At 37.4% G+C, this 72089-nt stretch overlaps 1 protein-coding gene across 2 annotated transcripts; it reads right to left on the reverse strand.

Annotated features, from left to right (window-relative positions):
- Positions 1-19904: 19904 nt before the first annotated feature.
- On the reverse strand, positions 19905-60151 carry PCGF5 (polycomb group ring finger 5; the record flags this gene model as incomplete). 2 transcript variants are annotated; one of them, XM_084246268.1, is made up of 9 exons in its annotated part: positions 19905-19952; positions 26193-26252; positions 32846-32935; positions 35229-35327; positions 41643-41791; positions 44723-44782; positions 44871-44926; positions 51245-51341; positions 60040-60151. In XM_084246268.1, the coding sequence occupies 9 exons, from the start codon at positions 60149-60151 to the stop codon at positions 19905-19907; spliced, it is 771 nt and encodes a 256-aa protein (XP_084102394.1). The 2 variants fall into 2 exon arrangements, with proteins under 2 accessions (XP_084102394.1, XP_084102395.1); XM_084246269.1 differs by lacking the exon at positions 26193-26252.
- Between the last annotated feature and the right edge of the window lie 11938 nt (positions 60152-72089).

Below are 72089 nucleotides of genomic sequence, written 5' to 3' on the forward strand. Positions count from 1 at the left end.
GAATAAAATTCCACATCTTCTTGATCCAGTCATCTATTTTGGGGCACTTGGGTTGTTTCCAGGTTTTACCTATCGTAAATAGTGCTGCAATAAACATAGGTGTACAGGTGTTCTTTTGAATCGATGTTTTTGTGTCCTTTGTGTAGATCCCTAGCAGTGGAATTGCTGGGCCATATGGTAGCTCCATTTTTAGCAGGTTGAGGAACCTCCACACAGCTTTCCACAGTGGTTGGACCAGTTTGCACTCCCACCAGCAATGCAGGAGAGTTCCTTTTCCACCACATCCTCCCAACATTTGTTGTTGCTTGTTTTTTTGATATGTGCCATTCTCACTGGTGTAAAGTGGTATCTCTGTGGTTTTAATTTGCATTTTCCTGATTATCAGGGATACTGAACATTTTTTCATATGCCTGTTGGCCATTTACATTTCCTCTTTGGAGAAATGTCTTAAGTTTTCTGCCCATTTCTTTTTTTTTAAAAAAGATTTATTTATTCATACAGGAACTGGGGTATAGGCCAGAGATGTGGGGGGTGAGAGGATTCACCAGAGACAGAGTGGGGAACAGAACAGGCAGGCTGACTGAAATACACTACTGAGGGGAGCAGCGGGTGAGTCAGAAGAGGTCTGTTGCGCCATGTGTGTAGCTCCCTGGCCAGCCGGGGATCGAACTGGTGCTGCAGAGGCTGCGGATTCCTTTGTAGTGTGGTGCTTAACCCCTTGCGCCACCAGGGAGGCCCTCTTCTGCCCATTTCTTGACTGGATTGTTTATTTTATTTTTGTCGAGTTGTGTGAGTTCTTTGTATATCTTTGTGATCAGTCCCTTATCAGTTGACTGGGGTGCAAAGATTTTTTCCCAATCAGTGGGGTGTCTCTCTGTTTTGTTTAATGTCTCTTTTGCTGTGCAGAAGCTTTTCAGTTTGATGGAATCCCAGGTGTTTATCTTTTCCTTGACTTTCTGGGACACAGAACATTTAAATGCCGCGGCACCCAATCCTTCACAGATAAGGAAATGCAGTGGGAGGAGATGTGGAAGACAGATTTTGTTAAAATGGAATTTTGCTTTTTAAAGATCGATTCATTGTCCATGAAAAAAATACATTGAATGCTTCCTGTATGGAGGCACCATTCCAAGCATGGGGTATAGTGATGAGAAGAGACAGGGTCCCCAACCACATGAAACTTATTCGAATGAAGAGAGACAGATAATAAACAAATAAATATATTACCTATTTTTGTGGGAGTTTTAAAGCTAGAAATATACTTTTGTTACAATTTCAGATAAAACAGAAGGATCTAAAGCAGGAAATGAAGTCATCTCTTCAACCTCCTTCCAACTCCTGCCTCACAGGTGAGTACTATTACTATTACAATGTAATGTGTATCCTTCCCGATTGTTATTATGCTTATACAAATACCTAATCGTATATTGTGGGGGAGGGATCATGATCCCATATTGTGCCTCAGCTTTTTTCATTGTTAAGCCATCATACGTTAACTCTCCTTATCAGAACATATAAAACTTCTGCTTTCTTTAAATTGCCATGAATAGATTTATTGATTGATTAATCCATTTCTCTATTGGTAGACTTTATATTGTTTCAATTTTCTCGCCACTATAAACAGTGTTGCTGTATGAAATATTTGTATATAAAGTTTTGTATCGTTGTGTCGTTTATAGTGATAGTAGCATGTCTATAAGCTAAAATCCTTAAGCCAGGATGTGTGAGTCAAGGGGCATGCATATTGGATTGATTTTTCTGATAGTGAGGTCATTTGAAAGTCACATAGAAGAGAAAAAAAGGAAGGATGGGAAAGGGTCATGAAAGTAAAACATCAGGAAAAACAGCTGTTAGTGATGAGGACAGACAGGACAGTATATGATCTTAGAACATAATTGTCCAGTTTCTTTGTTAGCCCCTTGTGAGTGACCCAAACATTCCATAGTTGGACCAAGATACTTGAAGAGGAGCACAATGAAATTACTACCAGATGGTTCTCATTTGGTGCTATTTGCCCTCTTTTAGACTGCATGGTTGATGGAAATCCAATAAGGATTGTCAAGTTCAAATGATCAAACATGCACTGAATTCTTTCATACATTTCTTCAATTTTATTTCATTCAATCATTCAATCAGTATTCCTGGTGTGCCTGCGATGTGTCAGCCACTGTCCTAGCCCCTGAGATTCAGCAGTGAGTCCATCAGACACAATCAAATTCAACAGGCTAGAGTGGGAGATATCAACCCAATCCTACAACATCATCTTGCCACATGATAAGATAATGTGACCTAAGGGGGTATCTAATACCTTTCAGAGCTTCTAATGGAAAGGGTCACCTCAGTTGAGCTGGGGAGAATTTACTCAGTTCTAACTGAGTAAACTCTGAGCAAAGCCTCAGTAATGGGGAGAAACTACAAGGATAAGGGGTAGAAGGAATTCAAGTGGGTCTGGATGGAACTTAAAGATCATGACTGGTATAGTGATATATAATTAAAAAAATATATGTTTGGTCTTGATGCCATTTCTGACACAAAGCCCCTAAAGTCCTTGGAATTTCCTTAGTGATCAGAACGAGGTAGGTGTCCATATTCATATTGGACCTCTTTCAACCACACCTGAGTTTATGTTAATAAGGTGACTATTGGTGTTTATGAAAAGCACTAAGAATGGGCACTAGTTGGCAGTGAACCAACCATGTGACTGGAGGGTTGCAACGTTCAGTCCACCCTTTCACCTCCAGGGAGAGGAGAGTAGCCAGAGGTTGAATTGATCTCCAGTGGCCAATGGCTTAATCAATTATGCCTATATAATGATACCATCATAAACCCCCATAAAGATGGGGTTTGGAGAACTTCTGTGTTGGTGAATATGCAGAGGTTCTGGGGGTGTATCAGACTCAGAGAGGTCATGGAAACTCCACACCCTCCCCACATACGCTGTCCGATGCAGCTCTTCCATCTGGTTATTCCGAATGATATCTTTTTATAAAAAAACTGTTAATTTTATAATTAAGTAAAATGTTCCACTGCATTCTGTGAGCAGCTGTAGCAAATTAATTGAACCCAAGGAGGGGGAGGGGTGGCCACTAGCACCTCTGTAAGAAGCACAGGCAGGGACCTGGACTTGTGACTGGTGACTGAACTTGGGGGATTAAGTCTCCTATGATTAAACCCTAAACTTGTGGAATCTGCTCTATCTAGGTAGATAGTGTGAGAATTGAGTTTAATTATAACCTATGCTACTGGTATCATAGAGAATTTGTTGGGTGAGGAAGTATCCCCATTCATTGGCACTGAGTATAGAAACATGAATGAGAGCAGATGAGGTTGGAGAGGTAGGCAGAACACAGAATATGAAGGTTCTTATAGGCCGTGTTAATGATTTTGATTTATCCTGAGAGCAATGGGAAGACAATAAAAGGCTGAGCAAGGAGGGTGGAGGATGGGGTGACATCAGATTTGCAACTTGAAAATGTTGTTCTAAAAGCATTTAAGGATGTAAGGGGGAGGGGAGCCCATTTGAGGCTTTTACAACCATCTAGTTAAGAGAACATAGATTAGAAATGGGTGGTGTTAGACTAGATGTAGGTTACATGAAGAGATATTAAGGAAGTACTTGGCGGATTGGATGGAGAGTTAGGAATAGGATTGTGTCAAGGATAACCCCAAGGTTTCAGGTATGGGAACTTGGGCTGGGAGTATGGAAAGAGACCGTTTGAGGAGGGAGGATCTTATTTTTCACTTTGAGAATGTTTGGCTTGAGCTGTCTTTAATACAACCAAGAGGGGCTTCCCAAACTGGCTCTTGGATATTTGACTCAGGCACTCAGAGCATTTATGGGGTTTGGAGGTCTGCAGTTTGCAATCTGCAGGTCTCTGACTAGATGTCTGCGAAGCTGTGGGCCTGGGTGAAATTATCCAAGATGAGAATATACAGGTGAAAGGAAAAGAGCCAGGGCCGAGTCCAGAGGACTAGCCACGTTGAAAGACCCAATAGAAGAGAGACATTTGCATTCCTTCAAAAATGAAATATTTCCTAACTTTTGTGCCCTAGACTCTTCCCTTGCCTCACCCTCATCTCTTCCCTGCTGATCAGTGAGGAATAATAAGAATCAGAAATTTACATCATGAAAGCCAAGAGAATTTTTTCAAGAGGGAAGCAATGGTCACCATTGTTGATTCTATTAAGGGGACAGGTTAGTTGGGCACTTGAAAACATGTTTGGGTCTGTGTCTTGGCCTATGTCCTGTGCAGGATGGAGAGATGGCTGTGTTGGGGATCGCCTTATCTTGGCCTTTCATTATTGAATATACTTTCCCTTTTCTTTCTTCACTGTTTGAGACAGCAGTCCCGCTGGCCTGCATCCCTCCTTCTGAAGTAATCTCCTGCCAGCCCTATACCTCGCTCCTTTTATCTTTCCTTTTCTGAGTCACTTCATTTAATTTGTCACAAATACCTCCTATTGTTGAATTAGTTTGACAGATCCTAGTAACTGAGAACAGCAAAGTTAGTGATAAGCCAAAGTGTGTTTATTTGGGAACATTCAGACCTGAGAATCAGGGAGCATGATGGATTCAGATTAGGAACCAAAATGTCCCGAGAAGGGACCCAGATCAGGGGGCTCTGATAGCAAGAACAAGATGGTAATGGTTGAGTTACTAGTCAGGTAAGAGGGTCACAAGGTAAAATGGTCAAGAAGAGGCATCAAAAGGTAAGAGTAGGTAAAGTCATTTTATCAATTATCGAACTGGATATTCTCATTCTTGCTGGCTTCTTGGAGTGTTGGCATCTGGCCCTGCCCCAGAGTTTGATTCAGTATAAAGGGATCAGCTAGTGGTTTCTCTGCCATAAATTACTCTGACCCTATTCCAGAATGGCTCCAGTGATAACTTTTTACAATACCCGAAACTAGAATTGCTGAACTGTGCGGTAGTTCTAGAGTTTATTTTTTTGAGGAACCTGAACCTGTTTTCCATATTGGTTGTACCAACAGTGCTTGAGGGCTCCCTTTGCTCCACATCCTTCTAATACTTTTCGTCCTTTTGATATTCTTGTTTCATTGGGTCTTTTTTTCCCCATGGCAAAGGGATTTTACTGTTATAGATTTTGTATTGTAATTTGTTTTTTGTTCAACAATATAATGAATATTTTGATCTACCGCTAAAATATTTTATCCTACATGGTTTCTCATGGCTGCAACAATGACTACTTCATCTCCCAGTAGAGAGTGTTCACAAGCTATGGTTACTACAAACATTGAGGGGTGAACATTCCCATGGTAAAGTCTTTGCTGAGTTTTATTTTTTTTTAATTGAAGTAACATTGCGTTATAATGTAAGTTTCAGGTGTTCATCATAATAAATCAAAATTTGTATATACTAGATAAAGTTCACGACTAAAAGTTCGTTCTCTCCTTTACCATACAATTGATCCTTTTCACCAGATTTACCCACCTCCTTTTTCCATTCCCTTCTGGTAACATTAATTCATCTTACAGTATAAAAGTTTGTTTTATTTAGTTTGTTTTCTTTATATATCACATATGAGTGAAATTATGTGGTATTTGTCCTTCTTTGTCTGGCTTATTTCACTAAGAATAATACCCTCTAGGTCTCTTCATGTTGTTGCAAATGGCAAGATTTCATCTTTTTCTATAGAAGAGGGAGAGGAGCTGTATATGCCACCTCTTCTCTCATCATTTGTCAGTGGGCATTAAGGTTGTTTCTAGTTCCTGGCTATTTAATATAATGCTGCAGTAAACATGGAGATGCATATATCGTTTTGAAATAGCATTTTGTTATTTTTAAAGTAAATACCCAAAGTGGGATAATTGGATCATTTGAAACATCTGTTTTGGATTTTTTAAAAGGTTTTATTTATTTATCCATACAAGAACTGAGGTTCGAGGGGTGAAAGGATTCACCAGAGAGAGTGGGGAGCAGAACAGTCTGATCTACTGAAATACACTGCTGAGGGGAGCAACAGGCGAGACAGGAGAGGTCTGCTGCACCATGTAGGTGCTGCAGTGGCTGAGGATAGCTTGATAGCTCTGTCTTTAACCCCTGCACCTGTTTTGAATTTCTCGAGAAATCTCCATACTGCTTTCCATATGGCTGCTCCTTTTACAATCCCACCAAGAATATGTAAGTATTCCCTTCTCTCACATCCTCTCCAACATTGTTGTTTCTTGTCTTTTGGATAATAGGAATTCTCACAGGAGTAAGGTGACCTCTAATTGTTTTGATGTGTATTTCCTTGATAGTGAGAGATGATAAATATCTTCATGTGACTGTTGACCATATGTATGTCTACTTTGGAGGAGTTCAAATTCTCTGCCAATTTCTTAATTGTTTTGTTGTTGTTGAGTTTTCTGAGTTCTTAATATATTGTGGGTATTAACCCCTCCCTGAACATAGGCTTAACAAATATCTTCTTCCAATCGTAGGATGTCGTTTCCTCTTGAGGCCAGTTTCTTACTCTGTGCAGAAGCTTTTTAGGTTGATATAGTCCCATTTGTTTATTTTTGCTTTTGTTACCCTTGCTGCTGGAGTTGTCTCCAAAGACCTCTCTAAGGCTAATGTCAAGAACTTATTGCTCGTGTTTTCTTCTATGTATTTTATGGTTTCAGGTCTTATATCCAACTTTTTAATCCATTTTGAATTAATCTTTGTCTATGTGTTAGGTAGTAGCGTTTCAGCCTTTCCATGTGGCTGTCTAGTGTTCCTAACACGACTTATTGAAGAGAATTTCCTGCTCCATTGTTTGCTTTGGCTCCTTTGTCATGAACTAGTTTTCTATATATGTGTGATTCTATTTCTGGGCTCTCATTTCTGTTCCATTGATTTGTGTTTTTATTCCAATACCATGCTATTTTAAATATAGTTCTTTGAAGTTGGGGAGTGTGATTACTCTATTTTTATTCTTTTTGCTTTCCAGGATAGTTTTTGCTATACTGGGTCTTTTATAGTTTGAAATAAGTTTCATGAATTCTTGGTTAAATTTCTGTGAAGAATGCCATTGGGATTTAGATAGGAGTTGCAGTGAATCTATTTATTGCTTTAGGTAATACAGCCATTTTAGAGATGTTCATTCTTCCAATTCATAGACTCCCTTTCTGTATCCTGGGGTCTTCTACTTTTTCAGTAATGTTTTATAATTATCAGTATACTGGTCTTTCACTTCTTTGGTTAAATTAATCTAATGTAAGTAATTCTTGATGTCATGTAAATGGGATTTGCTTTCCTGACTTCCTTTTCTGCTAGTTATTTGAGTATAGAAATGCAACAGACTTTTGACTATTAATTTTGCAGTCTGCCACTTTGTTATTTCTAATAGTCTAATAGTTATTTCTAATAGTTTACCACTTATATGTTAATTTCAAATATGTTATTTGTTATTTTTTCTTTTTGCTGGAAACTTTGGGATAGTCTATGTATACTATGTCATCTGCAAATTGAGATAGAATTACTTCTCCCTTTTCATTTTGGATATCCTTTTCTTGTTTTATTGCTTTCCCTAAGATATCCAAAATTGTACTGAATAGAGTACAAGTTTGTCTTGCTCCTGATATTAGATGAATGCTTTCAGTTTTTCACTACTGAACATGATGTTGGCTGTAGGTTTATCTATGGCTTTTATATGTTGGGCTATGTTTCATCTATTCCCATTTTATGGAGGGTTCTAGCATAAGAGAATGTTGAATCTTGTCAAATGCTTTTTCTGCATCTGTTGAGATGGTCACATAAATTTGTCCATCCTTTTGTTGATGTGATGTATTATGTTTATTGATTTTTGACCTAGAAATGAAGCTCTGTAGGCTACCTGAGTCAAGCAATCAAGGGGTGTCACAAATACCGGGGTAAATTCTAAAAAAACTGGAGCACCAGCCATGTGTAAGAGCTCCACTCTGGTGGGGGGAGCAGTGCAAGAGGGTAGGGGTTGGTAGGTGTGTGAAAAGAGTATTTCTGAGAGAGAGGGAGGAGGGGGGAGGGGAGAGAAGGGAAAGAACCCTTAGTGTGTGTTTAGCTAGAAACAGGCCTCAGATACAGAGGCACAGAAATGAAGACAAGCTATTAGGCCTCTTTCACAGAAAGACTGAGGGCCTCAGTCTGTTGCCTGTTGCTGTGCCTTGGGGGTGACAGCTGGTTGAGAACTATTTTTCCATTGGTTACAGTCCTGTGGGACCCATGAGTTCAAATAATATGGGAACTTGGGCCAGTGCCCAGCTCTGCCCCCTCTCCCAAGCACGCCCCCCACCCCCCAGCATGCCTATGAAATCACTGAAGCTCACAGGTAGCAGGGTTGTCCAGGGGAAGAAAGCCACTTTTCTGTTCTCTGGAGATCAGGCTATACCGCCCTGGGTGAGAACAGAGGGTGACTGTGTGTGGAGCTTTATAAATAGCTCTAAATATTTAGGCACACTCTGTGTGGCCTTCATCTATATTCTTGCTTCAAGCCCTGCAAATTTAGGGGTGTGTCTGCATGGTTGTTCAACACTCAGACTTCATTAGTCATCAGCTATCGTCCCTTGCTCAGGGCCCGGGAGTCAGTAGCTGCCTTGGACTCTGATGGTTCGGGCAGTACTTCACTTGAACCCTAGTGCCTTCACCTGACCTCAGGATGGAGACTGACTTGTCAAGATCCCCAGAGAGCCAGAACCTTTCAAAACTAACCCACTCGAGCAGAGATAAGGAAGGGGTACAACTCTGCCTTCCGGACACTCACTTGGGGTGACCTGGGGTATGTCACTTCAGCCAAGCAGCATCCCCTTCTCTGGCTTCCCAGGGCAGAGACCATGACCTTCTACTTCCTTTCCCCTCAACATCCTGAGGAGCCCACTAGATGATGTATTCTTCTTCCACTAAACTGGTCATTGAGCTTTCAAAAAAGTTTCTTGAAAGATGAAAAAGAAAAAAAAAATGTCCTCGTTATGAAGCTTGCGCTCTGCGGGGCCTTCTAAGAATCCAGCCCAGGCCAGTGGCCCCTCTCGCTCCAGTCTAGGGTCACAGTGATAGTGCAACTGCTTCTCAATTAAGAGCAGCCTCTGTGAGTCGCCTGCAGGGGTCTGACTGCCCATATATCCATTCTGACCTTTGTCTCTTGTGCGCTGCCAGGGGCCAGGCCGCATGTGAGGGGTGGGGTCGCAGGCCTGGACCTCTTAGCCTCGCCTGTGGCCAGGTTGCTCGCGGCCTGCTGGGAGGACATGCCACACAAGTCATTGCAATTAGGATGAGTCACACAAGAAAGGAGGTCCAGGGTGAAGTAGCAGAGCAGGTAGCAGAGAGGGAAGTGACTTACCCAAGGTCACACAGCTGTGCCCGGCTGAACTACACTGATGCCCTTCTCGGTTCAACTTCTCCCATCACCACACCACTCAGTCAGATCTCCGAGGTTGCCTGGGATGGAAACAGCTTCCTTCAAGGCACTCTTCTGGGAGCACATGTTTAAGAACAGTACGAGACTGTTCTTGGGCCATTTCCATCTTACTTGTTGGTCAGCCCAAATGGGAAAACTTCCCAGAACACCCCCCACACCTCCACCCCTCTAGCAGCTGTTCACCCAACTGCTTCCACATAGGAAGCTTGAGAAATAAAAACAGTTTTATGCTAGTAGGTTGCACTGACCAGCCCAGAACAGGTGGCGCCAACTCCATAGTCGGGGGTCGGAGCCCTCTGCATTGTCGGGGTCTTCGAAGCCTGGTTTTGCTTCCTGTCTAGTCCACTCTGCTCTAGCTCAGTGTGCTGAGACACAGCAGTGGCTTTGGCCCCTGCTGGTTTAAAAGGACTGCACTTCCCTCCCTTCCATCTAGCCTGGCTTCCAGGGAGGCAGGTGTTTTGAAAGAGTCTGGTTGGGCTGGCGCCAGGCCCTCGGTCCGTCAGTCTGGACTGGACGCTACAAGGCAGGGCGTGGGCGTGTCTCTCTTCACCTGCTGTAGGGTGGCTGAAGGACTGTGTCCTCTGGCCACTGGGCGGGCAACCTTGGAGTGGGAGGCATGTTTGCTGGGGGACTTTACTCAATGGGACGTGATATAGAGGGAAGGGCAGAGGGAGGAACCCACTCCTACCCAGTGATCATAAATGGGTGTCCGGCTTCCTGGTGGACTCCCCTTCACATTTTCAAAGAAATCCTGCAGGAATTAAGGGGCGAGGATTTATGCAGAGGCTTTCTGTGGAGTGAGTGAAAACCATTCCTCAAGCCAGAGAGGCAGAGAGGCCTGCCTCACCTAGTGGGGGTGGGGCTTCAACAGCACCCAGGAGGGCTTGGCAGGTGTTACTGCCCCAAGGGCCCAGAAAGATTGCTGAGAGAGGGGAGCTTTAAGTGATCCCTGAGATCCCGATTGCTTGGAGGCAACTTACTACCCGCTAACCGCTAACCGGGAAGGGAAGGAGGAAGAAGGAAATGGACCCCCTCTTTTGGGAAGGAAGGTGAAGCTTTTCCAAGCCCCAATTAGGAGCAGGGAGGAAGTGTAACTCTGCAATGAATAGTGAAGTGTTAATTAAAATGTTGAATTGGACATTCTCATTTCTGAATTGAGACTGTTTTGTGATTTAAAATATGCTGGAAAGTCCCTGGGACTGCTGACGATTCCATCCAGGGGAAGGGGACTGTGAGAGACACAAATTTAATAAGTAGGTGTTTTAATTATATTTCATGAGTTTTCATTTAATGTCACATTTACATGAGTGTCTCATTCGCTATTGAGCACAGATTATGTAATTTACCCAGCCCTCAGATACTCATTGGTGGCACCCAGGGCTCTCTGGCTCCAGTGCCTGTGACAGGACAGGGGTGGGTGAGGGCTTTGGGGAGAGCAGGTCAGGACCAAGGCAGGGAGGGAGGAGAGCAGGTGCTGGGGGCTGGGCCTCCAGGGATGACCAGAGGCCTTGTTAGGGGCAGGGTTGGCTTGGCAGGACAGCCTGCTCACAGCTGGCTCTGTGGGAGCCCTGATAGCAGACCTGGATATGGCTGGTGGACCACCCTTTTGGGAGGTCTCAACCCACTCCAAAAAGAACCCATCTCCCTGGCCCTGTACCAGCACCCTCCCTGCTCCAGATTCCCTAAAGAAGTAGTAGGAGTTTGGGTGTGGCTGTTTCAAGGCTTCCTCCCACCCTCTTGGTCTGAGTTTCCCAGGTCCATCTAGAACTTCATGTGTGATGGCAAAAGATAGGTTACGTTGAATTTAAACGTACTGCGGTTGGGATGGGGGGTGGATATGTACAAAGACACCCACTTTCTCCGTGGTCACTTTTTCATCTTGAGTACCACTGGCACTAGTCTGGGGTCCTTTTGTTTCTTATCTGGATTATTGCTCTCAATTTTTAACCTGTTCCTATTTCTATTTTAGTCCCTACCCCTTAACAGTGCACAAAGCTCCTAGAGTGACAGTTTATAAACAGAAATAAGAGGGTATCAGTCATCTGTTTAAAATCCTATATGCTCAGAACAAAATGCAAGCTTTTAAGCGGAACCTGAAAGCATCTACATTACCTGGCCTCTGTCTTCTCCAGAATCCTCTCCCCTTGCTCTTGTCACCCACCCTGCCTGCACACCTGGCCTTCTGCAGGTAGCTACACCTCATGGAGCTCTTACTATTACTTTTATCAGGTATACTCGTTCCCCTGTTCTTTGCCTGATCCACTATAGCTTATCTTTCAGGCCTCCATAGACATGTCATTTTCTTAGAAAGGTCCGGACCTCCTGTTCTTTCTCATAGAATTTTCTTAAGAACATTTGTCACTCTTTCTTGTCATTTTGCTTAATGGCTTTTTCTCCCCCATCCTGGAAACTATTAGCATGAGGGTGGAATCTGGCTCAGCACCATATCCCAAGAGCCTACCACAGAGCCTGGTATAGAGGGGTGCTCAGAGTGATGTGTTGACTGCAGGGGTGACATGTAAGCTGAGTCATCTTAGTGTGTATCCTCCAGATGACTCATCATGGAGTGGCCAGGAGGGCCTGAGCATGATCTCTTGTTCTCTCAGCTCAGAGCCAGTGCCCCTGAGAACAGACTCACCCTTGGAAAGTCAAAGGCCTGTGTTGGAGGCCTGGAATACATCTCTGGTGATTGTGAGTTTACATCATTAAATTTATGCCAAGAATGGCTACCTCACAGGCCTGTCTGATGATTAAATGGATGTGACAGGAAAGACATTTGTATATGTGCTCCGGTCTGTGCTGGTCCTGCGTGCACTAGCATCTTCAGAGATTTTTGCAAGCTACTGTGAGATTGGGCTAGCTCTGGGTCAGCAAGATTTAGTTGACAACATTTTAGCGCACAGCAAATCAAAGAACACTGATCAACAGTACATTGCGAATCCGCGATGACCTGCTCAAGACGGAAAATGCCGAGTTGTCCTTAGTGTCCGCCAGCATTGCTCCAAGCGCTTTTATGGCATCTCATTCCTCCACAGACCAATGGGATCTTATTGTTTCACTTGGCCAACCAAGAAACTGAGCCTCAGTCAGTTGAGCAAAGTTGCACAACAGAAGGATCCTGCATTTGATCCCAGGTGTATGGGGCATCATGTGGCTCTGTCATGAGCAGAGTGCAGGAACTCTACTTAATGTCTGTTCTTGGTCTTTAAGCAAAAGCAGTTCCTCAAATAACTGGGTTGGGCTTCCTTCAAAGATGAATGGAAGGACATTATTCAGAATGTAGTTGACAACTGTCTGTAGAGGCCTCTCAAATTTGTATGTGGAAATCCTAACCACCAATAGTTTAGAATGTGACTGTCTTTGAGACAGGGCTTTTAAAGAGGTAATAAAGATTAAATTAGGTGGTAAGGATGGCGTGCTAATCCAAAATGAGTGATGTCCTTGTAAGAGGACCACCGCCAGATGAGTATCCACATTTTGTCTACTGGGTGCCAGTTACTATGGGAAAATGTGCATGTATGAGGGTGGGGACACAATCATGGGAGGACAAACACCAGTTTCTGGTTGTGACACAAGTGCTGTTGTGGAAGAAGTCATCTACCTAGGCCCTCTGAACTGGGCTTAGTAGGAAGAAAAGGACTTTGGTTGCTGGAAGCTGGTGGTGATAATTTGTTGCCTAGTTTCTCCTTTCTGTGAATGATTCTCCAGTAGACTGTGACAGTAGGAATCTTGGCACTCCAAAATCCATGGCAGGGGCTTGGGTGTCAAGCAGGGTCCAACTGGCTACCTGCAAAATATTCCCTACAAATTCCTCTGCTACCTAAAAAGCACAGGCTGGAGCCTCAGTTACTTAGGTCTAGCTGGAGTACAACACTCCTTCCTAATAAACCAGTGAACAGATCAGAGCTGAGCCTGTGCTGACAAATTCTTTTAAGAATGGGGTAAACTGACTCCTTTTCTCAAGTGGAGGTGTGGCAGGGACTGAGCAGCAGGTCACAAAACTTTTCCGCTTGGGACATAGTCCGTTTGACTATGTCCTCCCACCTTCCCTGAGGCCTCGGTTAGGTGTGGCCATGTGAATTCTGACCAAAGACATGATAAAAGTATGTGCACTACATTTCTGAGCACTTCCCGCACAGTCCTTCCTGTTCTTTTCCATTCTGCAGCAATCTACGGCGGGTGAGGGTGCTGCTTTCCATACCCCACTGAAGGCCTGGGTTCCTTCCCTGGCATCACAATGGTAAGAAACACAGGTGGAGAATCAAAATAACAGTGGGGCAGAGATAAGAATCTCTGCAGTCTTCCAGACTTGGATGTCTGTCTTTGGCCTAACTAGAATTCCTGAGGCAAAAATACAGGAAGGTATTAATAAAACAAAGCTGCTATTAACTGGTTGAAGGAAGCAGTCTTTCAATTCACTCGGGCTTTTCTTTGATTCCCAATTAATTTCAAAAGGTTATTTGAACTTGATTAACAAAATGAATTGTTCTAAAGTGTACATGCTGGGCCTCCCAGGTGGCGCAGCGGGTTAAATGCTGCACTGTGATGCTGTCTGCAGCCTTGCAGTGCAGGTTTGATTCCTGGCAGGCCGAGGGGATAGCCATATGGTGCAGCAGACCTTAACTGTCTCACCTGCTGCTCCCCTCAGCAGTGTCTTCGGTCCGTCTGCCTGTTCTGCTCCCTATGCTCTCTGGTGAATTCTCTCACCCTCCAGCACCTCTGACCTATACCCCAGTTCTTGTATAAATCAATCAATCTTAAAAAAAAAAAGTGTACATGCTTAGGCACACCTTAAATATCCCTTTGAGGGACATCTGGCATCTTAAAACTAAACAGCTCAAGAATCTTTAGAAAATATTTTACTCTTAAATACTCGGCAAATTTTACTAAGATTTGCTAAGGTAGTACTTCATGGACTTTATAATGGGGGTTGCAATATACAATTACCAATGTTTAAGGATGACAGGCAACAGTCAGTTATGCAATCAAAATTTTAATAACAAAGATACTATTTTTAACATGGTCAAATGTACTTGGCTAAGTCCAGATTTTAAAAAACAAAAGTATCTAGCCCAACAGTACAACGATAACAGCTTTGTACAGAACATTCCATAGATTGACAGAAAATACATTTGAGCACAAAAATAAAAAATATTTAAAGAGACTCTAAGCAGCATTTTATTTCTGCAAAACAGACATATATCTTGTACTGATTAAATATCTACAAGTGCTTTTCCTTTACAAAAATACATATATTCTTAATAGACTAAGTCATTAACAATGACCTGGTAATTCTTTCACTTCAATTTGAATGATTTATAAGCTAAATCTTACAACCACAAAAAGGTTTTTATTCGTATTAAGATGTTACCACTTTTGACAAAAAAAGCTTAAAATATTTTATATTTCAAAGGAAAATTAGCAACATAACTGTACAATAGATTCTATGATGGTGTTACTTCACATGAGGGCTACTCTATTAAAAGCTGACGCTTGCTGTTGTGGTGCCAGATGCAGGAACGCAGCATGACCGGTGCTCCCACAAGCTCATGTCATGGACCACAGCTTCATAAGGACACTTGGGCCCCCATCCCATTCTAAAATATACAGTGAAAGAAAACCGACCCCAAATAACATTAAGCTGAACTCAGGACATTTTTATTGTGTAGAACTCCTGCTCCAGTGAACTGATGTGACGTCTATGGATAAATTATCTGTTTACGATCTCTACATTGCCCAGAAATATTTAATCTTCATTGTACTAGATTAGTTTTCTTACTCCATGCAGCTCTGAAAAATGGAAGAAAATGCAACCCAGGATTTAACATACATCTGTTTTCACTTGATTCGAGATTTAAAGATAGTTAAAATTAAAGGCATTTCTGAAAAATGTCTCCTTTGAGCCCTAGGAAAAGGGGCATAACAAGTATACAGATACATTTTAATGAGCATTTCAAATAAGTAAAGTATATCTAAGTTTAACTTCATAACTGTCTGAGAAGGGAGTGCTCCAGTGTTTACATTCTATTTGGAAATGCAGGGACAGCAAGTGAACACACTATTTCTGAAGACTACATACCTCACACTAGGAAGAGAGTAACTTTTAAATCATTGGGGAAGATGCCACCATTTTAAGAAAAAGAAAACTATGAAAACCCTGTGATGTCTATTTAAGTATTTAAGGAATTTTCAGTCTGCTTTTCCATCAAAATACTACTGAACTAGGTACATCAAGTAAATCAAGAAAGAATTACTTTGTGCTTTGAAAGGTTTCGAAGTCTCTAGTACAATGTACATGTTTCGATTCTTTTGCAAACCAGCACTAACAGCTATGCTGTGGTCTGTACTGTGGGGATGTACATCTATAACAGCCTTTCACATTTCTGTATTTCTCATCCAGGAAATTAAAGTTATGGCAGTCTCACTCATTTTGGCAAATGCTACAACCAACAAAACTTCTCATGATAAACCAGAATATGTAGCAGAGTGTGAGTCATTTTTATTCTATTTGAGGAGGTTTACCTGGTGGCCTAACTGACTTTATTGCCTTAACGGTGGTCCACAGCATGAGCTCCCAAGGAGAATGGGCTAAGGAGAGTGTTTAACTCTGTGTATGTGCTCTTGATCTGCAACCATTTTGCCAAGTTTGGCTGTATGGCTAAATTCTAATGATAAAGTAATTGCTGAGAAGTAAGAGAAGAGTTACCTTTTAAGAAAAAAAATAATAGGCTCTAGAAAATTTTGCTTTGGAATATAGAAATAGCACTTATATAAGTCCAACAGAATGTACTATTTTCTGTACAAGTAAGCACATCACTTTTATCAAAGTCTGTCTTCAATACAACTTCTCATAGTACTAAGAACCCAGAAACTAAATGTAATTTTAGATTTTACTGCCTCCATGGAATAAAATATTTTTCATATTAAAATTTAAAATGTCAATTTCACCTTCAAAGTATGTATTTCTCCCATTTTCATCCAGTCTGTTTGTTGTGTTTCTTTTTTTCACCTTTGAAGACTTCCTAAGATCTGTCAGAGGGTGCTTAAAAACAACGAGTTGCCTTTAAAAGGAAGTATACTTTGAGTATAGCAAGAAAAACCTGCATTTGATTGATCTCACTATGAAAATTTAGTTGAAAGCCTTTCTTTGGTGATATCTTAGCAGTTAATCAAGGTTATTGCCAAACTATAAAATTAAATTTTAATCTGAAAGTTTCCAACCTCCAAACTATTAAAACTGTCTCTCCAACATGATTATTAATAGTAAAATGTCTTTGGTGGTATCTACTTTCTTAGTGATCACTATAATTGACTAGTGAGTACTTAGATATGCAGCCATTCAAAAGAGAAAGGAACAGAGAAGTCAAAATTCATGCAGTAAATCTAAAACAGAAATGCACTTTAGCAATGAGGCACTTTCTCTGAAATATTTTAATAAAGCTAAAAAGTTCGCAAGATTTAACTCACTTTTTCTTCCCTTAAAGAATCATTTAGATTACATTTGAGTATATAATATAGTTTAGCAAATGCATTACTTTTATAAAGTGTGGCATATTAGTATAGGACAGATTTTCAATGAATAAAGAAATATACTTTTTTAAAGGGAAAGACATTACCCAAGGTAACTGCACCGCAGACTGCATGATCTAATATTACCTCATTAACAAGTGTTTCAGTTTATTTTTTCACACTTCTTACACACGTTTTGTTAATCTAGAGAAAAGGCCATATTCTGATTTTCCTATTAGCTGATGATGATTGATTACGTCAATTAAAGTAGTGGCTGTAACCACATGCCTTCTTTATAGCCACAGTTTCTTGACCTTTTTACATCTATGATATCTAAGGCAGAGAAAACATTACAGAATCTTTTATGGAAGTAAAGTTCTTTCCATTTATTGCTTAAGAAACAACAGATTAAAGAGAACTTAATTTAGTTTTATTCTCTGATTTGCAGATTCAGATGACTATTCCTATAAGCTTATATAAAGTCTGTTTCATTAGCACCCTAAATTTATAAAGCTAACCACAACAGTTCCTGAATTTCTTCTATACCTGGTTTCCTGCTAAATCTGCAACCTGACTTAGAAGATAACTATGGATTTAGTGTGTTACTAGACATGGATATAAGTCCCAACTCCCATACTTAGAAAGTTATGTTGAAGATACCCAAGGAGGTCAGTTTAAGAGGTCTATGGTTCTAACAATAATACCTGCCTTACTACCATTACATAATGTGTACCTTTTCATAAATGACAGTCAATGCCCTTCTTTAAGGTTTTCACATATTTTGGCACATATTCCATTATTTTTCAACAAAACATTAATGCATTAACATTAAATAAAGGAGTTTTATATATAACTATTTTCAATTCTATAACTGCTTTCTATATACTTCCTTGAAGGTAGTGAAATTACATATGATGAAGGTAACATGAATTTTGCAGAGATGTTGTATATAAAACTTGTGGAAGGCTGTAAGTTTTGGCCACGGGCCCAAACAGGTCTCAGTTGTGGTTTTTAAAATGCATTCTCACTTCATTTTGAGTTAAATTAACTATAATAAAACTAACTCTCATATATGAAAATCATTGACTTAGATGTGAAAAATTTATAATGAATTTAAATGTTAGGAAAATTTTCAGGGCACTAGATTTCACAGCAGAGCAAAACTTCTGTAGCTAGAGAATAAATTAGTTTTTGGTTGAGTACAAACGTCTGTTCCAACCATTTAAAGAGTTAAAAAGTCTGCCTTTTAAGTTCTGCATGTGAGCCTTTCTAAAAATAAACACAATTTAACAAAATAAAATTAATAAAGTATTGCCATAACCTTTTTCACAAAAGCCAGAACAAAAAACAACAAAAGATTTTAATACAGACTTTTGACTTGAAACAAAGATATATGGAAAAGATAATTATGAAGTTTCAGCCTTTTGTGAAATGCATCAAGGTTTAGTTGTATTTTGTGTTTTTTAGAGTTGTACTATGCTTTATTTCTAAGCATCTTGGGCTTCAGAAGGCATTAATTTGTGATACATTTTACTGGAAAATGTAGCACATCTACCTTATACAGTACAAAAACTGTGTAACACACAGTTTGTGCTCACATCTGATTTCTAAAATAAGTATTTTTCCTAACTTTTGAGATTTTTTCCCTAAATCTGAGAGGTTAACTTGTTTTGAAGCAATTAGTAAAACTTAATTTCCAAAGAAGTTTTTTGAAACCAACTGTAAAATGTAAAAAGTTTAAAATCAAGTTCTTCATTTACGATAACAAGGCTTTCTTGGACTTGCAGACTAATCTCAAAATGAATGGAAGACTTAACAAAATTTAAAATCAAGGATATTATCACAGCTCTGATCTTATTGAACTTGTGTATAAAACAGTAATCCCATTGTGTCCTGATTACGACAGCAGCTAAAATATCCTTAAACCATTACTCTTGGTTAGCATATTTATCTACTACAATGCATTTATTCTATTTTATGAATATGGTTTGGAAATGTGATAAGTTCTTAATCTACAGTTGCTTTGAGACTTCTGAAATCCATAAAATAGCTAATGCTATCTGTTCTAAAAATCCTAATATTTAAAATCATCAAAATCCTCTGCATGCCACAATGACACACACCTAAGGCCAACTTAAAAAGAGAATGTACTCAATTAAACAAGAGCAACAATATAAACGATGCACGTAAAATGGACTATACAATGTTTCATGAAGCAGCACCTGCTTGTCATAAGGCATTATGAAAAATTAACCTTACACACATTAATTTTGTTAGAAGTAAATGTGATCAGCTGCCAACATTTCAAATGCTTGTTAATCTAATTTCAGTTCTCTAAGAAGTCATACATTTTCAATCTAGAGGGCTACTATGCCTTCCTTGTGCAAATGGTAGACTACACAGACAAATGACTGAAAATGTCTACAATTAAAACATGCATTAATGTTAAAGAATAATGAATTCTTGCCAAAAGGATTTGCACACTCGAGTAAACTATTTTTGTACACAAAAAGCTTACCGAGAACAGGACAGTGGCTCAAAAACCAGTTGTCTAAGTATATTTTCCATACAAAATAATTTCAAGATATAATTATTAGTTTCTTGTACAGTACTCTATTTAAACAAGAATAAAACAGTATGTGAAAACTACAACACCACAAAGATTGAGCCATTTTACTAGTGTAGTCAAACATTAGAAGAATCTTAGAACAAGCAAGCAAAATATTCAGATGGCTGCATCATGGCTGCATACCTAACTGATTGTAACCATGACATACTGTACACTGTGAGACAGCACAAATACCTTATGCAGATGGTTCAGTAGGAGAATGGCACTTGGTTTGCTCTTAATAAAAACAACATAAATGCAACTGACAATTGAGAGACAGATAGTGGCCTTATTTGCATGCTGAAAATCTGATTGTGTCCCTCTAGTCCACACACCATTCGTTCACTGTGCAATCTGTCGATGAGTAAACAAATAGGGCAGGATTCATCTCGGTGGGATCTAGGCCCTTTGGTCTAACCGAAATCAATTCTTGGTCGATACTGCAATACCATGGGGTAGGACTAAAAATAAAAAGAGATGATGAATAAGACTGTTTATATAGACATTTTTAAAAATCATTTTAAGAAATGCAGCATTGTAGTTTACAGTATATTATGGCAGTAGTGATTATGACAGTTAAGATGCCATCACCGTTAAAACTCTATTTTTTAAAATTGGCCCTTTTCTATTATCAGTCAAGTTTCCCACAGTAGGCAACAAAGGTGAAATTTAGAGCCCCACAAATGTTGTATGACTTGTGTTAATGTAACACTTAGGGAGAGGCAGGGTCTGTGGAGGACTGGAAGCTATAGCACCTGCTTAAAGCCATTCAGTCATTAACTATGACACTAGGGCAGTTTTTACAAATCACATTTTTAAGGTTGACACGTTTTAGCATTTAAAGTTTATTTTAAAGATCCTGTAAAAATGTTGAAAAACAAGGCTAATTGCTACATGAACATTTAAGTTATTGCCTCCTTTCAATAGTTACTATTAAATATTTGAATTTGAATATGACATAAATGAGAGGTTCACATTGTCCTTGATGTTACTCTGATCACGTAGAAAGTTGTTATATATCAATATACAATACTAGAGAGGGATTTTCCTGCGTAAAATAGGCATACGCCACACTATTTCTATGTCTATTTTACCTTCTAGTTTATCATATTGTATATATAAGCCCAAACATCACAAATTCAGAAGGGATCCGCAGATGTGTTTTCCTTTCTTAAAGCTGCAGATTTCTCCTTTTTTAAAATGAAAATTTGAGAGGATGCTTCTATGAAACCAAACAAAGGCTGAGTTGGCCACTGCCTGTTTCCCTTTCATCTTAGAGTAGGAGAATGCTAAGATCCAGCGAAGAGAACTTGTTTTCTTACATATAGGTGAAAGGGAATGTACCTGAGATTCTAGAATCCTGAAAAATGACTGTTTCAGCACTTATTAGAGCTACTCAGTGTTGGAGTCTGGGGATGGGACTGGAGGGCAGGAATGCAAATACCTTGGTCTTGCTCTTCCAGGCTGAGGAGGTATGCTGAGGTCATTGCTAGTGCTCAGTGCTGGAGTATAGTGTTTCTTAGGGTTTCCATGGCCTAAATCTATTTTGGTTTAAATTTTGTTAACTTGCTTTTATTTTATTTTATTATTTTTTTTTTTAATAGAGGCATGCTTTATTTATTTGTTTGCTTGTTTGTTTGTTTGTTTGTTTTTACATGCACTGGGTACAGTCAGAAGCGCGGGAGGGTGAGAGAATTCACCAGAGCCAGAGCGGGGAGCAGAGCAGGCAGAAGGTCCGAAGTACACTGCTGAGGGGAGCAGCGGGCGGCAGGAGAGGTCTGCACGCCATGTGGGACCCTCCTCTGGTGGCCGGGGAGCAGCCAGGGATCGAACCGGCGCCGCAGAGGCCGCGCGCAGCTTCACAACCCAGCGCTCAACCGCTGCGCCACCGGGGAGGCCCCAACTTGCTTTTATTTTAAACTTTACTCTGTTCTGCTATATCACAGTAGCTAGGAGTGAGGCACAGAAATGTGCATTTTATACTCTGCGGATTTTCTGAAGCTCGGATTTTGAGACTGTTACCAAGACATCCTATCCTAACTTTACTTAAACCCATTCTATCACCCAGCCCACGGTGTACCCTTCATTATAATCATCTTTCCAGTTTTACTTTCCATTCTTGACTCTTGAATAAGTATATTTTCTGCAAATAATTGAGTCACTTGTTCTAGAATCCATTCTTAATATACAGAAGACTGCATTACTAATTCCACTAGGATGAAGATAGAGAGGGGAAATAAAATGGTTTGGTTGTCACTGGCTGGAATTTTCTCCATTTTTAGCTAAAAATGGTATTGTTTTACCTTTCAAGTAATGATTTGTTCTATGACAACATATGAAGGTGAATAATTTTATTCAAATATGTTACAATACTGGAAATTGTTAAGATAAACTTTTTTTTTTTAAAGATTTATTTATTTATTTATACAAGCACTGGGTACACAGGCAGAAAGACCAAAGCACACTGCTGAGGGGAGCAGCGGGAGGCAGGAGAGGTCTGCGCGCCATGTGGGACCCTCCTCCGGTGGCCGAGGAGCAGCTGGGGATTGAACTGGCGCTGCGGAGGCTGCCGGCAGCTTCGCAACCCAGCGCTCAACCGCTGTGCCACCGGGGAGGCCCTGTTAAGATTAACTTCTCTTTGTGTTTGCCTTCTGAAGTAAAATGGCATCACATTTACAGAAATAAAATATGGCCTATCACTGCCTCATGTAGTAAGTGAAAGCACTGAGTGTATTTTGTAGAGTTTCTAGTCTTCCATCTCATTACATTAAAACAGAATAGATACTGCCAAAGTATATATTTCAAATGTGATAAATTTTAGAAAATGATAAAAAAAGATTTTGTATCTTGTTTTCTTAAAAAAAATAAATTCTTAATTGTAAAAGTAACTTGGTTTTAATGTAGATTTGGAAATACAAAAAAGCACCAAGGAAAAAAAGGAAAACCATTTAAATTCCACTATCCAAAGATACTAATTTTAGTGTATATCCTTTTTAGTCTTGTTCATCTAAGAATTCTGGCCTATAAGGTTTTTACAAACATTGAGAATGATGTTAGCAGTGAGTGTCTCATATATGGGTTTTATTATATACCATTTCTCTTCAGTTTTCTGAGGGTTCTTATCATAAATGTATGTTGGATCTTACCAAATGTATTCTTGGCATCTATTAATATGATCATCTGGTTTTTCTCTTTTTGTTGATGTGGTGAAATATGATGATTGATTTCCTGATGTTGAACTACCTTGTGTCAAGAAATTCCACAAACTTATTTCTGCATAATTCAATATGGTCCTATGTTGGTTTTTCAAGGCTGCATATAATGCTTTATAAAAATGAACTGTAAGAAATCAAAAAATCTTTTGCTGTACATTTTAGTTTATTTCACATTTTCACTACTATAAATTAATCTTGACCCATTAGTCTATTCTCCACTCTCCATGCTATCACCCAATTCCATGCTACTTCCAATATTGAGTCCTAGAAATGGAAAAACTGACTCAACCAGCATTCAGTTTAAAAAGCTCTCTGATAAGTATTGTCACATTAAGACTTTAAGAAAGTTGTTCTATTTTTACATTTTCAAAAGAAATTGAATGCTTATTCTTCCATAGCCTCATCAATACTGAGTACTACCCTTTCTTGCCTTGCTTCTTAATTTGACGATTTAATAATCATAAAATGGTATTTTATTTCTTGATGTCTAAATTAATTTTTGTCTTATTAGTTTTGTTTCCTCCTTTTTTGACTTGCTTAGTCATATTTATTCATGGAACATTTGGACAGTTGAACTTTGTCTTACAGATTTGAGTTCCTAATGTATTAAGGACATTAAACCTGTCACATATTGCAATATTTTCTTAGTTATGGTATTTTTGCTATATATTTTTCAATATTGTCAACTTAGTTTATTATGTTCCTTTTTTAAGTACAATGAAAAAGGCCAACTCCACTGAGATTAATTAAGTATATTTTCCTCTTGATCCTTGATGGTCATCATTTTTAATATTTACCACTTTAAACCATGAGTAACTCATGTAATATGAGGTATGGATTAAATTCCCCCATCACTGCTGCTAACAGTGTCAGTGTAATTCATTGAAAACAAGCCCTACTATATCACATCCCACCTCTGACATCTACATCTCCAAGTTCAATTATCACCATTACCTCTACCAACCACTTTCTTTGCTCCAGCATCACTGGCCTACTTGCCACCCTCAAACCACCTGACAGGACTGCTCCTTGGGGCTTGTGCACTGTGTGTCCTTAGCCTGGTGTGCCCAACTATATATTCACATGGCTATTTTTCTCACCTATCTTTTTATAAAAAATTTTAACCTCAAAAAAAGTCCTTTTCCAATCTAAAGAAAGTATCCACTTTAACTTTTCTTCTACCATTATAATGTTTACTCATTTATTTTTCATCTGTTACCATAATTAAGGGGAGAATAGTGTTCATTTTCACTTCTGTGTTCCTGGGCCTAAAAATGTGCCCAGTACATGGTTGAGTGCTCAATAAATGTTAAAATTTTTTCCATCCACTAAATTAAAATACTATTTTTTGGATAGACATATATATTAGGGTCTGTTCCTGAGTTATTTTGATTCATATGTCTATGTTCAGGCAAATACTCTCATTTACTATTTCTTGTTCATGAAGAATTTGTTATATATGAGAATGTCTTTGATCTTAGGAAATATTTGCTGAAGCAGTTAGTGGTCAACTGTACTGGTACTTGCAATTTACTTTTAAAAGTTTCCACAAAGAAACAATAGCTATATTTATAAAGACATTAATAAGAGACAGAAAGGGAAGAAAAAGACAGGGAAAGAGGGGGGTATAGAAAAATCTAATAAATACTCCTTGTTATTTCAATTTCTTGGTTGTTTTGAAAAATTTCAAAATAAATTGGTAGGAAAGATTAGCAGTGAATTTCATCAAATACCTTTTCAACATCTATTGATTTCTGATTGTGTGTACAACAAATATTTGTTATATATATTTCCCTTCACCAGTGTAAAGCCAATCTAGCATCTATGATTAAACTAATTTTGGTTTACTCTTGTAGCATATTATTCTAGCATATTTAGTACATTATAATTTTTATATTTATATTCAAAATTATATTTGATACTAGTTTTCTGATTGGAGGTTGTCAGTTTTTGTTGTCATGATTGTTACCTTTATAAAGTGAGTTTGAAGAATTTCATCTTTCTTCATATTTAAACAATTTAGAATGGGAATGGTCTATTCCTTGAATATTTGTGAGAATATGACCATAAAAACTATTTAGGTATCTTTAATTTTTTTTTTAGGTCTTTCATGAATTAGTGATTTGTGATTTGTTTTCTTCTTGGATAAATTTCAGTCCACTGGTATTTTCCTAGAATATTTTCCATTTCAGGAAATTTTTATAAAATTTAATAGTATAAAACTAAACACATGATATTTTCTTTGAAGTTCTCTAGCCTGACTTTTGGCTAAAGGTTCATATCCTATTAGTTACAAGTTTAATTTTCTAACATGTTGAAGAAAAAACTTGGTTGGAGTTTTAAAAATTTGGTCTTATTCCAGTTTTTTGATACTTTATTATCAGACTTTAAGAACATGTTTATTTCTAAGGAACTAGACATCAGTGCCAAGAATGAAAGCAAGATGACATATAGGTATTAGTTAACTGCTGTAGGCAAAGTATCACTATAATTTATCATCCCCAAATCATCTGTGAAGCTAAAAGCAGCTGAAACATCTATATAGTTTGTCTGTGTGGTGTATATGTGTAAGAATTTAACAAATCTTACCATATTAGTTAAATTATTTACCTCTTACCTTTAAATGCATAATGACCGCAGGGAGATTTTCTATTACAGTACTGACAATAAGACTGGGGGAAATTCTAGAAAACTGCTAGTTAGCATTTTTGCTTAGTGATTTAGATGTTCTTTTAGTACTAAACATTTGCCCCAACCCTAAAACTGCAAGATAAGAGACACGTTTGTTATGTAATTTTTCCTTTCTTGACTACAAGGAAATAAGGATAAAGATTAATTTCTGGGGGAAATGAACAATGAAGATTTTTAAGAAATGTTATGACTATATTCCAAAGTCTAAGGCTGAACATGGACCATATCTGTACTCAATAGTAATGCTTATACTAAGTGTCTTCTGTTTTAAAAATTTTTAAATGTGCTTTTATTTTTATTAGATAAGCTTTCCTCAGATCCATGGTTCAAGACTTTTTAGTGCATAATTAATTTAGTTCACTATCATTCCCTTATTAAAAGAGATAAGGAAAGTATTTGAGGGTAGTGCCTAGTAAGCAAGTTCACAATTTAGCTGCTGCTATTATTTAGCTTCATCTAATCATACATTTTATCTTTCATTTTTGGGTGAATGATTCACACATACACACACACAGTATGGAGGGGAGATCCAATATAGGCAGAGGAATTTTCAAGGGCTGAAATTGGCAATTATTAAAAATTTCTGATTTGTAAAATATGACCTTAATATTTATTTTTTTTTAGTTGATAAAACATAGATAATTCACGAGAATGAAAATGATAGGGAACATTGGGGACATAAGTTGAATAAAGTTTTGTTGCTCAAATAAATACTAGTTTTGCCAAGGTACATGTTTTAGGAAGATAAGTCTGGGCATCAGTAGGGTCATATGTACAGTCGTGAGTGCCTCTTACCTGATACAAAGGGCCATCCTGAGAGCAGACTTGCGAAGCTGAGCAGTTCAGACACCGAAACTGCGGAGGAGATGAACTCATCAGATAAGAGGCATCCACAACTGGATACATATTTAAAACTGATTATTTAAAATATTTTAACATCAAACATGATTCAACATGATTAATTTTAAGTAAACACTTTGCAAAATATGGTAATTTTTGAAAAAAAATAGATTTTAATAACTTGGTGACTGGTAAACTTTAGCTTTTAAGAATTTTAGTATCTAAATGAGTTTTGTTAATATTCTGCAGACATTTACCAAAATGGTGGCCTATATTTTCCATTTCCTTTTTAATGTTAATTCCTGAGGAAACCTTCAAACCTTCAGTTCATGAGGGTCACCCCCTTTCTTTCATCTCTTCCTGTGATCAGTTTCCTACAAATCCTTTTCAACTACTCCTGAAAGTAAAAGCATTTAGGGATATCAGCTCTGAGAGGGGCACAGAACATGGTTCAACCTGTAAGATTAACTTTCTATTTTATATCAGATTCTTTATCTCCATATCCAGTTCAACACTACTATACTGTGAGCTCCGTGAAGCTATATTTTATTCATTATTTGTAGTCTTTAATAGCTTAGGCCCAGAACTGGCACACAGCAACCTCTCAATAAATGTTTTATGAGTAAATCAATGGGTGAACATATTTTAAGACTATTGAGTAGATTCACTTACAAACTCACTCACTCTGAACAGTTTAACCACTCATTGAAAATTGTTCCCAAATCTTCGTTTTTCAATATTATGATAAGTGCTTATTATACATAATTTTAATTATAATGGGATTATAAAACAAAATGTATACTTTAAAATTATGCAAGTATGAATTTAACATTGCATGACTTCAAAATGGAAAAGATAAAAATATGTGAGGTGTAAATTCACCAGGAAAAACCTAACGTTCCAAAGTAGCTTTTTAAAAGATATACTTTGAAAGAAGAATAAGCAATTATTGGAAAAAAAAATTTTTAATTTTCCACTTCCCCCAAAACTTCAATTTTTTCCCTGCAAGTTAGTCCTTGCTTTTCTGCACAGCGTTCGTAGACATGCTGTAAGATATGGCCAGAACTGCTATCCTTGACAAGGCCTCCCTTTCTCTGTGAAGAGACCCTAAGCTTGGCCTATCAGACTTTGCCTAATGAAGTGAATCCCAAATAGCACTCAACTAGAGTAAAGAGGTATTTCACTAGGTGTTTCTTTTCCCCCTATTAATCTAGTTGGTATCAGACAAAATAGGTGTTTGCTTTTCCTAAAACTATTTGGTACTGTAAATAAGGCAATTCAAGACAAACATGGTGCATTAACTTTAGGTATATATTGGCAGAGATGAATCCAACCAGGATCATCTGAGAAAGAGGGGGCTGTACTGAGAGTGGGTATTCAACCTACCCAAGAAAAGGTGAGCAGGAAGAACATGAGTCCATGATGAAAGCAGAGGCTGGATAGAAAGAGATATTAACAGTAAGCTCTCTGGGATGAGACTAAGTGTAGGAGGAAAGAATTATAAGAAAAGCTAACATACATAAGCTATTAATAAAAAAACATTGTCAGGTATTCTATTAAGTACTTTGTTATATAATATTAATTTGTATTAAAAGTTTTCAAGATAGGTATCACTAATCAAATTTTAATAAAAAATCTCTCAGCAAAACTAGGGAGCAGGACACAATTGGGAAGTAATAGCTACAACACGTGTAACAGAAGATTAATAGCCAAAATACATAAAAGAGCTCCTAGAAGTCAATTAAAAAAAAGTGTTGCAATGGAAAAAACACACAAGGAAAATAAGTTTTGTAGAAGAAATACAAAATTGACAAATGCAGTGAGGATGTCAGAAAATAGGCACCATTGTACATTACATTACATCATCATAAGTGGCTAAAACCTTTTTAGAGGGCAGTATGTCAGTATTTACCAAAATGAAAAATGTGCATATTTTGCTGTAAATTCATTCCTAGGAATCTAACCAAAGGAGATACTTTACATTTGCAGTAAAAAACATGTACTGAAATATAACTTATATATTACTTGTAATGTCAAAAATTTTGAAAAAATCTGTACGTCCAATAAAGGAGTACATTAAATTATGCTACAGCCACACAAATTGACTGTCAACTTGTTAAAAAGAATTATTTCATCAAAGTTTACTGATTCTTCACAATTATATTACCAAAAGAAAAAACTTGTACAAAACCTTATAATTCCATTTATGTTTCTAAAAAATAAATGCATGGATAGATCCATGTATTAGGCTGGTGATCAGTCTTGATTACTAAGTCCCTTCCAAACTGAGATCTAATTTTATAATTTCCATACCCTCAATTGATAGATGTGAAAACCACAAGGCAAGTGAGTGACTACAGAACATATCACCCAAAATCCTATTACTCAAAGGAATATCCAAAGATTAGATGTACTGGCACCTCCTGGTAGCCAGTTAGAAATATAGGATCCTGGGCCCCACTTCAGACAAAACACAATTTGTATTTACATTCAAGTTTAAGAAGGCTGGTTTTTTTTAGAAGTACACTTTCTCCCACTAATAACTGAAAAGTAAATACCAACCTTGAAATAATAATCCTATCAGTTTAATAATCTGGAGGCAGCAAAATTGTCATGAACTTAAAAATTCTTGAGTTAAACTAAGTTTCACCAGAAATTTAATTCTAAAGATAGAAATTTCCAAAAATGCATCACACTGAAGACAAGGATCCAGAAAGTGCAGACCACGGAAGACAGGGTGAGCCTGAAGCAGAACTGCCCCAGGATAAAGGGAGAGGGGCACAGATGCTGTGTGGTGAGGGACAGATGGCCTTGAGAAATGGAGGCAAATCTATTTCCCTGAGATTCTTCCTAAAAGTCTAGAAATAGTACAAAGTCAAGAGCTGACCTGAACATAGAGAAGCCCAATCTGAAGCAAAAGACCTAGAGGGGCAGAGGTGGCATCCTCTAAAAAGAAGAAAGCCACAGACTACCCAGACATGAAGGGGAGAGTCGAACATAGAAGACAGCCCACACCACCACGATGAAAAATTGCAAAGGTGCCAAATCAACCTAGAAATTTAACCTGTTGCTAATCACAATTCCATCTGAAAAAATGAAACTAGCAAATACAATGTAAAAAAAGGTTTTGACCTAACACTATAAAGTGACCTAATTATTGTATTTGTCTTATAAGACATGTTAGCTTGGATTTTATTCAGATGTATCCCAAACAAAATAGACAACTGAGGGATTTTAGTTAGGGCTGTAAGGTGGTCAGTGTTTATAAAAGCTATATAATACGTGATGCTGGTACAAGAATAAAACTCAGAAGAAAAAAATGTTTAGTAACCTACATATACATATCTGTGTGTATATACTGGTATACATACATATGCATAGATAATAGTGACATATCAAAAGACTGAAGTATGAATTATTCAATAAATTGTGTCCCTGACCAAAAAAAAATCTTTATAAGAAGTTATGGTTTTAGCCTTATTGTAGGTGTGTGTGTAGATAAATCCCAGGTAGATTAAAATATTTAATATACAGAAGTACTAGAAACAAGTGGAAACTATAAGGTGGTCATCTGTTCAGGAAATAAGCTGACCTCTGTCCAAGGCAGAGGTAGTTAAAATGCCTGTAGGTAGAGAGGTTTTCAGACATTCTAGCATCTTATTGGCAATGGAAGGCAGAAAGAGGAAGGGATGTGACTATAACAAATATGCTAGTAGGGGCTTAATCAAGAAATGATTGCTTTGCTGCTAACGTATTCATTTACTCCAACTGTCAAAACTTGTCAGTTACTATTATAATTCATAATTAATTGGAAGATGAGCAAAAATTTAAAATGTGTTTAACAGAAAAATAGAAACTGGGATTCAAATAAATGAAAATGATTTTTTTCATTCAGTTTACTCTTTAAACAAATAGTTCTGTACTAGGCACCGCTTGAGGTGCTAGAAATTTGGCTGTAAATAAAATTCCTGCCATGAGGTTACATTTTAGTTGGGGAACCAACAAACATTTAAGTAAGAGGCTTAGTATGCCAGATGATATAAAAAGTACTATGAAAACAGCGAGGCATGAAAAGGGATGTCAGATTAGAAAAGGGGTTGTAATATTGAAGTCAGAGGCCTCACTGAGGTAACACAAAATTCTTGGAGTGAAAGTGGTCAGTGCTCTAGGAAGCAGAGCAAGCCTGCTGTATCTGAGGAAGCACAGAGGCCAGAGAGCCAGAGGAAGAGAATATACAGATCAGAGTGGTGTCTGGAGAAAATGATGTGGGGGCTGTTCCTATCGGTCCCTGGAAGGACTCTGGATTTTACTAAATGATGTCAGATGGTTGTGGAGATTTCATATCAGAGGAGTGATATGTTCTAAATTGTTTAGAGTCAGTCTGGCTGCTGTGCTGGTGAAGATGGAAGGAGGGTCGGTGGTGATGACAGAGTAGAAGTATGGAATCTGGTAGGAGACTTTTATAGAAATTCCACATGATGGTTATAGTGACTTGGACCAGAGTAGTAGGAATGGAGGTGGTTAAGACATAAATGGATTCGGATATGGAGGGTAAAGGTCACAGAGTTTGCTAACAATGGATGAAGGAAATACTAACCAGGACTGACTTCATGAATTTTTGAGCAATTGAGAAATGAAAACTACTAATTTCATAATTATTGTGGTTGTAAAGGCTGAGGGAGTTAATACGTTCCCCAGAGAACAAAACCCAGGTTGCCATGCCTAAAAAAAGAACTACTACACCAAATTACTTGTTAGTTTTTACTTGAATGAAATATCATAATGTCCTGAACCATTTCTATTAAAGTATGCCTTAAACAGCCAAGGAACATGAAACTGCTCAGAAATGTGTACTCGAACAAAATCGTATTGAAGATGGATTTAATGGATATTTTATTAAACCTTTCTAGGGCATAGTTCTTTCATGCTTTGAGATTAAAATAACTGGCAGTGTGCGTAAACTCTTGTGAAGGACAAGAATGCTAGCTGAGGCCCTGTAGTGGATGAACACTTAGCACTCCTACCTGCAGGCAAATCTATTAATAATGACGATTGCAAGCACTAATGCATACTGAAATACCCAATAAAAGGTTCAAGAAAGCTAACGTTACAGTCAATACAATATTAACATTAGGTGTAATACCAGCACTGGGTAAGAGAATTGACAATCTCTAACCTGTATCTGAAACATTTTGGTTCTGCATATTAAATGAGGCTATGTACAACCATCAAAAAACCCCAGAAAACCAAACCAACCCTATAAAATGTCATAGAAATCCAAGTAGTAATTTACCAAATACAAAGACAATTAGATTTATATATATATTAGATACATAGTTTATGTATTTTAAAATGAGCCCAGAGAGGTTTAATGAGTTCTTCAAGGGCATGCAACTGATTCGTGACTATTACAAAAACATCTTTTTTCTTCCTTACAAGGAAGGCTTTACCTAAGAGGAACTCAAATAGAAAAAAATAAGTGTGACTTAAGTTAGGTACTTCAATTATTATCATATGAAGACATTTCTTCTAAAAAAGCCAAATAACCTACCCAAGGAGTAGCACAAAAATGTTTTTTTTAGGTTTGTTTCATAATTCCACAGATTTTACATTCAGTATGCTTGTGAATCACTGTAACATGGCAACCCTGAGTATACATTCTGTATTACTTATCCTTATGTGGTTGTATCTCTTAATTGTGTTATTTTTTATAAGAAAATGTAATAAAATAACTTGAGTTTAAATGTATAACACTGTACCATAAACATGACAGACTATTAATGTCTGAAAAGGATGTTGGAGGTCATTTATTGCAACCTTCTAGTCAGCCTTAATGTTCATTTAGTCATGTAATCAGTCTATAATTTCTGGTAACATTGCTACTATACCCTTATTGCTATTTATCAGCCTTGTAATGCCCTAGCCCTTCCAATTTCCCTAATATCATGTTACTTATAACTTAGATTCTATTTCTCTTTGATCCTACTTGAAGATGTAGTTTAAAATATAAAATTCTCCTTTTGTGTTTTTGAACTTTGTTAGTTTTTTCCCATTTAATCATTTTTCCCATATTTCCTATGGGTTAAGGCATAATTATTATGGCATCAGAAACCACTGCAAACTCACTTACCCTTCTATGCAACTTTATACTCTCAATTTAAAGACAGTACCTGAAAAAAAGATCTAGATTCTATTCTATCACCACTACCACATCAAAAATATCTTTTAACCACTAGGTGTATTAGTGAAAGCAGAACTTAGTCTTCCCCACCCCTACTCCATATACTTCAAAGTTTCAATAATTTTATTGGGCTTTATAAAACCATGTAAGTGCTGTCTTCTCTGTCTTGAGATTAGTAGAGTTTTGACATGTTAGATCAGGTCTCAAACTCACCTTAAATATAACAAAACCACATTTAACACAGACCTTTGTGTTATATTGGGACCAGCTGTCATGGAGTAGTTGAGAGAAACAGTATGACGAACCAGTTTCTTGTCTTCCCCAAGCTAGTTTCTTTTGTTGTTGTGTTTCTAAGTAATATTGTTAAGTTTGAATAGCAATGTTATATAACTAAATATACACATAAGTAAATATAAAAACAATTTACATTTTCGCCTCTTAGCCGCCATCTTGTCATGTAGATGAATTCCATAGTATGATCCTTTCCCATAATTTCACCATTGCACAGCACATCCAACTTTAAAAAGAATAGTTATAGATCCATTAACATAAGTGTTTACACATTTTTTTTTTCAAACGTCAAAAAAAGATTCAAGTAATTAAAAAGTAGAAGTATTATTCATTATTTAGAAAAAATGCTGACATCTTTTTATTAAAAACACTGGTCCATCTCATGGGTATCAATAATCAGAAGGAAGCACTGTTCATCTTGTCCCACACACCTGTATCTCAAGTTCATACACAAAATCTTTCTGTGTAACTTTTGAGGTTTTAGTATACTTCGGACACGGCCTCCTGCTAACTGGGAATAAACTATAGAAAGCTGATAAGCCCATCAAAGCACCTTAAAAATCCTTTTACCTCTCTAAGATTTAGGCATATTCTCCCCATTTTTCATTTTTTTAAAAGAGGATGAGAAAGACAGGTATTAGATCTTATTTGAATGTTTAGTAGAATTCACCAGTGAAGCCATCTGGTCTTAGACTTTTTTTCTGTACCTGACCAAGATTTAAAGGAATTATTTTCCTCTCATTAGTTTATATTTGATAGGGTAAATTAATGAATGTGGATACAGGACTTACAGGGTATTTTTTTGACAATTTCCAGTAACTACCAATAGCCAAGTTTACAGAACAGTTAGGACCATGCCATAGGCCTATGTTTACTACAAATACTGTATTCATAGAACCATTTTTTCATCTTGCATGAAACTTCAAGGATTGTACTTACCAATGCTTGTTTTTGCTCTAAAGTTTTAGTAACCAACAACTCCCCTGCTCCTTGCTCAAATCCATAAGACCACAAGAACTGTGGATATGACTTACTAATTTAACAAGGCATACTTAAATAAATGTTTATCATAGATCCCTATAAATAAAACATTTTGGTTTTCTAGCTATTAAAAGTGAACTTACTGAAATGTGTAGAAGGGGGAAGACTGGTAAAGTTGTTACAAAATCTTTAGCTGTCAGGTATTTCATGAAATCATTCCCTTTTAAATTGGGTAGCAAACTAAGGGGAAACAGTACATACACCTAAAAATCATATGAAAAGTCCTTTGCACTGGATAGATAAGGAACTGTGAGTGGGCTGAGCCTCTTCCCATTCTGTATTTTTTTTCTATAGAGAAGTATATGACAGCAGTACAGACCTTATGTGAGTAATGGTTCTCTCAGCTATAACAACTTCCTAAAAACTTGAAAATGTAACACTGAGTCACACTTAGAAGTAAGGAAATAAAACTGCATGTGGAATTTTGCAGTGGAAGAATAAAGTGCAAGGCCAAATCATAAAAACAATTTCATTTTGTTTGCACTGCTGTTTCTATTAATTTATTATCTTTTACTTTTACCAAGTATATAGGATTTAACTTTCACAATTAAAGGCAATGTCTCTAAGATTTCTTTTAATACGTGTAGGACCAAAGCATAATAAGAATTTTTAATCCATAGATTAGTTATCTGAGAAACTGAGCTCAGGATCAGAGGTTTCTTCAAAATGCAGATTTAACACCTGTTAAGGCCTATGTTCAAATCCTATTTTATTACTGCTATGACTGATCAAATTAAAATAAGCCTGAAAAACTATGTTGCCTTTTAAACCTCTGTTTATATAGGAAACTAGTCTTGGTCTCTAGTTTTTTCAACACAACTTTCAGAACCCAAGTTATAAGATTGAGATCTGGGCAGGTGAGAACAGTAGCCATGTTCCTCACTATGTTATGCCCCACTCCTAGGATCATAAACATCTGTAAACACTGAACACATTACAAGCTGTGCTGTGATCAAATAGCGTAATTTATAGCTCCTGTAAAGAAACAGGTAGACTGAATTTATATAGCTGCAATGTCAGTTTTACATGTGATACAACTAAAGGAAGATTACTTGCTAAATACCCTCTGGTGAAAGACAATTATTTTACATTATGACAAATAAATCTATAAAGGATTGGTAAAAGTAGATTTCAAAGGTTTCAGATAAAAACAGCAAATCATAAAGCATTGTGACATTATTTTGAAAATACTGAATGTTCTTAACACATGCTGTATTTATAAAACATTAATGTTTTCACCAGCGTGTTTAAATCATGTTTTAGTGAGTGTTTAAATCAGAAAATACAGATTATTACATCAATATACTATATAATTACTACGGTAATTATAGAGTATTACATTTTAAAAATTAAAAACAAGATGAAAATAACGAATGAGTCCATAAAAATTAATTTAAATGTATTCTGAGTTATTCGCTTGTTAGGATTTTACTTCAGATCAGAATTATCAGAATGATGAAGATATATTATAAACTTACCTCATAAGAACTTGGTAGTTTTAATTTTAAACTTAGAAATTTTTTAATAGTTCCCACAGTTACACGTGTAGAACATCGAATGAATTTCTTCATTAAACCCTAAAGGAAATAAAAATTGCTAATTATATTGTTCATATTGCTCTTTTAAAATGAAACCACAGATGTAATTTCTACTATTGTTTTGCATATTTTCAAAACACAGTCTGAAAATGTTTCAATTGATAAGCTCGCTAGTACTTGTGAGTAAAAATGAACCTAACTCTTGGATATTTACATGACATTTCTTCATGAATATACTACCATGTGTACTAGGAAAATTCTTGCAAACAAACAACATACATTTTTCTAGACTTTTGGTAAAGAATACATTGAGTTTTATTGAAAATAAAGGTCCTAAAAACCATAAAATATTTATTATAAGACTTCTGAAAGCATCAGGAACATTTAAAGAAGTTTTATAACTTCAAAACACTTTTTAAAAGGGCAACGGTTTCAGTAACGAGAGGCCAGGTAGGCCCAAGCAAGTAAGTCACATAGCAGGGACTTTTGTTAGGGAAAAACACACCTAAGCCAGTGTCTGAATGGTTGTGGCAGTGCTGAATAGAAAAAACAATGTACTATGTGCCTTGATTTTTACCCATTTAATTAGCAATACTAATTCACACTTGAACATCGCTAAAATAAGAGCCAATCCAGAATGGACACCCAAACTGAAGATAAGGCAAAATAAGATTGCAGACATGATAACCATGAACCAATCTGTAAAACAAAATCATATCCCAAACACTGAAAAGCTAGCAATACTAAAACAAAACCATAAAACAGCAGTTGAATTTTTTTAAAGCTCTAAAGCATTAGTTCTAGGGCCTCCCCGGTGGCGCAGCGGGTTGAGTGCAGCACTATGAAGCTGTCTGTAGTCTCTGCAGTGCCAGTTTGATTCCCGGCAGGCCAGAAAGAACCCCACATGGCGTGGCAGACCATTCCTGTCTCGCCCACTGCTCCCCTCGACGGTGTATTTTGGTCCTTCTGCCTGTTCTGTTCCCTGCTCTGTCTCTGGTGAATTCTCTCACCCTCCCGTGCCTCTGGCTTGTACAAATAAATAAATCTTTAAAAAAAAAATCCCATTAAAAAAATAAAGCATTACTTCTAATTATATCTGTAAGGAATTAGGCCAACAATTTGGAAATATTCTTAAAATCACTAAGTCAAAAGTAGAACAATCTAGTCATCATGTATTCCCTAAAAAATGCATTCCCAGCAAAATATATTTCCTAGCAAATACCAACATAAATAATCTATATATGATAGCTGGCCACAGTTCAGATGCTAAAGTATCCATCAAAAGAAAACAGTATTTAAAAGTTACATCTAAAGCAAACAGTATTCTACCCAATTCAAATGGGAAGACTGACATTCTAGACAATGCTTTTGATTTTTACAACATGAAAACAAAAGGCTATACCTATAGGTTTTATGTTTTCTGTTCATGTTATCTCAACTATACCAAAGTTTCCTATCCATTTTCTTGCTTCAAACTACTTATATAGAATTGTTAGCCCTTTTTATAGGTTCCAGTTAAGTTAGAGAATATGTGATACTGGAAGACCCTCTTAAGTCTATTCTCATCTACAGAAAGTTTTCAGGTTGGAGGAATCTGCAAAAATGACTATGGTATCACTAGCCATAATCTTTATCCATATAAGAACCGGGGTACAAAGTGTGGGGTGTATGTGAGAGAGGATTCACCAGAGACAGAGTGGGGAACAGAACAGGCAGACTGACTGAAATACACTGCTGAGAGAAGCAGCAGGTGAGACAGGAGAGGTCTGCTGCGCCATGTGGGCCGCTCCAAGGCCAGCCAGCCAAGGCTGCGGATAGTTTCATAGTGTTGCTTAACTCCTTGTGCCACCAGGGAGGCCCTCAGAAATTAATAATTATTGAGATGTCAGAAGAATTAAGAGATTTTAAAAATTAGGCAGAAGCCTGTTTCTGGAATTTATAATTTCTTAAAATTTGATGTTTCTATTAAAATTCCAGTATGGATTATTTAATAATTGATTTGTAAATACTTATATTTTCTATAATTGATTTTCTTCTTCTCCGTAGAAACACTTTATATCAAATTAATCTTAGAGTTTCTTGAGAAGTGCTATACAGATGTAGTCCAGGCCCTGGGATTAACATTTCAGGTATACTCACACATTTGAAGTAATAAAAAGGTATATAAAAAGGTATGTTTTGTGTTTAAAGAATGTTATATTTCTCTTTCACAGAACAAGCTGCTTGCTTTCTAACCTGTTCCTTCCAAAGCAACCCAGAGTCAGAAACAGTCCAAAAAGGTTCCTTTCTGCTTCTAAAGTGGTTAACCTATAGGACTTTTAACCCTTTATCACATTGTTTTAGAAGAGTGACAAGGCTAGATGTGAAATCAAAGAGTATCCCATATACAAGTTAGATGGGAAACAATTCAACAAATTCTAATTCTTATACACTACATATATGTCATAGCATTTATCAGTATTTCATTCCAGTTTACTGCTGAATAATATTCCAACAGGTAGATATATCACATCTTGTTTATCCATTTCCCACTTGATGGACATGTTGCTTTTACTTTTTGCTTGCTATGAATAATGCTGTATAAACATTATAGGTCAATAATTAAACAGAGAACTATTAACTTTATCTTCAGGAGGGAACCTGTATGTGTTTGGGGACATGCCTCCAACATTCCAATCACCAGGCTGTTGACTCTGTCTTATCCTCAATTCCTGCTGTACTGACCCTCAAGGTCAGTGAAAGGTGAGAGCTTAAGGCCTCCTCATAAATTTCCTGAGCACATATACAATCCTATTATGTGCTTGATATTCTAAGATCCCAGGAATAAGTCAGAGCTTTTCAAAGTCCCAAAAGATTTTTTGTTGATAGACATCTCATTCTACGTATTTTCCTTTTAAGCTTTTTGGTTAAGTTTATTGTTTGTACCAAACATAATTTATACTTCAGCAGTCATGAAGTCAAACTATTCATCTGTAATTGGTTTTGACAACTATTTCCCCACCCTCCACCCTCCCTCTGCCCTACAGAGAAGGTTTTTCCCCAATGGGCAAGCTCCAAGTAATGTCAAAGATAAACAGCCTTCTTATAAGTAGGATATTGCAGGAACTACCAGAGAGGTCAAATAATGACAATTATCTGGCAGTTAGGTTTTGAAAGAACTCTGTCTCTGTTCTATCCTTCTGGTGCTCGAGAAGCTTCAGTGGGATGCTGTTGTTTTTCAAGGCTACTCCAAAGGACTAAGGCAAGTTAAAATGCCACAAAGCTCACTTTTCTCACCAAGAGTAAGCTATTTTTCTTAATTAAATGTTCCACTGGTTGCTAAAAGCCTTTGGTTAATTATCAGATTTCTGTAAAACTTGATTCTGAAAATGTTTTCACTGCTCTTATGGTGAATTTTTAGAGGACCTTACTGTACTATTTCCACTGGCTTACTGTTCTTGACATTGACTTTTGAATTACAACAGTAGTAGTTTCACTGTATAAACTATACATACAACACATTTGAGAATCCCCTCCTACTGCAGGGAAATGATTGGAAGAACTACAAAGCAGCATAGACATTGATTCTCTACCTTTAAACGGGCTATAATCTAGCTTTAATGATAATACACACACCATAAATGTTGATTTAGAAGATAGTAAACTAAACCCTAATTAAGTGACTAATGCAAGTCCTACCAAAGTTCAGAGAAGGAATTCACTAGGGTGGCAAAAAAAAAAAAAAAAAAAAAAAAATCACAAGGAATAGAGTTCTCATGTTGAATCTTGATAGCAGTATAGGATAGTGGTGAAAGAGGGACGGATATGGCAAAATAACAACTTATGTTTTAGAGGGTTTTAAATACTTAAATACTAATACAAGCCTTTATATGTTCTGGATCCAAATCCTTTGTTATATATGAGTGCTAACACATATGCCAGCTCATATATAAAGCAATAATCATTTGTCTTGAGAGGAGGATTCACTGAGTAAATAAGAAATAAACTTACTAAGACAGGGAAGTTAGTGAGAAGCCTCATATACTAACATAAGGAGTGGAGTTAAGATTTGACATTCTCTGGGTCAGAAGTTGGCAAACTATGGCTAGGACTCTCAAGCCAAGTCTGGCTGGCCATCTATTCTTATAAGTAAACTTTTATTGGAATACAACAATATCTGTTGTTTTCTATTTTCTATGACTGCTTTAGTGCCACAATGCACAAATTTTTACAAGACTAAGTAGTTGCAACAGAGCCCCTATGGACCACAAAGTCTAAAATCTTTACTATTTGTCCCTGATAACAGCCATGAATTTGGTCCTTACCCTAGTACACATTTCAGGTTATGGGTCTCAGCCCTGGGTAATTAAAGAAAAATTAAGGGCACAGAAAACATTCAAGATACCTCTTTCAAAAATGTATATATAAAGTGAGTAGCACTAGACTGAGGAAAATAATAGTTGAGTGAAGTATAATGAAGTTTTCTTTAAATATGTTAAGTTTCAGTTGTTAGTGCAACTCTCATCTGGAACATTTAAAGGTAAATATACTACTTCAACTTGGGTGAGATGGCAGAGTTGAAAAGGGAATCGAAATGTTCTTTGCATAGCTGAATCCACAAAAAGTGGAAGCGAGTTCCTAGGATGAATACAGAGAAAGAGTAATTGAGTAGAGAATAGGTATTAGGATATACTCACATATATCAAGTAGAAGACAGGAAGAAGTAGAGACAGTGGAGAAATGGCCAGAGAGAAAGGTGAGAATCAGGGTAGCATAGTAGGAGTCATATAAGCTATGAAAGTTGTTTTAAGAATGATGGCGCAAGGATGAAGGAAGTCTATAAAGAAAAGAGTGAATGGATAAAAGATCAACTGGAACAGCAAAATGGCAAAGATGTCAAAAAAGAGTACCAAGGACAAAGTAATTTTTAGGTGATTTTCTAAAATTCAATGACTAACTTACTAGAAATCCTACAGAGTAGACATAACCTTTGTTTATAAAAGCTATTAAGCCCTTCCATTGACTTAACTTTCATTACAAGATAACAATTCATATATTTCAGAGCTCAAGTATGATCACAATCTCTGAAGAACCCCTTCTAAAAGAGGGCTAGCAATGATAGAGAAATGTAGGGTTATTAAAAAGTCTGATGAAGACTTAAAAAGGATAGGTTTCTGTTTATGTTTAGCAGAAAAAACTAGAGAAGTTTGGAAGGATTAATGTGTACAGAGGCTACCTCTAAAGACTGTTATATGTTATTACATGCTTTGTCCAACCAATCCCTTTTAAATCAATTACCCTATTATAATTGATTATATAAGCCAGATATAACCAAAACTTTTTGAATATCAATATTTTCTTAATATCTTGCCTAATATCTACATAGTAGAAAGGTATTCATTGAATCAATATGCTCATATTCCAGCAAGCAAGAAATGTTAGGAAAAATGTAATCTGAGTTGAACAGTTATATAAGGTCATTAAATATATTGATAAAAAATTTTTAAATCACTGGTTTACAGATTACACAGATGAAGTGAAAAAAAAGATTCTGAATATAAGCTTTTTGAATAAAACATGGAATACAAGGAAATAATCTCAATGGCTAACATTTGCCAGGACAAAATGACAAAAATGTAAGAGCTTAGGTACTGAACATTTATAATGAAAATTAAAGTTGCTGTCAATTAAAAAGTAGAAAACATTTAAATAACACCATTTAAAAACCAAAGAAAATCAATGGTTGTAAGTAGTACAGCGATCCTTTACATAAAGGTCTAATTAGCAGACAGATACAGAGGGAAGCAGGATTAGAAAATGGAGATCCTAAAAGAAATATTAAGAAGCCTTCAAGGCCTTTAAAAGTTCCAAGGTACTTACAACATCCAATTTTACCACAAAACTAATTATTTACATTATTCATAAAATGTATTAACCTATGACATGGATACCTTTCTGAATTGTGAGTGAAATAAAGGAGAAAGGTAAAGAGCATGAATAAAAGGGTCATAGCCGCTGCCTGACATGAAGGTACTGGAGCTGGGTGCCACACACAAGTTGGAGAAGCAATGTTTATGAACTCCCAACAAAGGTATAAAAGGAGGCAAGAAAGAGAACAGAGGTGTGATTCTCCGCATAAGCCACTAGGTGGTGGCATTGGCCCAGAACAGTTCAGTTGCAGGGGTCGAAAACTAGGTGCCTGGGGTAAACAATGCTTGGCCTTTGGAACTGTCAAGACAAAGGCATTTATTGTACTTGATAATCTTAATAAAAACTTTGAAAGCAAATATTTTGAAACATAAGGAAAATCATCAAAAAATATCAAAGGCTTACTTTACTGTAAAATAAAAAATACAACTGTATTTTTCCACTTACCTTTACTACATTGTCCCCTGACTGTCCGTTATTTCGTAAACAATCTAGACATATAGCAATTTGTGGGTCACTTCTGTGATAATCTTTATCATCTTGATTTTCATCACCTTCTTCATCTACTTTAGGCTTGTCAACTTTTGAAGTATCATCTGTATAATTTAAAGAAAACTAAGCTGTAACTAAGTTGATTTTAAAGTTAAGTGACAATACAGTAATCATCGAAACAAAAATCAACAAGTATTTAACAGATAAAACAACTCAATACCTTCAAAATGTTCCAACTAGTTCAACAATGCAAAGATTAAAAAAAAAAGTCAGTGACTTATTAACACAAAAGAATTACCTTCTAAAGGAATTATGCTCAGTGAAATAAGCCAGAAGGAAAAAGAAAAATATCGGATGGTTTCACTTATAACAGGAATATAGGAGAACCAAATAAGACATCAGTGTAAAAAAAATAACAGTACAAAACACAAGAAAGCAAAAACAGAGACATACATACAAATTATAAACCAGAGACATACTGAAGGGGAGGAGACGGGAGGGGGTGAGAGGGATGGCGGGAGGAGCACAGGTGACTGAGGTGATGGTGCACGGGTGCCTTGGGGAAGGAAACTATGGGGACTCAATCTGAGGAGGTGGGGGAAGCAAATATTGTCTAAAAAAATGTGAAAAATGATAAATGTTAAAATAAAAATCTGAAAAAAAAACTACTACACTAACTACAGACAAGATATAAATTTATATATATTCCAATAAAAACCAAGTCCTCAAATATTCTAAGTTCTCAAAATTTAAAATTACTAGACACTTATATAATCAGCTAGTGATTTAAATGAGTAGAATGTGTTAGCTTTTGACACATATGTAGCTTTGTTACAAGTTAAATTCCACTAAAGACCCCATATAATTCCCACCTGCTTTGTTTTGATCCTATTCCCTCCTCCCTACTGTAGTGTGTGTCTGGTTTATAGTTGCTTGTTGATTTTGATTTTTACTTTATTATAATTAGGTTTTTTCCTGGTCCCTTATTTAGGTTTTCTAAATTCCTGTTATGAGTAAGATCATCCGGTATTTTTAAAAATGATGTAAAAAATGTATAAAATAAAAAAAAAAAGCTTAAAAGAAAATTAAGACAAATAATCCAAGATTGTTTCTGGGTATATACAATTTCTCTGAGATAAAGAAACACCAGAATTTGTATGCATAATTAAAAGAAAGTATGACCTAGAAAAAAAAATTCCACTAAAGCAATCTGAATTGCATACTTTTTATTAAGTCTTTATGTCTCTATGCTAGATATTCTTTGTACTAGGCCTGAGGGAATATTGAAACTAGAAACTACAGTGACCATTCTCATAGTGGTGAGGATACAGGAGGAGGTAGACAAGAAGACAGATGGAGAGGTGTGGTAAGAAACTGACAGAAGAGGTAAAATGAATTGTGTGGGGGACATATAAGAGAGGCAATAAATCCAAACTTTGGGGTGAAGCAGAGATTCAGGGAAGACTTCCAGATAAAATATGTCTAAAGTGACACTTGAAACAGTGAGCCAACAAAACATTAGTGTAGAAAAGCCCAGGAAAAAAATGTAATGTTAGCTCCTCATCAGTGACTGTACTAAAAGCCTTACAGTTGTATCACAAAGGGTAGGTGGGTTCTCTCTCCTGCATTCTTTTACATATTTGTATGGAATGGATATATTAGCAGAGGTGGCCTATGAACCAAACACCAAGGAAAATTCAAATTCTCCACCCAAACTAAAGATCAAATATTATAAAATAAAAAGGGAGGAATAATGGAAAAAAGAGATAAACACAAAGTAGGCTGCAGTTCTTCACAATCTGTAAGCTACAGAGAGTCATGGACTAAATCTACGTTATGGTGATCCCTGGGCTCCTGTCTTCTTGAACAGCAGCCAAAAGTAGGGATGCTTAGCAACTTATCTGTATATTATAGCACTACTGTCTAAACTGAAATTTATACTTTGGTAAAACAAGCCTTTTCAGTTTTTTTTTTTTTTTTTTTTTTTTTTTGGCAGGCTAGCGTCTTTGTCCATTTTATTTTTCAGATTAAAAAAAAAAATCCTTGGTACTCTATTTCAGTAGTTCAAAACTATTCTCAAACCACCCTGCTAGAGAAAGTCAGCCCTTATAGTTAAATTGAACTAATAAAAGTATGAACCCCATTTTACAGATTTAAAAAGAATTTTCAACCATCTTAATGATGTATAATTGATAATCCAATGATCTTAGAGGAAAATCAGAGGTGGAAGATCGAGCTAACAAGTGAGCCTATAAAAACAAATACATCCTTGAAAGATGTCATTGGTATTTAGCCCGTCTTGAAATAAATCATATTAAATAATAAAAGGATACTACTTTCTTATAACTTCAGGCGTGTTGTACTTTTTTCCCCTATATGTGACTTACATAAATAAAAGCCTTTTCTCTGCCCAGTAATGCTTACCGCCACTTTGCTGAAATTATTAAAAATTATTGATTGCTGAGTGTTCTGTGACCCAGAAGAGAAAGCTGGGTAAAGGGAAAATCCCCATGAGCACCTAGAAATTGGTTTCAAAATTCAGGATATGTATCATCTGAGCTCCATCTACAAAAACCTCATCCCAGATTATCAATGCAAAACAAGGTCCCCTTCTCCTGGCTCTCAGTCAAGTCTCATTTTCTTTTTTATTTAGATAAATATATAAAATAAGACAGAAGAACCTCTCACTATTTAGTTAAAAGCTATTTAACTAAAATAGCTATTTCTTTCTTCAGTTTCCTTTAGCTTTCCAGTAAATACTGCTATGATTGGCAGTCATGTTTTATCTCCTTTTTCTCTTCCCAAAGTCAGATTTCTTGTATTTTCAATTACTCTCAACTGGAGTGACTCGAGATTTACATACACTTATATAAAGTATCATAGTTCACATAGAAGTTTCATAAATAAGGAAAGCTTGGTTCATAATATAAAAAAAGGAGAACATGAATTTTGTGCAAGAGAAATCTGAACTTGAGATTGATTTACCAAAAACTGACCAATTTGAGAGAGATTATCAGATACAGATGAAAAGTTACCTTGTCCATTTTCCTGAGGCTTATTTTTCTTCCAAAATTCAGATTCACGCTCAAGTTCTTCTAATTTGAAAGAAAAAAAAAGTATAAAATAGTGAAGCAATCATGAAATCTTTAATAGAAATCTCTAAGAGACCACAGAGCAACTTACGTTCTCGCAGTCCAGGGACCAGCTTAAATATAATTTCTTCTAATGTATTGTCCAACCTTTGAAAAGGGGTAAAAAAAGAGAATATACTAACAATGAAGACATCAAAAATCCAATATAACATTTGAGATCTGCATCATTTTTATGAATGTGATAAAGCACAGAACATACAAACACATCTACTGTACCAAATTTTGCTGCACATGGTGCTTACCTATTTTAAGCCTTTCCAACTGCAGATTACAAAATGGTCCAGTGTCCAGTCCTCTCCATATGTATATCCTACGAACATAACTTTGAAATTCCTCCACTGAATAAGATTCCGACTATTCCCTCCCTGATAATATGGGTTGGCCCTGAAGTATGCTTAGACCAATAGGATGTGGCACAAGTGACACTGTGCTTAGTTCACAGCCTAAGTTTTTAGAGGCATTACAAGCTTCTGTGCTCTTGCTCTTTCTCTCTCAGAATCCTGCCACCATGAGAACAAGTCTGGAGGATGAGACCCCACGAAGAGGAAAGTCAAGCTGTCTTGCTGAGATCATCTTACACTAGTCCATTGACAGTCCATCCCTCAGCATCTGACAAGACCCAACCAAGATCAGCAGGATAGCCTACCTGACCAGCTGGAGTCTAATGACCCTATCTAAGACCAAAGCCATCCAGATTTATGAACCATCCAAAATAATGAAAGATAGATGCTTATCTATCATTTTAAGCATGAACATTTGGGGTGGTTTGCTATGCAGCAATAGCTGATATACCTACTCTCAAAATTTCTACCACACTCTTTCCTATATAGGAAATAATCTCCATTCCTCTCTTCTGAGAAACATAGAACATTCAGTCATTTTACCTTTCTAGAACAAAAATAACTCAGTTTCTGTGAAAAATATGGCAGATACTGAAGGAAGGGAACGGGGTGGGAGAAAAGGATACAGTAGTGGTCAACGTGATGGGTGAAACATACACATATCGAGGTGTGAAGCAGAGCTCCTGAAATAATTTTGTAAATGAATGGTGAATCAATAAAATTTGATTAAAAAAAAGAACTGAAAAATATTTTAAAATGTAGATATCTTGACAGTTTTTCTATTATGTAAGAGTGAAACTCTTCATGGCTTTCACTCAATTATTTTAAGAAATTTACTGTCTTCCAACTAGAAGAACTTTGAAAGTATAATCTACATTATTTCTGTCATATAGTGTGGATTTTGCCTATGGAACTACTGCCGAAATCATTCATAACTTCCAAGTGACTAGATTTGAAATTTTTAGAAGTATTTTTAAAGTCATTTTTCTCCTATATTGCTCTGCAGCAGTTTAAGAGTAGTCTAAAACTTCCTTCTTAAAATTTTTCTAATATTCATGGATTTTCTTTTTTGTGACTTTAAAATTAACATATAAGTAAATAATTTATCCAACACACTCTATATTTCTCTGCTGAGCTCAAGTTCCAACATCTTAAGGATCTCCCTTTGTTTAAGACTGGCTCATCTATAAGCGTCAACAAAATAATACCTCTCATTATTTTATATACAATTAAATTTAGAAATGATACATCTCTCCCAAATAACCTCAAAATGCATGAAGTATCTTAATTTTGCAACTCTCTAATAGTCTATTTTCTTACCAAGTCCCACTGACGTTTCATTCTCAATTTTTCTTCCCTAGTTTTTCCACACCTCCATCCTTCCATTCCTTCAATTACCGCTATTTGAAGGACAGCATACAGCTATTTTCCTTTAATTTAACATGATCATAATGAATCTTCCTTAAGCCTTATTTGATCATTTCTTGCTTGCTTAAGAACTAGTTTCTCCCCACCACCTGGCTACAAGTTTATATAACTTGAGTCTAACCTACTAGCCACATCTGGTGTTGTTCTGTTAGATCCTCTCTTCTTTCATCTACTGGTTTATTCACTTTATCACTAAGAACGCCTTATTTTCTCCAGTCTGCTTTTCTTCCTCATGCTCTTCATTCTGGCTCAAATATTCTTTTTCTACTCTCCAACTAAATCAATGTTCAAGACTTAAATACTAAGTCATTCACAGTTTTCACAAACTAATAATAGTACTTTAAAAAATAGTATTTCTCTTCTTAATATTTGTTTTTATCAAAATACATGTATATAAAAATTTTGATTTATAGAAATTAAACTCATAAAAATACAAGTCTCATGGTCTACCTTCCCTATTCCTACAACCGAAGACAATCACTTTCAAATTCAACCTATTTATTCTAGTAGTATTTTCTTTCATATTTCTATAAAACACAACAGAACCATGTTTTTTCTGCTGTCTGGATATTTCTGACTTCTTTATGTAAAATACAGATTTCTGATACCATCCTGCTATGCCCTTTCCTCCCAACATACACCGTCCCCCTAATCTCATCTTCTCCACATAGTCTCATTAATAACCAGCACTTATTGTTATTATTATGTAATATATAAACAGTCTAATCAGAGCATAGATATCCCCTCATTCGACTTTGTTTTCTTTCCTTGGAGTTAGTGATTGCTTTCTTCATTTACCACATTCTCAAAAAAGAATCATCAAATGTAACTGGCTATCCTTCTACAAAATATATGCAAGATATGACCATTTTTTGCCCCTTTTACTCTTACTTGGACCACTGTGACTACCTTCTAATTGCTCTTCCTGCTTCTACCCTTGCATTGCTCATGCACTGCATATTCTCAACACAGACATCAAAATGACTTTTATTTAAAAGCTAAGTCAGATTGTGTCTCCTCTAATCAGAACCTTGCAGTAGCTCCCCATTTCACTCAGACAGAATAAATGACAGTTCCCCCACCCCCCAAGTGGCTTACAATGTCCCTGGATTCCCATTAATTTCTCCAACTTCATCTTCCACCTCTCTCTCTCTGCTGTTCCTCCAAGCTGTGTGTATACTCCTGGCCTAGGCCCTTTCTACTGGTTGCTACCTGGTATAAGCATGCTTTCCCCAATTTTATCCATGGTTAGCTCCCTAAAATTCTTTGATCAAATCTCCCTTCTCAGTGAGGTCTATACTCATCACTCCATTTAAAACTGCAATCTATCCCTCCCCTCCCACTTCTGATCACTCCTCATCTGTAGCACTTCCTCTCCCCCTTTGTAACATACCACGTTAGTTGTTATATGGTTTATTGTATGTCTCTCCCTACAAAAATATTAACCTTATGAGGGCAAAAATCTTTACCAACTTTGTCCCCTAACTGACATCAAGCACTTGGAATGGTGCCTGAACATCGCAGGCACTCAGTACATATTTGTTGAATGAGAGGTTCCCCCTCAGAGTTCTCCATCCTCCTCCTACCATTCTATCAGTGATGTACAATATGGATGTAATGTCAAATATATAATTCAAAATATACCCGTGGCAAGGTAACAAAAAATTTTGTTTTGTGTATAATTAATTTTAAAATTGTCTTGTTTATGTATTAAAACGTATAGAGCAACACATATAGTAATTTTTATTTGATAAGAAATTGCTATTTACTGGGAAAATATTAATACGCTTTCAAGTTTCAATTTAAATAAAATCTGAAACTCCATTCCTCAGGAGCACAAGCAACACCCCACGTGTGCAGCAGCTATGCGGCTGATGGCTGCTGTGACAGACAGCGCCTGCACAGACTCTGTTCTGGAGCCTGCTGCACAATCTTCCTACTCCTTCACCTCTCTCCCATGTTACATTCCCTTCCTCTTTCTTGATTTACGCTTCAGTACACCCTCCAATAGCCTGAGAAAGGGTACACAGGAGTAAACCCGTTGATATTTGTGTAACAGACAGTTATCTGCTGAAAAAAGCCTTAATCCATTTTATGTTCAGGAGCAATGTGTCCAGTCTGGGGGATAAATTATGATTTTCTAAGGCATTTCAAAACTCCACACTACTACTTTACCTAATAGTTGGGCCAGTAAGAGAAAGCCAGCTGGAGGGATCCTGTGGTAAAGATTTGCCTGTCACTCCTAGTGTTCTTTAGGAAAAATGATATAATAGGAATATAGAGAATAAAGTATTATATACCGATGTAATCTAATCATGCAATACTCATAGAATATCTCTATTCTTAGGAAATATGAATATTTTTATTTGATATCATCTTTATATACATCTTTATTTGATATCATATATCCTTATTGATATATGATTATCAATATTTTAAGAGTAAGAGACCAATGATATAAATAACTTACCCTCAAATGGTTAAAAAAAGGGTGAGCAAGTACATATATACATGATAAATGTTGATGTTAATTGCTGCATCTGGGTAAAGAGAATACAAGTGCTCCTTGTACTACTTTTATTTTTGTGACTTGGTAAGTTTTAAACTATTTCCAAATAAAAAGCTAAAAAATATATATCATACTTTTAGTCAAGGGATCAGATTTGATTAAATAGTGACTGGATTCCTTCAGGTTATCAGACAGTCAAAACCAAAATTTAAGATAGTTTGTCTGTACGAACAGCACTTTAAAAAGGAGATGACAATTATTAACTGTTATTAATTTCTGATAAAAGTATTAGGAGAAAACTTGAGAAGGAAAGTTTGTTCTTCTTTGAATTATTCAAATCAGGGTTTCCATTATGGGCTAGGTGATTTGGGGATGAGGCTGGGGAAGGCTGTCTTATGAGTTGTAGGATGCTCAGCAGCACCCATCCAGTCCTGAAAACCAGCTCTCTGGCAACATTTAGGTACACGTGGGGGCAAAAGCACTCCTGGTTAAGAAACACCAATGTAAATCCACTTAGAAGTAGTCATGCTCAAGACTGCCAACTACAGTAGACCAATGGTTCTCAAAGGTTAGCATATGTCAGAATCACCTGGGGAACTGGCTAAGTAAGGGCAGCTTCACTCTCAGTTTCTGATTCTGAAGTGGAGCCTGAGAACTGTCATTTCTAACAAGATACTAATGTTTTGAGGACTACACATTGAAAATCACTGGGCTAGACATTTACCTGCAGACAAATTACTTCAACTCCAGGCATTAAAATTGATGAAGGATGTCTGAAATCTAAGACTTGCAAACCAAAATTTATAAAATGATGGCAAATATCACATGCACATGAGTATTATAAAACTGTTATTGAGAAAGTATCTGCTGCTGTTTTTAGATGTACTCTTCCCTAAAAATCACACAGTTGATCTATAGTAAAGCAATGGTAGGAACGGTGAGAAGAAAAGAGGTTTAGAGGCTTAGGCAGGGAATATAATGCCTGGCTTATAGCTAGGAAGTGACATCAAGAGTTTACTGAGGGGCCTCCCCGGTGGCGCAGCGGTTGAGCGCTGGGTTCCAAAGCTGCCCGCAGCCTTTGCAGCGCCAGCTCGATCCCCGGCTGTTCCCCAGCCACTGGAGGAGGGTCCCGCATGGTGTGCAGACCTCTCCTGCCGCCCGCTGCTCCCCTCAGCAGTGTACTTCAGTCCTTCTGCCTGCTCTGCTCCCCGCTCTGGCTTTGGTGAATTCTCTCACCCTCCTGCGCTTCTGACTGTACCTAGTGCTTGTATAAATAAATAAAAATAAATCTTTAAAAACAACAACAAAAAAAGAGTTTACTGAGACTTTAGGCAAATCATGTCATTTCTATAAATTTCAATTTTCTAATTTGGAAATATGGGTTTGGATTAGGATCTGATAGGCCATCTCCAGTTTTAAAAATAAATGATACTTCTTAAGTAAATGCCAGTTATTTAAAACCAGTCCTGAAGTTTTACTGAATATACAAACTTTTTTTTTTTTTTTAAGATTTATTTATTTATACAAGCACTAGGAACAGTCAGAAGCACGGGAGGGTGAGAGAAATCACCAGAGCCAGAGCAGAGAACAGTACAGGCAGACTGATGATACACTGCTGAAGGGAGCAGCGGGTGGCAGGAGAGATCTGCGCGCCATGTGGGACCCTCGCCTGGTGGCCGGGGATCGAACCAGCGCTGCAGAGGCTGCGGGGCAGCCTCGCAACCCAGCTCTCAACCACTGCGCCACCGGGGAGGCCCCGAATGTACAAACTTTTTCAAATATATGATAAATTAAAAAAGATTAGTCTTTTTACTAGGTCTGCCCTCTTCCCACTACCATGTAGCTCAATAAAACGCACAGTAGCTCAGTAAAAAGTACAGTAGAATATTAACACTGAAAATAACTACAAGTAATTCTGTGAGTCTGAGCTAAAGCTACCACCTTTACTTTGGAAATGTATTTCCTATTTAATTCCTCTCAGATTGCCTTAAAATGAAAATCATAAAATTCATTAAACCTGTGTTAACTGAGTCAAGGTGCCAACAAGTATTATGATGTGTAATAAAAATTATTAATAGCTTATACAATTTACTTGAATTAGTTGAACTATTAAATATTTTCGCTTACCTCAGCATTTCTAATGGATTTGTCTCATGCACTTGGTTGCCACACCTTGGACAGTCATTGCTATCTTCAAAGTGCTGTACAATACAAGTCTTACAGACTAAGAAGAAAGAAGATGTAGGGTTAATTGAACTATCATTTAAACAAAATGCAATTAGAAATAAAATTACTACAGGTAGAGTACTGTTTTTAATCACACTTTATAAAATCTTAAAATTGTAAGTCAAAAAAAACCTAAACCTACTGCCACAAAATGAAAAGTGTATACTATTTTGTTTATTGTTTTTTCTTAGATATATTCACAAACCACAGTTTATTCATATAAGCTGATGTATTTACATAAAGCAACTAGGAGGTGGGGATACAGGGGTGAACAAAGTCCACACCCATATGGAATGTATACTCTATTTGGAAAGGCAAACAAACAATTTTAGAGAGTAGAGATAATTAAAAAACACAAAAAAGTGGAGAGTTGTGTGCTGGGAGCTGCCAGCTCTTTTAGACAGAGTGATCAGGTGTTTTTGAATGAGTGCCACACTTTCTACCTCTTTCTTACCATTACACAGCTATTAGGGTAACTAGTTACTGTAATTTTTCCAAAATTTGGATGAAAGATAGTATCAGAAAACTTAAAAAGATACATATACATACAATTTCTTGGCCCCAAAAAGGCTCCAAATGTCTTTTTAAAGATCAAAATAATGTTTGGACCAGATCCAGAGGGATAGTCCAAAATAATGTTTGGAAAGAGAGTGATGCCTTGTTAAACCAAACTGAAGTGGAGAACAAAGAAACCGAATTCCATTAGAAGACTGCTGGTATTTGCTCTTCCCTCAGGGATACTAAATAAGCCTCTGAAATGTGGGGAAGGCAAAGGAGTAGAGAAGAGCAAGAATGAAGGGGTATTCCAAATGCTGATCCTGTCCTAAGACTCTGACCTTGCCCTGGAGCCCTGATCCTTGCAGTTCAAAAGGGGCTCAGGCATTCCTACTTGTCTGCCAACCTTGGCCAAACAGAGAGGCACATGATATGCTTGGAGCACATCCTCACCTGGCTCAGGAAAATACTAAGGGTAGGTAGGACCCTAAACAAGGGCAAAGATATAAGTCTTGGTGAAGAAAGAAATACAAAGCTCATCCATCAAAGATGTAGTTTCAAGACAGCACTGGTGCCCAAGGTCCTGATGAGAAGTTACAATCTATGTTCTACACACAATGAGTTCAACATGGTAACTATTAGTAAAATATGACTCCTGAGCAATCAAAATGTCCCCAATTTAAGCTGAGGTGTTGTAAATATAAAATATACACCAGATTTCAAAGACAGCATGAAAAAGTCATCTCATTAATACTGTTTTATATTACACATGGAAATTATAGTATTTTTTTTATTCTGGGTTAATATATTAATTCCATTGTTTTTTTTTTTAATATTGTTAGTGTGACTTCCATTAAAAAGGGGAGGGTCCATGTTCCCTGCCCCACACACATACACACACACACACACACACACACACAAAGAAGAAGAATGACATTCCCCTTGATTTGGGAGGCTTAAATATATCAGTATTTATAGAATCATATAAATATCAGTATTTTATAGAATCTCCTTTTAAACTGATATTTTGTACAAAATAGTCCTTTTAAGTAACTTATTTATTTCTAAAAAAAAAAAAACCTCTAGAAAATACATCTCCCACATGATTAAAAAAAGCTATTTAATGAGGCACAACCATATATAAATTTGAACTTGAATAAGTTCAGGTTAGAAGGTCAGTAAAACTGAAAAAAGTGAAATGATTTTTTTACTCGTAGATGCTCAGAAAGCTTCTTGTCACTACAAAAGTTATGATTTGGTTTATATTTACTATAAAACACACTTTTTAAAGTATCTTAAACATTTAATGCCAAGCTCTCTAACTGTTTAAACGCTATGCTGGTTAACTCATTCAAGAACGTTAAAAAGATCCCGGTGTGCAGTTAGGCCTGGGGATGGAAGTAGTCTATTCTCACCAACCACTCTACAGACAGATGCAAAACACTTGGATCAAAGAGGATGTTAGGAACACTACATATATTCCAGTTGGAAAAAAACTTAAATAGCAACAAGTACTAACATTTAGGGAGCATTAACCAAATATGAGGGCTCTGTCAGGATTATAACATGGACTGTTACTACCCCCTGGCAAAAATAAAGGTAGAGGTAGTGCAGGGGTAGGCAGCCCTTAACTGTGCAGCAAAGAGGGCTTCCATCTCTGTGAAGCTCCAGGACTAAAAATCCAAACCACTACACAAAGCATCTTAAAACTCAGTGACATATGGTCTCTCACATCAAGATTTCACATTTAGTGAGTTTTTTTTTTTTTTTTAAAGATTTATTTATTTATTTATATAAGCACTGGGCACAGTCAGAAGCGCGGGTGGGTGAGCGAATTCACCAGAGCCAGAGCAGGGAGCAGAACAGGCAGAAGGACCGAAGTACACTGCTGAGGGGAGCAGCGGGCAGCAGGAGAGGTCTGCGCGCCATGTGGGACCCTCGCCCAGTAGCTGGGGATCGAACCGGCGCTGCAGAGGCTGCAAGCAGCCTCGCAACCCAGCTCTCAACCACTGCACCACCGGGGAAGCCCTCAAGATTTCATATTTATAACTGATCTTTATATTTAATCACAAACACAAACTTCTGCCTTAAAGCTTACCAAGTAAAATTCATTTACCATTTCCTAGACTTGAGCTAGGTTATTATAAGAAAATAGTTATTGTGCTATCTAAAGCAGGGATTCTCAAATTTAGATAGGGAACACAATCACCAATGAGATTTTTTAAAAAGATTCAGGGGCTCTATTCTCTCTTTAAATTATTTTTATTGCAGTAAAATATTTTTATTTCGGTTTAAAACACCGTATATGTTTTAGGGTTGCAAGTTCAAAATTACTTAAATATATTTAATTATACCACATCTACCACCAAAGCACCAAAATTACCTCCACCATAATCCATTGGGCCTCCTACCCCCTTTGCTGCTCACCCTCCATCCTCCCCTTTTGGTAGCTCCAGTTCTACAGTTAGACTGCAAGAGTTTGTTTGGTTTGGTTTTGCTGTCCCCTTGCTTTGTTTCTTTATATTCCATATAAGTGAAATCATCTAGTTTTTTTGTCTTTCTCCATCTAACTTATTTCATTTAGCATAATCCCCTCAATATCATCCATCCATGTCATAAATGGCAAGATTTCATCTTTATTTTATAGCAGGCTAGTACATCATGTGGCTATACCACATCATCTTTACCCATTCACCTGTGTGGGCACTTGGGTTGTTTCCATAACTTAGCTATTGTAAATAGTGTTGCAACAAACATAGCCATGCACATATTTCTTTAAATTTGTGTTTTTGTATTCTCTGTATTCTAGATATTTAGGAGAGGAACTGCTGAATCTGTAGGAGATTAGCACCAAGACTATTAACTTTGCAAAGCTCTCTCACTGATGCAGTCAAAAGATTACTAGGAAATCAGGCAACAGAGGCCAGGAGCTGGCCACAAAATCCTTACTGGTCAGTACTTCTGTTAGGTTGCCCCAATCTAGGTTTGGCCCTCTGCCAAATTATAAGAAGTCACTTTATTATTCACCATTAGGACATCATTGTCATAGGATAAAACATAATCAAAATAGTTTGAGGTTAGCATACTTTTCCTATAATGCAGATATACATGAAAAGCCAAGATAAAACAACATAGTTGTTCAAGACAAAAGATAACCTTGAGGCAGATTGCCTAAATCTGAATCCTAGGTATTCCATTAGGCAAAATGATTTTATGGTTCAAGGAAGATAAGAGTACTTATCTCACATGGTTCTTATGAGGATTAAATGAGATAACATGCAAAATGTATAAGTGTCTGATAATTGTAAATATTCAATAAATGTGAGCTATCACTATAAATCAGATCACTGGATAAGTATTAAATCACAAGGAAAATCACAGTAATCAAGTATTGAATGACATCAGACTATGATTAGTTTGATACAACCATTTTTAAAAAACAGATCACCTTGCTAATGGAACTTGAAATGTCCATTATTGGTATTAATTCTCTGTAACCATGTCTACCTTACAGATAGCCTTGCAATTCAAGTATATTTACATACACTACTTCATCTAAATGGGAACTGCCTATCTTTTCACATTTGATAGTTCTTTTTCTGGGGTGGAGGGTCCAAGATTGAGTAACATTTTTGTATTACAAGTTCCCTTCTTTATTGTGTACATTTACTACAATTTCAGCATCACCTCACTGGGTCCACGAGTTACTTTGCTCTCTCTCTGTCTTCTTGCTTCATAACTTGCTCAGTTAAACTATTAATTCTGGCTAAATCCAACTCGATATATGTTCTGCTTCCTCAGCTGAACATTGTGGGAGGAAAATGTGCACCATGCTGATAGATCTCTTAACTTAAATCCATGGCAAGTGGGTCTTCCATCTGACAGGGAGTCATACTCAAAGCCCCAAGTTCATTATGCGTCTCACCAATACTTCATCCTTCTCCTCTCTCCTCAAAACCCCACAAACACACCCTCACCCAAACATTCATTCTTCAGTGAATTTATACTGCCACACTTACCCCCTAGCTAGCACCCATATTTTGTACTCTTGCATGTTTTCAGAACTTCTGAGTACCTGAAGTCAATCTCTATTCTGTGCACTAGATCCCCTTGCTCCAGGACTACACTCATTTTTTGCTATTTACCAGTCTCACTAATATTCCAACATGTTACCCCGTGACAAAAATACCCAAACTGCTGTTGCTCCTGTTGCCCTACTGTCAGCTATTTCTCCATTTTAGACTTCTCTACACATACTCTCTTTAATTTCTTTCTTTTCATCTTTTACCCTTTGTAAAGTGAAATAATTACATAAAGTGCAATGATCACCAGGAAATAAAGAGATTTCTATCCTGTCACACCTGTCCAGACTTTTACTCCTTATCACTCACTCCGCTGAAACAGTTCCATAAGATTATTCAGGACCTCCTGTGCCTGGGTCAGATATTCAGGAATCAGAACCTACCTCTAGCATGTTAGCTATGTTACTTGACCTCTTCTGAGTCTTATTTCTGAGAAAACATGAATAAGGATCTCAAGTTCTCATGCTTCAAACGTTCTCTCATAACATACCCCTTCCTGTTATTTTGGTCTCTGCTCAAATGGTAACTTCTTAAAAGACTATTCTATTTTATTTTTCCTTATAGCATTTATTATATACAGAATCTGAAATTATATCAGTTGCTTACTGTCTGTCTTTCCTATTAGAACATAAATTCTAGGAATGCACAGACTATTCCTACCAATGACTGGCACAATGGAAGTACTAATAAACATTTGTTGAATGATTAAAAAATATTACAAAACTAGAAGGATTCTTTGGAAGACAACAAGTGTTAAGATCAGGGCCCCAAATATGACATTCAATGAATAACAACTATTATTTTAAACTTATATTAGCAGTTATTTTAATGACTGTATGGTTGAAAGTACAAATTATCCAAAAGATGTTAGTATTAAAATATCTAGTCCACAGCAGTGCTTCTCAAATTTTAATGCACCAAAGAATCACCTAAAGAGCTTGTTAGTACAGAGACTTCAGGCCTCCTCCACAGAGATTCTGATTCCATAGGTCTATGGCAAAGTCAAATAACCTGAACTTCTAACAAGTTCCTAGACGGTATTGTTGTAGATGCTGCTAGTCTACAGACTGCATTTTGAATAACACTTGAATAACAAGTGTATGTCACAATGACTTTTAAAATATTGAGCATCAATACATCAAGTGTTCTCTGTATCTTAATTCATATTTATACTTAGTTATAACATGGTAAAATTTGTTTTTGAACAAGTTTTTCCTTCACTCTGACAGATTACTACATAAAATCACCTAGTCCCTTAACCATCGCATCGAAAACATTAAACTATCAGCTAGCCCTTTCTCTGTATAGTTAAATGTTAAGTACAAGAATGTGCTCTTCCAAAGAATTCATTCTTAGTTAAGCGATTACTGACTTATCTCCAAATGGGGAGGGAGAAGAAAGCTTTCCTGTCTTATATGTCTATAAACTCGGCTTTTTTCTGAGGAAAGAATCATTAGATTCTTTAAGTGGCTTCTAACCACAAAAGAGTAAAGAACAAATGTACTGTATTCTTTACATTTTAGCTGCTGGAACAACAGTCCTTTGTTCTTAAATTAGTGAAAAATCTTTCATTTCAAGTGAAAAACCTATACAAACACCAGCAAATATACTGTAAGCAACTTCAAAAAATTTTCCAGGACTCTGATGTAAGAGTCAGAACATCCCTTAATTTATAATCCCAGCAGAGCATGCCTTCCTCTCTCTCTCCCAATCTAAGACCTACAAGTCTCTTTCCTATAGTCTAAAAATGTTTTTAAAAATTCATAATTCCTAACGGACATTGCCTACATGCCTGTTGTCTCAGACCTATAAACAGAAATTTTTATAGTTCTAGAATCTTTCAGTTTTCCTCCAAAAAGTAACATCTAATTTGGGATTATACCTCAAAGAAACTGTTGTTTCAGAAGGTATAAAACCTACAGTATACAAATAGAAATTGGAGAATCTGTGCTTTCATCACATCTTCCAGATATGGCAGTATTTTGCTGGAGAAACCCAAATATATAAACAATGCAAAATAAAAACAGTGTGAACTATGTCCAGGTACTATGTTTAGAATAGTGGGAAAGATGGAAATAGAAGATAAGGTCCCCACTCTAGAGTAGCCACATCCTATTGGTTCTACCTCCAATCAACATCCACAATTAGTCACACTCCTCCTAGCCTTGTCTCACATCCCATTACCCTGCTGTGGGCCCATAATCTTTCCGTTGACCTGCAGGAATAGGCTTCTAAATGATTTGTTATTCCCAAAATCTGACAAGCACATCTCCTCCTCAAGGCCTTGTGCTGGCTTATATCTCTGGCCAGCATGCTTTTCTCATATATCCACAGAGTTTAATCTCCTCAAGTTTTTGTTCAAATATCAGCACATTGAGGCTGACTCAGACCCCACCTCTCTCATCTACCATTCTTTACTCCTCTTCATAGTGGCATTTATCATTACCCAACATAGTTAGTATTATTAATTTCCACTACTAGAATATAAACTTATTGAGAGTTGAGATTTTTTTACTCCCTTGGTCACTGCAGTATCCTTTGTGCCTAGAATGGTGCCGGACATAGTCAGTATTCAATACATATCTGTTCAATGACATTTAACTGATAATTGTCCAAGTTAAATAACCACACCAGGCAATAGTAAGTTAATACTACAAGGAAGTTCACAGTTTTGCTAACTAAATAGCACAAGTCAGTTAATATCCAACATCACTTGAAGAGATTTTTGAAAATACAGAAGCCCATCAAAGGATCCACCAAATCTCTCAAGCTGGAGTTCTTAACATTGGGTATGTTTAAATAGCTTTCTAGGTGATTCTATTTTTTGTGGTGAAATACACATAACAAAAAATTTGCCATTTTACCCATTTCCAGGTGATTCTATTGTGTACCCTGTTTAAAACTACTGGAATAAAATTATGTCAGTTCAACAAAAGGAGAAGAACTGGAAGGCAGCATTAAAAAAAAGACACCATATTATATTAGAAAGGGCATGAGCTTTAGAACTGAATACAGGTAACTAACTCATTAGCTGTGAGACTGGGGAAGTTACTTAACTATTAGTTCCCACAAAATGAAAACAATCTTAAATCCTCTCTCTCCCCACAACCAGTCCAAACTACTTTAAGACTACTGTAAAGCTGGGAAATAAATTATATAAAATAACCACTTTGGTGCATGTAACAGGCATTAATTACTAGAATCACTTTCACTGAAATAGGAAAATAAATTCATACAGGCTAAAACACAAAAGCATGTGAAATCCTGGTATAAATGCTAGAAAATGTTTTTTCTTCTGATGGGACAGATAAGAAACATTTTGGGATTTCCATAGACACAATATTACAACAGTGATTCTCAAACTTGAGCATGCTTTAGAACTACCTGGAGAGCTTGTTAAACACAGATTGCTGGGCCCACCCCTAGTTTCTAATTCAGCAGTTCTGGGGTAGGGCCTGATGATTTGCATTTGTAACAAGTTTCAGGTGATGCCAATGCTGTACAAAGAGTACAAAGTTTCAGTTGCATAAAATGAATGGGTCCTACAGCTCTACTCTACCACATAGAAGGTAGATATTTACATTAAGTATTCTCATCACACAAAGAACAAATGAGAAGGTGGGAGGAAATTTTTTGGGGATGAATGACACTTACGGCAGAGTTGTGGCCATGGATTTACAGGTGTATACTTCCAAACTCAAAAAACTGAATACATTTAATAAGTACAGCTTTTTCTATGTCAATCATACCTTAATAAAGTGATTTCTTGATAAAAAACAATTATGCATATCCTCATCTAACAAAACCTCTGAGCAGATTAATTCCTTCAGTGTAATTTTTAAAAATAAAAACTAAAATAGATATTTTTAAAAAACACGACCAACAAACATGCTTATGATTTTCAGAACATTTTAGAACAGATAAGTCAACGATTATGATTTAACAGAAGAAAATTTCCATGCCACTAATAGCCCAATGACAATAAATTCAAAGTCAAGATAATTTCTAGAATATGCATTGTTTTTAAAAGTTAAAATCTAGTAAAAACCAAAATGTGGTGGTTTAAAAAGAACAAGTATTATCGATAATTTCTGATAGATGACATAAAAGAATACTTACAGGTGTGGAGGCATTCTGTCACTGTGGTTGGCTTGATAAGATACCCTTTGCAGATATAGCAGGTGATGTAAGGATTGAAATCTTTCACCAAGTGTTTCCTTTGAGTGGCCATTCGTGATGAGCTAGGAAGGCTTTAGCAGTACAGGCAAAGAGGGGTATTAAGTGGATGAAAGTCTGATCCCAGGAGTTGGTGTGAAGTACCCAACTGGACGTCCTGAGGCATGGGAACTATCATCCGGATTTATCACGAGGTTGATGGTCATCACTCCTTTTGGTTGATCTGTTTTCCCATATCTGTTTCCATGATCATTTAAAATAGATAAAAGTGTTAAATTCCTCATACTGTATAAATATCATTATATTAGTATGTTACATTCCAAATTGGGTGAAGAGATGAACAGAACATTTCCCTCACTGTAATATTAACTTTGTAAACCTAGAATTTAATTCAGAGTAACAACAAGTTCATCCAAATCTGGTGCTTCAACTATCACCTTTATACAAATGGCACAGAAGGCTATCTACCTGTTTTGACATCATCTTCAGGAATGCATTTTAACTATCTGCTTGACTGCTATTAGGAGTTCCTGCCAAATACAAGTTGAGAGATTCAAAAAGTGGAGTCATTATCCGTCCTATCAACGCACTCCTTTTCTCTACTTTGTACCCCACATCTAGTCAGATCAAGTTTGATGTCTTTTTCCATTTCACCCACTGCCACACTACTTGTATATTGCCTTCCCACCTGCAATCCATCTTACGTTCTGCTAAAAGATTTACTTTATTCTATGACTTTGGGGTTCTCTTCTAAAAGAATGTCAGTGTCTCCTCCTTAAAAACAGAAAAATGTTTGATTTTCTCAGCGTGTCACATGAGACCCTCCACAGGCTGGCCTTGACATCTTTAACTCTTCCCTTCCTGCCAAGGGAAAGTAGCTCTCTCCTGCAGTCTTCTCTAGTCCTCTATCCAACAAGCCCTCCCGCTTCTCAGCTTCTCAGTCTAGATCCTACCTATACTTCTACATCCTTCTCCAGGGCTATCCTCAGTGTAATCTTTACACTGGTTTTTAACCCTTTCTTGTCCCCTGATACAGTTTCCTTTTCCTCTGATTTATAGTTACTCACTAACTCTTCTATTAGACCTCAAAATCTTTGACAGCAACAGGTAACTTTTAGTAGATGGGTGAAATGGGCAATGCTAGTTATCCTCTCCCCACTGTTTCTTAGCCCTAAAATGAAAATAAAAGTACCAGCCTCACAGTATGGTGAGAATTAAATGAGAGCATACACACAATGGTGGCACACTGCAGAAACTGAACGTCATTACGTTTTCCCCAAAAATATTTAGAAAAGGTTAGCTTGTAGATAACCCTTAAAAAAATTTTTTTAAAGGGTTCTTATCAACAAATACGTCCTCTTAGAAAATACAGCATGAGAGAAGGTGCTGAATCCTAAGTGCACCCCATGAACAGGAACTTTTCTCCTATCATAGCTGTTAACTCACAGGCAAGCACCAAGCAGTACGACACTGTCACTGAGAAGGCGCACAGAGTCAGTGCCGGGTGCAACCCTCCTAGGCATGGCTCGGAATTCGCGCAGGGCGAGCAGCAGAAGGCGGTCGCAAACACAAACAGCGGGTGGGGGTTCGGGGCCTCAGCCGGCGTGACCGCAAGGCATGGAATACCCGTGCAGGGGCCTCGGCTTAATCCTGCATCCGCCGGAGTTAGGAGCCCTGCCTTCCCCGCAGGTTTGCCCAGCAACTCCAGAGAAGACAAAGTCCTCGGAGAGCGCACACCCGGGCGGACCTGGCGGGGTGGAGGGAGCCGGCCCCGGAGCCCGGCGCCGGGGGGCCCGGGAGGCGCGCGCGGGCGGGGGTGGGGGGGGCGGGCGGCGGCGGGAGGGAACTTTTCCGCGTCCGCCCGCGGGACCCGGCGGCCCGGCCCTGGGCGGTCCCTGCGCCAGAGCGCCCCGCCCGCCCGCAGGTGCGCGGGCCCGGCCGGCACTCGCCGCTCAGGCCGGGCAGCGCCGGGGGGCGCCGGGGAGCGCCGGAGCGCGCCGCCTCCCCGGGGCCCGCGCCCGCCGCCCCGCCGAGGGCTCCGCGCCCCAGTCCCAGCCCCGCCGGCGGCCCCGGGCGCTCGGCCCCCGGCCGCGGCAGGTGCCCGGGGGTGCCGCTCCCGCTCCCGGCGCGAACTTGGGCTCGGAGCGGGGCGCGGCCGGGCCCGGCCCCCGGGGGCGCGAAGGACCTCCCGGTACCTACCCCGCGGCTGCGGCCGCCGCCGCTCCTCGCCCGCCAGCGCGCCGGCCTCCCAGCGAAGGAAAGTGAAAGAGAAACAGCGCCCGCCGCGGCCTGGCCGGTCCCCGCGCCCTGTCCGCCCTCCCCCTGCAGGCGGGAGCGCGCCGGCTCCGCGGGGCCACTGGGCTCGGGCCCGATAGGGCGCGTCGGGCCTCGGGGCCCTGGGCCGGTGCCGCCTCCAAGGGCAACTCCACCCCCTTTCAACCGCCGGCGCCGCCGGCCGGCCCCGCCCCCGCCCGCCCGCGCCCCGCCCGCGCCCCGCCCGCGCCCCGCCCGCCGGCCACGCCCGCCCACCGCGCTCCTCGCAGGTGCCGCGGCCGCCGCGCCAGCACCCGGTTCTACCTGCAGCGCTGGCTGCAATTTATCTTGGTTTTTCCACCTCACCGCCAAGCCCTCCCGGTCAGTTTCATCATAACAATGTATGGTGTATTTTTTTCTGGTGGGTTTCAAAGCAACGGTCCCTGGTCCCAGTTGAGGCGGAGCCACCTGGTGAAAGTCTGCTCTGCAGAGTCCTCCCTGCCAGGCCCACCTGGGATGCCGCTGGACAACGCAGTCCGTGATTTACATCTTACTTAAACAGCACCAACTTATTATATTACTGTAGGTGGGTCCAGAGACCTTGATCACTAAGCTTTACAAGGTTTAAGATGGGGAAAAGCCAGTACTTTCCAGTGGACTTTGAAATGTACGAAAGACTTCATTACACTATATATATATATATATATATATATATATATATATATATATATATATATATATATATATTTTCCCCCCCTAAGGTGTGCCTTAAAGGATTCCTCCAAGTGATTCAATTCCCTTTCTGCTGCATTCCACAAACACACATTTCTACTACAACCGCTATTTTGCTAAACATAAATTACAGATAGTCCTTTGCTTCTCAGATGACTTGCCATCCAGACATCTGAACAGTCCTAGGACAGCAGGAAAATCAATGTGTTCTCCACCCGTAAAACAAGGGAATCAGCAAAGGGCAACTTTTAATCTTGCGTATTAGAAAAATGAAGAGATATTGCAATTTCATCATCTTTGCTTTTTGGAAGATGTGAGAACAGTAGCAACTAGGAAGTTGAAGTAAAACGGGGGGCTTAATGGAAGTATCTGCTTATCTTTGGTTAACAGGTGTCACCTTCCTTACCACAGTGATAGGTTTTGGAAATGGCTCTAGTAGCAAACTAACAAACCCAAGGACAACTGGTTCCACAAACGTACAGCTGTTCAAAGATCCATTTCAATTTAAAATACACTTAGACATAGACCAAGATAGCTTAAAAATATCCTGCTTCTAATTAAGCTTATCTAGAGTGGATATAACATTTAAACATTACTATTTTTCATAGTAGTAACAATATATTTTGTGAAACAGCTTTTAATGACCACATGTTTTCAATCCTTGCAAAAACCACTTTGCCAAAGTATGCATGACAATTTTGCAAGTTGGGATCAACTTCAACAAGTCATAGCAATCACAATGAGCACAGAAAGTAAGTTAGGCCCAATGACTTTATAATCCTTTATAAAGGATTATATTTTAGATTTTTTATCTCAGCAACTAAACAGACCTGTACGTGAAAAGCCACCTTATTTTTAGTGTACTTAAAATGTGTAATAGAAGACATTACTGTATATTCTACAACACCAGGAAACTGACTTGGTATTTTCCTATTTTGCACATGAGCCTAATTTAAATATATATTTTATTATTTTTTAAAGATTTATTTATTTATACAAGAACTGGGGTACAGGCGAGATGGGCAGGAGGGTGAAAGGATTTATCAGAGACAGAGTGGGGAACAGAACAGGCAGACTGACTGAAATACACTGCTGAGGGGAGCAGCAGGCAAGTCAGGAGAGGTCTGCTGTGCCATGTGGGTATCTCCCCGCTTGGCTGGGATTGAACCCACGCAGCAGAGGCTGCAGACAGCTTCACAGTGCGGTGCTCAATTGCCTGCGCCACCAGGGAGGCCCTAAATATGTATTTTAAAGAATAACATTTAATGAAGTCTAAGGAGCTTAAATGTAATTGGTGATCAACACTAGGAGGACTTACATTAGCAATGGAAGGGAGGGCTCAGGAATATGCTGTAGAGCAGAACCTGAAGAGAGAAGTGGAGCTGGGATTGCCCTAACAAAATTGCAAATAGTACACTTGTGGGCAGGGGAGAGAGTTACAACCTTCCTAAGAAAATCTTAGAATTTTCTAGAGACAGCATGGTTCCTGGTAAAAAATGTTCTGTGGTTTCTCCCTCCTTTTCAACCTTCCCACTTTTCACATCCCAAGAAAAAGTGCCTGCACATGCACCATACATACACACAAAAGGCAACACAAAACAAGCAAATAAAAACGTCAAACATTTGTCTGGTTAAAGAATAATTACAAAAGAAATGGCAAGGGAATGTTACAAAGGGACAAGTTTCCCAACTAGCTGCATTCCTGGCATTTAAACATAGGACTTTCACCTGCTGTGCTGCCTTGCCTTCTCCTGGGACTGCTTTCTAGTAACCCACTCTTTAAAATTCCTTGATGCTGGTAGTGGGGCTGAACAAACTACAGAAGCCTTCATTTAAGAGGTGGATCTGATAACAAATCTCAAGCACCGGTGGGGCCCTCAAGTAAACAAAGACCTGGAAGCAACTGGATATACAGGACCAGAGAAAGAAAAGGCAGAAGAAAGAATCATAGCTGGGAGGCCCCTTATCAATAATCAGCTTCAGCTTTCTCATTTTACAGATGTAGGAACCAAGATCCTAAAGAAGCAGAGAATTCATCATCACAGAGATGATTGTGGTAGCGCTAAGACCAAAACAAAGGTGCCAGTTCCATTTTCTTTCACAGGTCTTAAGATAACTTCTCAAATCCAGGAATTTAAGGGAGGTCTGGTAAAAACAAAACAAAACAGAGTAACTTAAACGAAAGCAAAGGAAGGAAACGGAGGGAGAGAAATGACTGCTTAGATGACAGTGAGGAGTAAACTGGCGACTGACGACTTGCTAGTACAGTGGTATGGGTGCACAGGCATAACTTGATCACTGATTGAGACTCTTCCAGGGAATCAGAAATGGCTCCTAGGAACCCTTGGAACTACTTGGTGTTAAATATGTGTGTGTGTATACACCCTTAACATATATTTTGATTACTTTACATATTATATCTAGATTTTTATTTTAATGAAGGTTGGGCAATGGATGGGTAAATCTATAATAAATGGAAAAGTTTATATTCTTTCTTTGCTTAATAAATCTATCATTAATGAATGGATTTTCGATGGTATAACTTGTTTTAAAAATGGGGCTGTAACTTTACATTTCCTTGACATATTAACTAAATTTATTTTTTTCATTATTGTAAAATTATTTTATATACCTAAGTACATGCTGTTTAATCTTTTAACAGAATATTGTTAATGTAAAACTATGCTCCATAACCTAAAAGTCTTTCTATAGAGAATTCAGAAAATACTAAAATTTAATGTAAGTTTCCTACTAGGCCCAAATGTATTTATTTTATGACCATGGGTATGATAGCTTAAAATCTATCAGTGTCTAAAATCAATGACAGAGGACTGGGAGGGGAAGAGGGAACTGAAGGACTTCCAATCACCCTTGACCATATCTCTTTCTCTCTTAATGTACACCTCCCCTGTAGTCAATAATTCTGAAGGACTCCCTGCTAAATGTCTCTTAAATCCTTCTACTTACCCTACCCTGGTACAGATCACTATTATCTTTACCCTCCATCACTTCAATGAACACTTAAGTGGTCTCCTTACAGCTCTTTTCTGCCAAATCATTCTTCACAGTACAGTTTGATGATTCTTTCTAACCATTTGATCATGATGCTCCATGGCCTTAAAAATCCTTGTACTTAGGGAACACCCTAACATGTTATCAGTCCATCCGTATCCCTTCTACAGCTTCTCTCTGAACTCCATGATGCAGTCACAATGAACTATTTAACCTTCCAACCTGAGAGCTTTGTGTAAATGAGTACCCTGCCCCAATTCTCCTTGCCTTGCTAAGTCTAGCCAACCCTATTTGTTCATTGGTATCAGACAACAGACCTAGTAGTAGGTCCTTTTCTGATACCATTTCTGATACTTTAAAGCAAGCACTGAGAAATCTTCACACACACACACACACACATACACACACACACACACACTTATTCTTCCAACTCACATATCACAATGTCTTAGATGATCGGTTTACTTGTCTCAGCCTCCTACTGGAGTGTAATCAATGGTAAGCATTCAAGTAACTGTTGAGTGGAAAACTGAGTAAATGCACATACTCTAGATATTCTGTATATTCTTGCTTGGTCATCTTCTTGGAGAGATCTTTATAAAAGATGTGTTAAGGAATAATCCTATATTCATACCAGGGAACAAAAACTTATCCATAAGACACAATTATGGAGCAACAGAACAAACTTATTAGTGAACTGTTAAGTGGAACATGAGCAAATAACAAAAACTCAGTAGAAAGAAGGAATACTATAGATAGTGAAGAAATTAAGAACAGCAAGGAAAAATACCAGATGCTCTCGATGTGAAATGGAAAAGTCAGAAAGAAAGAGAACTTAAGTCAATATACACTAACAGTGAGTACAGAAAAAAGCATTGGTATAGGGACAAGATTAGTCTGCAAAAGCCTGTGCAAGCAGCTAAATAAATATCTGAAGTCCTTTAAATACATTATGCTAAAGAGAATAACAAATTTGAGAGGGAGGAAAAAAAAACTAGCAGTATTTTATTTATTGTTATGTCAACAGTTGGATGGATAAAATTCCAGCTGTACTGGAAGAAGAAAATAACTAAAATAGGTACAGGCTATACAAAAAAAAAAAAAAAACCCACACACACACACACAAAAAAAAAAACAACAAAAAACGGACTTACTTACTCCAGGCATCAGGACCATGATATTTTAAAGATCTCATTACAGAACCACAACTGTTATTTTGAGAGATCAGATTAGATCCCTTAAACATCATAAATGAAAAAATTACTTAAATGTAAAAACTCAGACTACTCCAGCAAATCTTAATGTAGATGATTCTAAGTTACGAATAATTACAGAAAAAATCCTTCAGAAAAAGATAGGAAATTCAACTGGGACAAATGAAATACTGAAACTTAGTGACATAAACATTCAGATATCAGAGGAGACTGGGAACATAAATTTAAGAAGTTCTGATCTTACTGGGAACTGTGATTTAGAGAAAAGGACAGTGGACTCAGAAATCAAAAGAATGTAGATTTTAGATAGGGCAAAGTCAATTCTTTCAAATTAATTTTCTATGAAAACAGATTAAAATTATCTTAATCATTGATATACAAGGAAGATTCTCTTTATATACTTGGGTGTTGTTATAGTGAACATATGCAAGAATAAATAAGTGAGAAATACATTTTTAAAATGTAAACTGTGGAGGACTGTAAAAATATAAAGTATAAGTAGTAATTTTGTGGACCATCAGCAGTTGAATAGTACTTAGTAATCTCTTTTTTTTTTCTGTGTCCACTTTTTATTTATTTATTTATTTTTTTAACCTGCAAATATACTGATACCAAGATATATACAAAGAATGTTTGTAGAATGAAAGAGACACCCAAGATGTGGAAAATGGATCTGGGACATAATGTACAGATATGCAATGGTCAGAAAGTACTTCTTTCTCTCAACTCAGCAATATTCACCATACCTAACTTTTAAAAACAAGATGGGGAAACCTAAATATTTCACAAAGCAATTCAAAGACATACAAAGAAAACTATTTTTCCAGAAATGCTGAACAATTTGGGTTAGATCAACATTGTATATGTGGTGTGTGAAATTTCTATTTGCTTCCTTCAAATGAGTGGGTAGCAGAAATGTTTTTCATTAAAATGCAAATTATCCAGGCTGGGTCTTAATTAAGCCCTTATGAGCCATCACTTGAGCTATCTGTTCCCAGCTCACCAGGACTAGTAGACTTCTTAGTTCCTAGGAAGGGAGAAAGGCCAAGGCAGGACATAAGACTTTAGTTGTGAGTTAATGCTTTAGCAGGGTATTAACTGTAATAACTCTTTGTTAGCTGGGAGGGTGGTAAGCTAGCAGAAGGAAGGAAAGGATATCTGAAAGAGGAGATGAAAAAACATAGAAGACCGTCTTCTCTCATACTTTACAATTCCATCTTTGACCCAAAGCAAAAACAAATAAAGAACTTCTTTTAAAAAGGAAAATTATTGTGTTTATACTATCTTCAACTATTCAAAAGACTAAGAACTGATTAAAATTTTGCTCATGTTTGCAGAGAAACTAAAAAAAACAATCTAAATTAAGGTGGGGATAGGGCATTATTGATAATATAAGATAGACATGCTTAATTTTTGACCTTCCTTCAGGGTAATAAATCCTATAGTAGTTTTAGGAGCTGTGATCACTTGTTCCTAATAATTCAAGAAGAAATAAACAGTATTTGTATTCAATGGTTTTTCCATTTCGGTCTATTGAATGATGTTCTCCTAGTTATTTCCAATTATCAAAACTTCCTTTAATATCTTCTTGTTAAAAACTGAAAAAAGCACCAGCATCAAAGCACCTTAGACTAGATAACAAGTGAGAAGATTAAGACGGCTGCATAGAAAAGTGGTCAACGGAACATAAGTTCATGAGGGCAAGGCTTTTATCATTACTGCTGCATCACTTAAATCTAAAACAAAAGAGATTCTCATTCAGTATTTGTGGGGAAGGACAGTGGGTAAATTGGGAAAAAGGGAACACTGATATGGTGAGGGATAGATTTGGACTTTAAGCAGTGAACTTAATATAATATATACATGTTGATTCTTAATGATGACTATATGAAATGCATATATGTTATAACACAATATTCCTTCAATAAAAATTTTGTTGCAAGAATTAATGAACGAACAAATAAGCAGATAAATAAAATCTGTATGGAACTACAAGAGGCTCTGAATAGCCAAAGCAATCCTGAGAGAAAAGCAGAAAAATGGAGGTTTCACACTCACTGACTCAAACTATACTACAGAACAACAATAATCAAAACAGTAAGGCACTGTAATAAAAGCAGACCAATAGAATATAACAGAGAGCCCAGAAATAAACACACACAACAAATGAGGACAATTAATATTTGGCAAAGGAGCATGATCGTACAATGGAGAAAAGGAAGCCTTTTAAATAAATGGTGTTGGGAAATATGGGTTGGGTCAAACAAAAAAAGTGAAACTAGGGTCTCCCCAGTGGCACAGCAGGTTGAGTGCAGCGTGGTGAAGCTGTCCACAGCCTCTGCAGCATGGGTTCGATTCCCTGCTGGCCGGGGAGATACCCACATGGTGTGGAAGACCTCTCCTGTCGTGCCCACTGCTCCTCAGCAGTGTACTTCAGTCCGCCTGACTGTTCTGCTCCCCACTCTATCTCTGGTGACTCCTCTCACCCTCCCATGCCTTTGGCCTGTATCACAGTTCTTGTATAAAAATAAATAAATCTTTAAAAAAAAAAGTGAAACTAGATCCACACTTAACCCCATACAAAAAATTAATTCATAATGCAAATGCAAATCACAATGAGATATCATGTCTCCCCTGTGACATTGGATAATATAAAAAAGAATGGGAACAACATATGTGAGGATGAGGAGGATGAGGAGAAAAAGGAACACTCATCCTCTGTTGGTGGGAATACAAGCTAGTGCCGCCTCTATAGCAAATGGTATAGATATACCTTAAAAAAAATGAAAATGAAAACCCTATATGATCCAGCAATACCTCTGCTAGATATTTACCAAAATAACATGAAAACACTATTATGAAAAGACTTATGTACTCCTGTATGTTCAGAGCAGCACTGTCCACAATAGCTAAGTCATGGAATCAACTTAAGTGCCCAATAGCAGATGACTAGATAAAGAAATTGTGGAATATATACCAATGGGATACTACTAGTTATTAAAAAGGATGAAATAGTGCCATTTGGGACACAATGTATGGACCTTGAAGTGATTATGTAAGTGAAATATGTCAGAAAATATAAGACAGACATAGGATAGTTTCACTTATAATGGAATATAAATAGCAAAAAAAAAACATATACTAGAAAAGCATGGCACAAACTGTGTGAAGAATATACTGGTTACCAGAGAACAGAAGGGAGGAAAGCAAAGAGGAAAAAAGGGGGTAGGGTATTGGCACAGGAGGTCTGGTGAAGCATGTGCACATATGGGGGAGTGAAAATGTAACCTCAAAGTTATAGACACTTGTCAATGACTGACCCATTAATTTTAAAAAAGGACAGTATGTAATACAGAAATAATAAAATAAATGAAAATGACTGCAATCAAAACTGCCCAAGTTCAATTCTGACACAACCTCTTACTGTGTATCCTAGGAAAAAGAACTATTTAGTTCCTCCGTTTTCTCATCACTAGAATAGATATAATGAAAGTACATATAGGAGATTTGAAGAGGGTTATAGGAAGTAATACAATTAATGCATTTAGTACATAGTTAGCAAACAAATGATTGCTGAATTAATCTTAAGAATGTTATATCTATATCCAGACTGCTATTTGGACAAAATAATAATGAAACATAGAACATAACTTAAGGCCTAAAGACAAACATTTAGAAAAAATGCCTTGGGACAATTCATTTGATTTTAGAATGTACATGGAGGCAATAGTCACCTAACTTTCCTGCCAGGTATCCTTTCCCCTACAAGAATTTTTAAATCAGGTTACTCTCTAAATTGTAAATAAGTAAAATATAAAAATCATGGCTTGGATTACTCATCGCAGGATGAAATCAAGAAATAGAGTATACATAGAAGCCAAAGGAGTTTTATACATATTCAAAACCCTAATTAGATGATCTAGGTATAATAGTAGGGAGGTAGGTTTGAAATGCAACCTATTTAGTATACTAAAATACAACCAATTTATTCTATCCTGTCTGGAATAAGTTTATGTAAATAAAAAAAGAATGATGAGCAAGAAAGGAAGTATAAAGGACAAGACACAGGCAGTGTAGAGGTGACATCCACTAAGAAAGGGAGACACTGGACATGGCAAACTGTGCCAGTCACAGGAGTAGTGTGCTCTGAGCCTTTCCAGCAGTGATTCACTTGATCTGAATTATCACCCTTCGTCTTTGGCTCTGACTCCAGGGCCTACTAATTTACTTTGTGAGTATTAATTTGTGTTCTCCTGTTTCTAAATACTAGAAACAAATGCCTGAACTGTAAAATTAATATTTTGTGGCTCCACTCCACTGTATTATTTTAAATTTTCCCTTTTTTACTTTACTTGACTAATATCATGACACTGTTATATTCTTCAGAGAAAGACACTAAAATGTGCCATATTGAGCTGAGGACATTAAGAAAAATTATCAGCCTACCCTGGGCAAAGTCAAGTGGTCAGTCAGTCAGGGAAAAGGTTAGATTTTTTTCTGTTACTGTAAAGCATATTTTCTTCAATTGAATAAAGTTATAGATAACTATCGCATGATTCCATTTATATGAGGTACCTGGAGTAGTCAAATTCATAGAGACATAAAGTATAAAAGTGGTTGCCAGGGATCAGAGGATGAGGGGGCAGTTATTGTTTAATGGGTAGAGATTTTCAGTTTGGGAAAATGAAAAAATTCTAGAGTTGGATGATAGTAATTGTTGTATAAAAATATTAATGTATTTAATGCCACTGAACTATATACTTAAAAATGGTTAAGACAAGA

This window comes from Talpa europaea (genome assembly GCF_964194135.1).
Source record: "Talpa europaea genome assembly, chromosome: 10".
NCBI classification, from domain to species: Eukaryota; Metazoa; Chordata; class Mammalia; order Eulipotyphla; family Talpidae; genus Talpa; species Talpa europaea.